This window comes from Coptis chinensis, chromosome 8, assembly GCF_015680905.1.
Source record: "Coptis chinensis isolate HL-2020 chromosome 8, ASM1568090v1, whole genome shotgun sequence".
Taxonomy (NCBI): Eukaryota; Viridiplantae; Streptophyta; class Magnoliopsida; order Ranunculales; family Ranunculaceae; genus Coptis; species Coptis chinensis.
This window is the reverse complement of record NC_141463.1, coordinates 67952552-68013499: the sequence shown is the minus strand read 5'-3', so window position 1 is coordinate 68013499 and position 60948 is coordinate 67952552. Positions and strand designations below refer to the sequence as shown.

Genomic DNA, 60948 nt, shown 5'->3' with positions numbered 1-60948 from the left:
AGAAGGGACATACGGGAGAGGAAGCCATACCATGAGTTGGAACAGACGCCTCTTAGTAGACCTTTAGAGGAAATCTTGCCTCTAATTAAGGGGAACCAGTATTATGAGGGGCCGCGAAGTATCCCACGGGAGATAGAAGGGAAACCATTCTGCGAGTATCATCAAGTCAGAAACCATGCTACAAATGAGTGTTACGCCTTGAAATGGCTAGTAGAAAGGATGATTGAAAAAGGAATGCTCAGAGAGTTTGTCGCCGAAGTACACCAAGCTGAGAGAGTGCCAGCCCCGGCTAGAATTTTGGGTACCATCAATGTCATTTTCAGTGGACAGATGCTTTGAGTAGGAATACACACAGGGATAAGATAAGAAGGGCAGCAAGTCTACAACAGGTGAGTGAGGTAGTGAGCATACCGCGGTTAGTGAATGGAGCCGCGATGATAGACGGGAGCATAATGTTCACCCCGAAGGATTTAGAGTTGGTAATTTTGCCGCATGAGGATGCCTTGGTAATTACCATAGCAATGGGGAATTACCTGGTTCGAAGGGTGTTGATAGACTGCGCCAGTTCAGTGGATTTGTTATTCAAATGGGCCATGGAGGAGATGAACATCGACCGAAACCAGTTGAAGGCTCCGCAGACCAATCTGTATGGGTTCAACGGCAGTATGACAGAGCTCGTTGGGGAGTTAACGCTCCCTGTGACAGCAGGTCCGGTGACTGTATTCACTAGGTTCATGGTGGTGGACACTGGTTCACAATATAATGCGATTTTAGGGAGAAAATGGATTCATGAAATGAAGGCCATTCCATCAACGTATTACCAGGTGATCCGCTTTCCCACGAAGGGTGGAACATATGAAATCAAGGGGGATCAAGTAGCCGCGCAGAGTATACAGTAGGTAACTACAAAGAGTTTGGTCCGCGGAACAAAAGGAGCCGTCTGAGAAAGCGGGGAGGAGGAGCCCTTCGCGGACTATATGTCCGAATCAACTTGGGGGCAAGCTGAGTTGCCCCTCCAGGCTTCACAGCCGTCTGAGAAAGCGGGGGGGAGGAGCCCTTCGCGGACTATATGTCCGAATCAACTTGGGGGCAAGCTGAGTTGCCCCTCCAGGCTTCACAGCCGTCTGAGAAAGCGGGGGGGAGGAGCCCTTCGCGGACTATATGTCCGAATCAATTTGGGGGCAAGCTGAGTTGCCCCTCCAGGCTTCACAGCCATCAGAGAAACAAGGGGGAAGAAGCCCTTTGCGGACTATACGTCTAAATCAACAAGATTGCACGAATCAGTGTTCCATTAGGCATAACAGCTGAATACAAACACTCATATCGATGCACCTACTGCATATTTCGAATCCAAGTCAACTGAGAATAAAATTAACAGAGATATATACAATGGAAATTGGACTTGGTAGAAAAGAGGGGAACTCTAGATTGCAAAGTGATCAACATTAAAGACCTGCTGGCCATTCCCAGAAACCAAGTAAAAGAGATGTTACAATCAAGTACTGTCAAAGTGGGAATCACAAAACCTCAAAAGTACAAGGGGGAACATTTTAAGTACAAAACATAAATTCACTAGGACAAAAGATGAATTTCCAAGAAATTACTGAGGCCCTTCGCTCACAGTCTGGTGAGAAGGCACTAATTCCACTTCACCGGCAGGAGGAGGGGGAATATCCACGACGATGGGAGCAGGCATCACTGGATTAACGGCTTCAGTTGGGGATGGGACCGGTAAAGGAGTTGAAACAGATGCAACGGTTGGAGGGCGCTATTTTTGAGGATCCTGAACTTCGCATCAAGAAGGAGGACGACCGCCAGAGATTCTTCTTCGAGTCGTTGTTTAAGTTCAAGGGCTAATCTTCTTCTCGGCTAGGCTACGAAAATGATCTGCGGCCTCTTGCACAGCTTTATCTACTGCGACCTAAGTGGCGACCTTAGCTGCCTCTTTTTGGCTCTCCAGTTTGGATGTAACACCCGAAACATAGTCACGGTGCTGATCTTGGGCCACCTGAAGCGCCTTTTGGGCCTTCACGGCCACAATTCAAAGAGCATCGCGATCCTTCTCCAACGCAGCTAGCATATTTGGCCTTCGAGCCTTCAGGTCCTTCAATCTCCTGCTTCATGGTCTCCATAGAGTCCAGCGTGTTGGTCAAGCCACGGATCACATAACCAATATCCAAACTCAGCTGAAAAGAATCACGGGTTATCAAAGTGTTAAAAAAAAATAGAAGAAGGTGCAAGAGACAGAATAATACCTTTTCCCAACCGTGGTATATGGATGTTCTATGAGACGCGAAACTGCCAAAATCACCATATGCTTGATCTTTGGGCAGATGAGAGCTGAAGAAAAGAGAGGCTGCGACGGAAGGATTGTCCAGGGCCGAGTCGCGTATAGTTATTTCGCGATCTCTAGCCCTGAAATGAGGTCGCCATATTTCAGGTGCACCAGGTGGCACTGACCCAGATGGCTGGGAATCTTTAGAAGGGCGGCGAAAGCGTGGCCAGTGGCGCGGCGGGCAGACGGCGGCCAGCCTTCAGTTGGGTTAGGCCGCAGTCCTAGCCTTTTTAGCAGGAGGGCTCTTAGCGGCAACTTCAACGGGTTCATCCTCGTCAGAGTCACTTTCCCACAATTTGAGTTTGGAAGAGGCCATGGCAGCTTCTTGAACAGGGGAGGAGGGTTGATCAAAATCATCTTCCCAATCTGCTGCAGCAGAGTAGGAAGAGGGGGCGGTATATGGAGCAGGGGGATGGGCCTTGGACGCAGCGGCAAAACGTTGGGCAACGGCTCTGGAGTGCGATATCTTGTTAGTATACTTAAAAGATTTGTAGGCCTTTCTCTTTGGGCGAGGAGAGGGTTTGGGGAGTCTCTCTTTGGGAGGGGCTGGGCGATAAAGTGGACCTTGATACGGACCAATATTTTTCAACGAAGGATCAAGGAGAAGAGGATGCCCCTTTTCTGGATCTATGCCGAGGACTTCACTCTGGGCACTTCCCAAGTCGCGGAGTTTTTGAAAAATAGCTGAGGAGACACCGTTGTAAAGTTTGGATCGCGAATCTGGGCTCCAACCTGTGGTACAAAAGAAAGACAAGTTAAAAGTAAAGTTAGGAACGAGCACTGCGAATCAAAAAGTTTGACGTACCACTAGTAAGGAAACTGAGATGCCTTAGAGAAACGTCAGAGAGAAGATCCACGGATAGAAAACTACCGGACACATATAATGGATAATAATGCCACACTTTATCAGAGGTAGTAAGGTGGAGGACAAAGGACTTCTTTTGCGGGCGGGTACAGAAAGACTGATATCCTACACTACCAAATTTGGTGCTCTTCTTTATATAATAGTGAGCTATCATATCGCAGAGTTGGATTTTGGGAGAATTGGTTTTGTTGTAATGGTCTGCGGCATATAAGATACGCCAAAAGTTACCGATGCCTTGGCAGGGGGGATGTTGAAGTGGTTACATACCTCGACATCAAGGAGAGTTAAGGGAAATCGCAGTTTCCGCCGCTATCCGACCAACAGTTGCAATGAGACAACCACACCGCTTGGAACTAGATCGGAAATGGAGAGGCGCGTGCACGCGTGCTCAAGGATCACGTTGGCGCGGGATGCCATAAGCGGCTTTAATCGTGATCTAAGTTGGGCCTACTGGCGATATGATGGGGAGGCAGAGTGGCTTTCCTTCCCCGAGGTGGAAGGTTCCGCGACAGGGGCTAGCAGAGCCCGCCCGGTCGTGGAGTCGATTGGTCTCATGTGGTGACCGCTAGATCCGAGCAGAGGACTCCGATCCATCGCCTCCGGGTAGCCGAGGAACTTCGCCCGATTCGGACTCGGACATGACAAAATTGAACAATGGAGAAGCCCTAATCGAAGAACAATGGAGAAAATAGGCTACGAAGGAAGAGAAATGGGAACAGATAAAACGAGGAAGAATAATCGGAACAATGACAAGAACTAAGGGGAGGAAGACAAACCTGAGGAGTAAAGTGGCAAAGAGCAATGAAAGAGAAGCTCGAACCTTGAATAATCGAAGACCCACTGAAGATGAAGAACAAGAAGAAAGGTAGAAGAAACTGGAAGAAAAGGAAAATGGGAAGGTTTAGAGACGAGTTTATGGGTTTTGAAGGAAGAGAGATGTTTGGGCGGGACACTAATCGACAGGGGCAAAAGGGTCATTTTATTTAGGAAAAGAACCAGGAAAAAAGGGACACGTGGGGCATTGAAAAGTGGAAAAGCAGGCTCGATATACGTGAGCCGAAATGACAGGTTCGATACGCGTGCGGATCGGACATCGAGATGTAATGATAGCGCACGTGCCACAGATGTAAAAGAAAGGGGGAGATTTATCTCGGTCTCGTAGTTTATCCGCGGACTTAGAACGATATCGCGGAACATCAAACGGGACCGAGAGGGGCATCTGTATAGGACGTATTCATGACACATGGGGTTATAGGTAGCAAGTGGGTCGTATGCCGAATAGCGAAGAAGAGACCTAATGTAGCGGATCATGTCCGCGAATAATAACCGCCGAACCGCCTCAGAATCGCCCGGAAAAAGAGTGGGAGCGTCGGATCAAGCCCGCGGAACAGAGATGTACCGCGGAACCTAGAAAGGCATAAGTTTCAGTGAAATATCGGGGCCTAAAGGAATGTGGATAAAGGAAAGAAGTAGCAGGAGTACAGTAGCCAAGACACAATACCTAAAGAGACGGTTGGACAAGTGGCAGACGTGGGACACAAAAAGAGATCATAGAGAGCAGTTAGAGAGGATGGAGCGGTTGGAGAAAGAGAGCAGTTATGGGATATATAAAGAGGAGGAGAAAGAAAAGAAAGGAAGGAAAGAAAAGAAAGGAAGGAAAAGAGAGAGGGAGAGAGAGAATACCAAAGTGATATAGTAATTTTAGAGGTTGTAAAATCTGATCATACAAATATCTTCCATTTTCAAAGGAATTATACAAAATGCAATAATGTGTTCGCGACAATCTTTAAATATGGGGTGAGAGATAACTTTTGATTTTAAAATGTCAGAACTTTTGATCCACAATCTTTACAGAAATTTTCAAATGCATGCGGGTCGCGAGACATTGTTTTACGAGCAAATTTGAACTAGGGTAGAAGGCGTGGCCCATGGCCTTTGTTAGCGAGGTCGAAGGTCTGCTTATGCATTGTTTGGGCCAGAGGTTCGGGCGGGTGCTAAAAGAAGGAACTGAATCATGCGCCAAAAGCTGGCGTGAACATTTCTTCATACTTCATACACAAACCATACTTCAAAATATTTGGGTATGACGAGGAATCGAGTCTAATCGTATTCCTTCTAGTTGGAACCTGAACAGAGTCTATTGCGCTCGCGTTAAGTATTTGCAGTTGCAGCGGCGTTAATTTCCTTCAAAATACTCCCTATGTCTTCATTTGATTCCAAATTTCAAATCCAACCAAACCAAGATCTCTTTCGTCACTTTGGTAAAATCGGATTCCAAAATGTCCCTGGAAATGTGTATGGACCAAATGGAAAGACTACTTAATAGGAAAAAAGGCAAATGGAAAGAAGCTTCAGTCGGTAACAGAAATGAGGGTGCTCGCAAAAACCTTTATCTAATATATATGCAGTACAGAGAATGCAACGGTCCTTCATCTAATAGACAGTACAGTGATGTGGGATTCAAACTTGACAGACTTACCAGTTGTTTTCTTTAAGTAGATACAGAACACTAGAGCTACGGGTTTCTGAGCAACAACTACCAATGTTGTTGTCACAAATAAATTACACTATAAGAAGAACTTAGATATTAGCACCCTTTCCTTCAAAACAATAAGACTCTTCCAGTGAGCAACTGTCTGTAGAATCAGCTTCCAGAATACCAATCGCAAAGTTCTCCTTTAGCTCGATGCAACTGGTTTTGCAACAGGCAACAGCCTGCTTGACGGCTTCTGCATATGTCCTATGCTGATATGTGAGAGTCGACTCCAAAAGATCCCAAAGTGATGTCTTTGGGTTCCAACCTACACCATAGTCCAGACGGTAATTATTTCTTTCTTATGTCATTTAACAGTAAACAAACGAACAGTTTAAGAATTAAGAACAGTAGGTAATACCAAGTTGTTTATTGATTCTGGTCATATCTGGAATTCGCTTGTCACTGTCATCGTACCCTTCACCATAGAACTCTTTAGAGCTTACATCGATTGTAGGTACTTCCAATGCAGGCCCACCACTTACCTTTGAGTATACCTGAAAGATGCATCAAGTTATATTCAACTTAAGGAGAGTTAAAATGGATAGGCTTATATAGCCGGAGTGCTCAACTAAGAAGATGAATTAAAAGCTGTTTTTCGCATACCTCTGTCATCATTTCTGCAAGTTGTTTTACTGTAACTTCATTGTCGGGATTTCCTACATTGAAAATGTGGCCATTGGCTCTAGCAGGGTTTTCCTGATAATTACCAGTTATCAATAAATGTAAACAGGAACGCAATGGCCAAAAAAAGAAAAATTAAATGAACATATAACAAAATCTGGGTGGAAAAGGAAGGTAGTTAACATACAATCATCAAAAGAACAGCTTCAATAGCATCCTTGATATACACAAATGTTCTCTGAGATTGACCACCATCTACAAGCTTGAGTGGTTCAGCACGTAGAAGATTCTGCAAATGAAAAGTGACTTCAATTCAGAGACTATCAGAACATTGAAAAATCTGTCCTCAGAGATGAAATAAAAGGTCACCTACATTGCTGAAGCAAGCTAGCACCCTCGGAACACCCTCACTAGGACCATCAATGCCAGGGATAAAGTCCATCCTTGGACCAATCCAGTTGAAAGGTCTCACAATGGTGAATTCAAGGCCATTTTCCGCACCCTCAGCTGTAGTCAGTTAAAATCAGCTCACAGCCAACATTTAAGAAACTTAAAATAACTCAATGAACATGACCACTGACCATAGACCAGCCTCTCAATTAGTTGCTTTGCACATGCATAGGACCACCTTTGCTTCTCAATGGAGCCAAAGATGCAAGGGGAGGCATCTTCTTTTAGTACATAGAACTCAGGATCCTATTTCAGTATAACACAACAACAATTAGATCTCATAAATGACAGGTATAACATTTCAGAACATTAGAAATCAAGCAGTTAAGCAAACATTAATATGTACACTCCAAATATGTGTTCCTTTCCAGCTTAAAACAATTAAAAAGAAAAGGTAGAACCTGCAAAACGTCCAAATAGCATAAAGACTCAGCAATTTACTTAAGCACACCCCGATATGATTTGCAAGTAGCTTGTTTCATATAGATGACTTGACCCTTTTTTTACTTCTTAATTTCTTATATGTTACTTTTATTCTTTATGTTGAATGAATTGGAAAACCACACTTGGCACAAACCAACAGATTGCGGGGAAAAATGATGGAACACTATCAATAAACATATTTTAAGGACGTCTGTTAGTTATAAATACCATCAGAAGTTGATAACTGGTGGTAACAAAGTTTTTGTAGAACTTCTAAAAAATACCATCAGAAGCTAACATATCACATATCAAAGGCACATCATTCTTTGATCCTTTACTAAAGACTTTGTCACAGACTCACTGTGAAAGAATTCAAAATAACGGAAAGAAGACTAACAGAAGATATCTAATTAATTATCATATAGAAAACACCATACCAGGCGCATGTTGATCGAAAAAAACACCCCCAAAAAGTTAAAAGAAAAAGGAAAGAAAAGAAAAAAGAATTATCTTCAGTATCAATTGCCTCATCCTATTAGAGGTTCAAAGTGAATCCTTTGTTCACTAAAAGCAATTTGCCACCATAATGTCATACGCAAATGGTACACCCATAACATGAAGACCAAGACACTGAACATTTAAATTTCTAATATACCAATAAATTAAATTAAATAAACAAGTGAAAGCATATGCCAAATATTTACTCATATTTGTTATTCATGTCGTCTCCTTAATTCCTTTGAAATTCTTAAAAAACATTGCACGATATTTCCTTCTAATTTAAAGAGCAGATACAACCACAAGTAAGAAATCCAACATAAAGGAAGTCTAGAAAGCCCTCAAGAACTCGAAACTCAATTGAGTAAGAAATGTTCAACCTAATTTAACATAGAAAAGTGAGTCATGCAATATCCTATTCATATTTGAGGAAGGTCAATTGCAGTTCACACATCAATTCAAGGAAGAAGGGAAACCTCAAAGCAATGTGGTAAAAAACAATCACATTGAATTTCAAGATCACAAAACGCAAAGTAAATAAAAATGTACCTGTCGCAACGGGTGATCTTTGGGTAGAAAACTTCCAATAGTTTTCCCATAAACTTCACAAGTAGAGAAATGAATAAGCCTCTTATTATTCTCCGAACAATATTTCACCTAAAAAAACAAACCACCCCATGACACACATTCACATCAAATATAAAATCCAAACAAGCCCCATCAATCGAAAACTCACCACGGGTAACGCGTCAATGAAATTACTGTAAATAGTATCCAGTGGACGTGTATTGTAATCAGCAGGTGTACATATAGCAGCAAGATTAATCGTCTTAAAAAGAAAAACAAGGCCAATACTAAAAACAAAGGGTAATAATAATACCAGATCTGCCATTTTAATAAGACCTTCAAGTCTAGAATCATGTTTGATATTGACCCTATGGAAGTGAATTCTGTTAATGTAATTAGCATCTTGTTCTTCTAGAAGGTGTTTGATTTTGCCATTGTAAACATAAACAGCTAATATTCTGTGAGGTGTTTCTGATAATAGTTTTTCACACAAATGTCACCTATCATGCATATTGTTAATGGGCTTATTGTGTTTCCATCAAGATTGCTTCTTGAAGAAGAAGAAGACATTGTTCAACAACGAAGCTCGTGCTGACTGATTATTAGCCCACCGCCACTCTCTATCTGTGATTTTTTGCTTAATCATTTAATAATCACATCATAATAAGAATTTCCTTGTACGCTCGTATGTAACAAAATGAAAATCTGCCGTCAATTTTGAACGTGTTACACATTCCAGTGGCAACAGAGGAGAGAAACAATTCACATTTTATTTGTGTGCACCGACCATTGAAAATTCCAAATATAATAGATGACTCTGAAACCGAAAAAATGTTGTTTCCTAACAGTGCTTAGCTCAAATCTCAACTGGAAATCTCAACTATACAGTGTACTTCAAAATACACTGACATTTTGGTAGGAATTTCAGTAGCGTTTTGTGTAAACTTTCGATTTTCAGTTTTCCATAATTTTTTTGCAGATCCAATTCATAATAGATTAGGGATCTTTGCAGTGTATTATACTGTAAACGGAGAGATTTCAATTAACATGATTGTGATGGAGACAAGCAAGATATTTCATTGGATCCTGTAGTAGCCTGAAGTGGAAAGATTAAGTCCGCGATGTATAGGATAGGAGGCAACATAAGCAAGAACAAAGAGGAGGAGCGAATTAAGACCGCGGAACTCTAGTCCACGGGGTGTCAAGTGTATGGTCGGCAGGAGGGTCATAGGATGATAGGACAGATTGACGGACCAGATGAGATGAAGAACGATATAAAAACGAGAAGATGAGGAGAAAAAGAGAAAACCGCAAGAGAGAAAGAGAGAGCGGAAATAGAAGGAGAGATAAACAGATAAAGAGAGAAGACTGTGTGAGAGAGTGAGTTTTAGTGTTCATACATTTGGCGCCGTCTGTGGGGACCGGAGGAAAACAACTCAGAAATGACACCGAAAAGAGCAGTGGGTAGACCAAAGAAGGTTAGGGTTCATGAGCCGACGCCAGAAGCAGTGATTGAGGAGGGAGAAGGATTAGAAGAAGGGCGAGCAACGGAAGAAACACGCCTGATAAGGAAAGAGATTGAGAGGCTGAGAGAGGAGAACGATGAGCTGCGGAAAAAGAGAGAGCAGACGGAGGAGGAGGCCGGGGAAGAACTAAGCGAGGGGTCCGAAAATGAGGGATCTGAAGATGAGGAGGGGACCAGACCGAATATAGTAGAAAACCCGGTAGCGGGGTTGACAATGGAGCAAGTCCAAGAGATGAAAGACAATGATAGGGAGGCAAACCGGCGGCAGAGGAAGGAGCACGGAGAAGCGGCCAGTCAGGTGGTGGCTGGGTTGAATCGCAACCCGTTAGCAGATGACATATGGGCCTCAGAGGTCCCAAAGCGGTTCGCCCAGCCGAGGTTTGAGAGATATGACGGCAAAGGGGATCCAGCGGAGCACATTCATCATTTTCGGCAACAGATGCCACTATGGCAGGAGGCTAGATATGACGGTTTACAGTGTATGATGTTTTCGGCTAGTCTTAAAGGAGGGGCGTCGGATTGGTATTACCAATTGCCGGCAGGGAGCATCAAGAGTTTCAAGGAGTTGGAGCAGGCGTTCATAGATCACTTCATACATCAGAAAAAGCGAGTGGTGGACATCGCGGCTCTATTCAATGTGTGACAAAGGTCCATGGAATCAGTTAGGGAGTTTCTATGTCGGTTCAAGGTAGAGACCCTGAAAGTTGAAAATCTGGATGAGAGGACAGCGGTGATAGCCTTTGAGAGAGGCTTACACCTGGGGACAGGAGTGCACCAATCCGTGGCCAAGAATGAGATTGCGACACTACATGAGCTGTATCCACGAGTGGAAAAGTATATAAGATATGAAGATTCTATGCAGAAGGATTCCAAGAGAACGGGGAAGGCCGTGTTGTCCTTGGAGAAGGATTGGGAACGTCGGAAAGTGGGGACATCGGAGAAAGAAAGTGGGAGATACCGCGGATATGGAGCACGAGCAGAGGGAAGCCGGGAAGGAATCCGAAGAGGGTACAGAGAGAGGAAGCCATACCGCGAGATAGAACAGACTCCATTGAACAAGCCGCTCAGTGAGATCTTGCCCCTAATAAAGGATCGGCCGAGGTATGAAGGACCGCGAACCATGCCAATGGAGATACCGAAGAAGCCCTTCTGTGCATATCATTAGATAAGGAATCATGAGACGAATGACTGTTACGCTCTAAAATAGTTGGTTCAGAGAATGGTGGAAAAAGGGAGATGGGAGAATTTGTGAGAGACGGTCGGAATGAGGAGCGCATGCCGCCACAGGGAAGGATACTGGGAACCATCAACGTGATTTACAGCGGGGAGGTTATGAGTCATAACGCTCATAGAGACAAGATACGACCGACCGCGAGCATCCAGCAGATTAATGAGAGAACGGATAGGCCTCGGCGAAATGAAACCGACAAATGAAAAAGGATAGAATCGTGTTTAGCGACGCGGACCTAAGAGCAGTAGACTCACCACATGAAGACGCATTGGTCATTACAATGGCAATGGGAAATTACATGGTGAAAAGGGTATTGATTGATTGTGGAAGTGCGGTATAACTGCTGTTCAGAGGTGCTTTGGAGGAAATGGGAGTTAATCCTAAGCAGCTGCGTCCTTCGCGAACTAATTTGTATGGATTTAATGGAAGTATGACCGAACCCATGGGGGAACTCTTACTACCAGTGACAATAGGGCCGGTGACAGTCTTCGCCTGTTTCATGGTGGTGGATTCGGCGTCGCAATATAATGCAATTTTGTGAAGGCGCTGGATTCACGGGATGAAGGCGGTCCCATCAACGTATTATCAGGTAATACGATTCCCCACCCCTACTGGCTTGTATGAGGTCTACGGTGATCAGGTTACGGCAAAAAATAGTCATCGGGGAACCATGAAGAGGCTGATAGGCGGGTCAGAAGGAGAGGCTTCCAATCCTAAGAAGAGGCTGACATAGCAATTACAGTGCACTTCAGGGGAAGAGGAGGGTGAGACAGCGCCGGACCCAAAGACGCTCGATGAGATAGAGGTGGTGAATATTGGGATAGGGGGAAGAGGAGAAGTTCACATCGATAGGATCTAGCTTACCTGAGGAGTTGAGGGGTAAATTGATACAATTTTTGTCAGAAAATAGAAATGTCTTCGCTTGGACAATAGAGGATGTTATTAGGTTGGACCCCGAGTTCGCATGTCATCACTTGCATATGAAAGAGAATGCCAAACCCGTGAGGCAAAAGATGCGCAATATTAGGCCAAAATATGCTGAAGGGATCCGGGAAGAGGTCGCCAGATTGAAAAGGGCGGGAATAATCCAAGAGGTAGAGTTCACGGACTGGTTATCTAATATAGTCGCGGTACCAAAAAAGAATGAGAAAGTGCGTATGTGCGTGGACTTTACGAATGTGAATCTAGAGTGTCCAAATGACAGCTACCCCATGCCGCGAGTAGATGAGTTGGTGGACAGGACGGCCGGGTTCAAGATCTTTTTCCATCATGGACGCGTCGATGGGGTACAATTAGGTCACGATGTATGGGCAAGGGCAACCTTCCAACGGTTGGGTCAAAAAATGTTCGAAAGAAAGATTCATAAGGGAATTGAGATTTATATAGACGACATGGTGGAGAAAAGTATGTCAGAAGAGGAACATATAGAGGGGTTACAAGAAACCTTCGGGATACTACGCAAATACAACTTGAAACTGAACCCAGAGAAGTGTACTTTTGGGGTGACTATAGGAAAGTTTTTGGGGTATATCGTTACTCATAGGGGAATCGAAGCTAACCCCGAGCAGATAAGGTCCTTGATAAAGATGACATCTCCGCAGAATGTGAAGGAAGTATAGCGGTTAGCAGGAAGAGTCGCGGCTCTGAATAGATTAATCTCCAAGTCATCTGACAAGTGCAGACCGCTGTACCGACTGTTAAGGAGCACACCGGATTTTATATTGATCGCGGAATGTGAAGAGGCATTCCAAAAATTGAAAAAATATTTGGGCAAAGCGCCTTTGTTGTCGCGTCCCGAGACCGGGGAGAAGTTGTATTTGTACTTGGGGGCCACGGAGTATGTAGTCAGCTCGGTTCTAGTTCGGGTGGTAGACAAGGTGGAGAAGCCGGTATATTTTTAGAGCAAGACTTTTTAAGATGCAGAGACGCGATATAGTAGAATCGAGAGGTATGCCTTGGCATTGGTATTTTCAACCCTGAAGCTAAAGCCCTATTTTGAAGCACATGTGGTGGTGGTGGTAACGAATTTGCCTCTGAGACAAACAATGAGAACAAAAAAATCTGGTAGAATGTTGAAGTGGGCAGTGATGCTGAGTTTCTATGAGATACATTATCAGATAAGAACCGCGGAGAAGGCGCAGGCGGTGGCTGAATTTCTAGCAGAGTTTCCCGCAGAGGATCCCACGTGGGGGGAGTAGATGATTATGGAGCCGGAGCGGGAGAGCAAGCCAGACCTTCTAGACCCGTGGGATAAGAGGAATGGGTGGAGGGTGTTCGCGGATGGATAGGCTACCGATGCATGCAGCAGCATAGGACTCGTTACACCTGATAATAGCATAATAGAGCAAACCATGAAACTAGGGTTCGCGGCATCTAGCAATGAGGCGGAGTACGAAGTGGTGATCGCCGGATTAAGAATGGACGAGGATTTGGGAGTGAAGGAGCTGACAGTCTATTCTGATTCAAACTTAGTGGTCTGTCAAGTGAACGGAGGGTTCGCCGCTCGATGTCCCAGGATGGCAAGATATTTGGATGTGGTGCGTAGACGAGTTGAGAAGTTCACAAAAATCTGTTTCCTTCACTTGGGCCGGGGAGAGAATAGACACGCCGATGCCCTAGCATATGTAGCAGCTACAATTCCCGGATCGGAGGAGAGAATAATACATGTGGGAAGGTTGGAGAAACCGAGTACCGAGGATGAGATGGAAATTTGTCATGTCACGAAAGAGAAGGAGGGTTGGATGGAGCCTATTAAGGACTTTCTGGCGGGAAATGAAGTCACAAATAAAAGGGAAAGAAGGAGATGGGAGCAGACTTCTCAGAGATACGTTCTACTGGAAGGAGAGTTATATCGGAAAAACTTCAGTGGACCACTTCTAAAATGCTTGGGTTCGCGACTATCCCAGGAGGTGTTGGCAGAATTACACGAGGGAGATTGCGGGAGTCATTCGGCGGGAAGGACAACGACACACCGACTATTGACACAGGGGTATTTCTGGCCCCACATGAAAAGGGATGCTGTGGAATTTGCTAAGAGGTGTGGCAAATGTCAGAGATTTGCACAGTTGATATTCTCCCCTGCTGAATCCCTTCACAATGTCTCAAGTTCGTGGCCTTTCGCTATGTGGGCAATGGATATAGTGGGACCGTTGCCCATGGCCAGTGGTAAAAGGAGGTTCATGCTCGCGGCCACAAATTATTTCACAAAATGGATTGAAGTCGTGCCCCTGCAGCAGGTGAAGGAAACGCAAGTCATCAAGTTTTTATGGGAGAATATCATCTGCAAGTTTGGGTTGCCGTACGCCATCATAGCAGACAATGGAACTCAGTTTACAGGAGCGAAGGTGGCCAGATTCTTGCAAGCCTACAACGTAAGACAGGGGTTCTCGGCCCCTTACAACCCCGAAGGCAACGGACAAGCAGAGTCCTCTAACAAGACCATCATGAACAACCTAAAGAGGAAGTTAGAGGATAAGAAGGGGGGCGTAAGCCGGTGAGCTTAATCATGTATTGTGGGCCTACCGCACCACACCTCGGTCGTCCACCCAAGAGACTCCATTTTCGTTGGCTTATGGGGTGGAGGCCGTGATCCCATTGGAGATGGTGGTAGCTACAACGCGGACAAAGGTCGTGGAGGAGGGTTCAAACTGGAGAATCTTAGCAGCAGATATGAATCTAGCAGAGGAAAGAAGAGACATTGCCTGTATAAGACTGGAGGAGTACCACCGGAGGTTGCAAAGACAGTACAACAGGAGGGTCAAGCCAAGGCAGCTCCAAATAGGTGACCTGGTGCTCCGCCGAGTGACACCTAGTACCAGGAAAGAGAAAGATGGAAAACTGGGTCCAAACTGGGAGGGACCTTATACGGTGGTGGATATCGGAGGGGCGGGCACCTACAAATTGTGGACACAGGACGACAAACTGATAGAGAAGTCGTGGAATGTGAGAATGTTAAAAAAAATTCACACTTGAATGTAATGTAAATCTACTGCCTGAATCTGGGGCTATATGTAAATATATAATGTAACATCACTTTTGAGAAGAAATCATTGTTTATAGAGGTAGGAGTCCAAAATAACTACGAGATGTGAAATGCTAACGAGATCGTGGAGGGATGAGCCATTCGCTAACACAAGGTCAAATTTGGACCTGAGGCAAGGCTAAGCCCCAATGGCTTTCGGAAGCTATGAATCCCGCGGAGCGGGGCGAGAGGCGTGAGTAATATAGGGGGCATAGAGCCTGAAGGTGAAGAGACACAGTGGAGGGGATGAGCCCTTCGCTGATACGAGGCTAGAGATGAGCCAGGGGCAAGAGGCCCCAAGGGACGTGTTGAGAATACAGAACCCACGAAGTGGGATGAGCCCTTCGTAGGGAAGCAAATCGCACATGGGGCATGAAACCCCAGTGTAGAGGGAGCTAGCGGAGGGGAAGAGCCCTTCGTTGACAAGAGTCTAGAGGGAGTTGAAGGCAAGAGGGATTGCCCCATTCGACTCACCGAGGTTATAAAGTCCGCGGAGCGGGAGGAGCCTTTCGCGGATTATAGAGACTAACACCATGTGGGGCATGAGGCCAAACATAGAAAGAAATAACGGGAAGTTGGAGTCCTTCGCAGATATACTCTACCATCGCGAAAACAGCAAAAGGGACGAGCCTATCACCGATACAAGGAATTCGTCGTGGAGCACGGAGGCTAGAGCGCAGTTGAGGGAATATCCAGACTTAGAGGAAAAGACAAAGCAAGGGCTACAGAAAGACAAGAAAGAGGTGAAATCGATGGACAAAAGGTGCAGGATGGCTGAGGCAAATAGCAAAATCAAGAGAGGAAGAGATGACAAACATGCTGAACAAAATCAAACTTCACAGAAAAGAGATTAATATTCAAACATAAACCTAAACATACATACGGATGGGAACATCCGTTAACATTCAAACATAAACAGAAGCTAGAAAACAAGTGTAATGTAATAAGTGGCTCAGATGGGACAAAGGGAATTATCACAACCAAATACAAAAGACAAAGAGTACTTCTATTGCTTCTCAGATGGGGAGTCAGTGGCAAGTAGGACATTAGAAACTTCTTCAGGGGGTGCGGTGGTGAGGGCTGCAGTAACATTCTCTGGGGTCTCAGTGTGGGTCTCTTTGGTAGCCGCGGCGGGGAGGGAGTTCTCTTCATGCACCGGGGAGCGGGGAAGTGTCTCGGTGGCGGTCACTTTTCCATGGGTGTCTTCGGAGGGGGCTGCAACTGTGGTGTAAGGCTTTTCAGGTAGAAGTCGTCCTTCTTGGGTGAGTCGGGCAAGCTCCTCTTGGATCTTCTTGGTTACCCGTTTGTCAGCAAGAGTCTTGAAGCGTTCGCGTAGAGTAGCCAGGTCGTCTTGGTGTTCTTGGCGGTAGAAGCGGCGGTAGCTTCTTTGACGACGAGGGAGTCGACGGCAGCTTGGTGTTGTCGGGCTAATTCAGATAGGTTGAGCTGCTGATGTTCAAGGAGCATTTCCTGCTGACTACTAAGGCGGTCATTCACCGAATCCATGTAGGCCTGATAAGATGACTCCGTGGAATGCAGTTCGTCCTGGGCCTTGAGTTTGGCCATGTTAGCAGCGGCTAATTCGGATTGAAGCCCTGCATGGGCGACCTTTAGTCCACAAGGGTCGTTGACCTCTTTCTCCAAGGCAGCCAATTTGTTCTTGGTGTTGAGAAGACCGCGGATCATGAAAGAAATGTCCAAGCTCACCTGGAGACAGAAATAGAGAGAGTAAAAAAAAAATGATGAGAGGATGGAGCGTACCCGTTCCCAGTTAGTATAAAAGGAAGTGCGGTGGGTATATCAAATGAACCCCCATCAGCGTAGGCAATGTCCTTGGGCAGGTGGGAGTTGTAAAACAGGGAAGAGGCTACCGCCGCATTGTCTAGGGCGGAGTCAGCGGTGGATACTCGGCGGTTGCGCACGTTGAAGATGAGGCATAAATCTTCCGCGGGGCCAAAGTCGAAACAGAAACGGTGGAATCGGTTCCTTGCCGGTGGCGGCCAGCAGGGGAAGAGACTGCAGAGGGAAGTGAAGAGTTGAGGGGGGCAGGTGCTTCAGATACAAAGGTCCGCGGAACGACAGGGACGGACTCTTCAGAGGTTGAGGTCCGCTGCCTCTTGGACGGGGGCATTTCAGCAGGAGCCCTCATCTCGGTCGGGGAAACTTCAGTCACTTCATCTTCCTCAAAGTCACTGTCAAAAAGTTTTTGCTTACGAACATCCATGTCGTCGGTAGGGGAGGTGGGGGAGGTATACTGGTCGTCCCAGTTGGAAATGGAGCGATAGGAGCGAGGGGATGTCTTCGGGTGCGGAGGTGGCAGGAGAGTCACGAGATCTAAGGGGTTGAGAGGAGGTGTGAGGATGACGGCGGTGGGAGGACGAGACGCGGGATCTTTTCCGGGTGGGGGGAGATGCTCTGGGTTTCCGCTCTTTGGGAGAAGGAGGACGGTAGAAGGGAGCTGAGAAACCACGGAAAGTGTGCAGACTGGGGACTTGTAATAAGGGGGTAGCGGTTGTAGGATTGATGCCTAAGTAACTGGCTTGATTGTGTCCGAGATCGCGAAGTCTTTGAAAAATGGGACAAGATACGCTGGAATAGAGTTGGGATTTGGAGTCTGGCCGCCAACCTATAGAACAGAGAAGAACAGCGAGTTAGAGCATGACGGTAACACTACAATAAGAAAGAAGGGAAGTACAAAGACACTCACCACGGGTAATGAAGGCGAGGTGGTTAAGAGTTAAGTCTGAAGGAATGTCCGCGGACAGAAATTGTCCTGATACGTATAAAGGGTAATGGTGCCATACTTTGTCTGAGGAGGTAGTACGAAGCAAGAGGGGTAGCTTCTGAGGACGTACACAGAATGACTGGTAACCCACACCGACATCTTTGGTGCTTTTCTTAAGGAAGTAGTGGGAGAAGATGTCACGGCTGGTGATTTTGGGCTCGCCAGTTCTATTGTAATCGTTCGCAGCATACATAGTTCTCCAGAAGCTTTTTATACCTTGGCAGGGGGGATGTTGAAGTGGTTGCACACCTCGACATCCAAGAGAGTGAGGGGCAACCGCAGACCGGCAATAATTTGTCCTACCGTAATCACAAGGTGCCCGGGACGACAGGGAACTAGGTGAGGGTAGTGGGTGATGGATGGCACGTGTTCTAGGGTTATGTTGGCTGGAATGCCATAAGCAACCCTAATTGCGTCTAAATTAGGACGGCGGCATCGTGAGGGTGGAGGTAGCAAAGAGACTGGGCTCCCGGAGGTGGATGGGGCTGCTGTATGGGCAAGAGGAGGCGGGGACGCTATTGGGGGTGAGCGGGAAGTGGAAGAGTCATCAGAGTTAGAGCCCGACATCAGAAAAACGGAGAAACAGGCGCAGAATATGGAAAGAACTCACTATTTAGTTTGATCAAAAGTAAAACAAGCCTAGAAAACGTACCAAAGGGAGCAAGGAGAGTGGATACGCCTGAGGTGAGGTCCGAAAGGATGAAAAAACTGCCAAGAAACCAGCAGAGTGCATGCAAACTGGAGGTTGATCGGAAGGGAGTGAAGGAGAGAGCAGTGGAAAACCAAGGGAGAGTGAAAGTGAAATGAGGAAGAGGGAGAGGGAAGGGTGTTTAAATAGGAAAAGGGCAAAAATGTAACTTCATGGGTTGTGGAGCTCGAGGAGTTAGTTGAGTAGCCCAGCCAGCGATGGACACGTGGAAGCGCAAAGAACGAGGGACGGCTAAAAACGTGCGTGATGATTGCAGTAAGGTTCACACGCAAACCAAGAAAAAAGGGTATGGGCAGCAGAAAGAGTATAACGGTGATGGTTCTCGACCCCGGATCCCTTAACGAGACCGCGGAGTCGAGAAGGGGCATTTGTAGTAGCCTGATGTGTAAAGATGGGACTAAGTCCGCGATGTATAGGATAAGAGGCAACATAAGCAAGAACAAGGAGGAGGAGCGAATCAAGACCGCGGAACCCTAGTCCACGGGGTGTCAGGTGTACGGTCGGCAGGAAGGTCGTAGGATGACATGACAGATGGACGGATCAGATGAGATGAAGAAGGATATAAAAATGAGAAGATGAGGAGAAAAAGAGGAGGTCGCAAGAGAGAAAGAGAGAGCGGAAACAGAATGAGAGAGAAAAAGATAAAGAGAGAAGATTGTGTGAGAGAGTGAGTTTTAGTGTTCATACAGATCCTTCATGGTTAAACTAAACCAAATATACAATATGGTGCACATGAATGTGATTAATAGGTGATAGTTCCAATTTACAATCTCATAACGCGCACACACACACACACATATATATATAGCCCCGCTCTTAAGCGGACTCAACTTAAACACCGAAATATCGAAATACGAAATATACTCACGAAGGGTTTTAGAAAACCTCAAATCTCGCTCATATTCTCACTCTCTTTCCTACTCTCTCTCAGTATTATCGGCGACTCTCTCCCTAAGGATGCCACTAAGATCTTCTCAGGCTGCCCACTTCTTGAGCATTCGCTTCAGACATATCCAGGCGCTTAAGACATATCCTGTTATTTGTTGGGTGTACTGCCTCTTGTTGTTTATGGTTATGCCGAACCTAATAAATACTGCAGTATTGTTACTAATCCGGATTGTTGTGTTACTCAGCCCTATGATTTCCTGTCACTGGTGCTGGTGATAGAAGGTACTGGAGGTTTGATAACTTATTGGAGGGGTAATCAACTACACTGGGAGGCCTCTTCGGATTCAAATCCAGCCAGTATGGTTTCTTTCCATCAAGAGTTCCTTGAACAATTTCCTTACGCTTATTGCTTAAGTTAAAAAATTATTCACCACCTGAGGACCGAGCAGTGTCACTTGAGTACTCTTAAAGAACTCAAACAACTGGTTCTTCTTCTAAGCATTTTTAAGAGTTCCAGGTTCATTTCAACTTCTCATGAGTTAAGACTACCTTTAAAGCTCCAACTTATAAAGTTCCTTTTCTGCGTATCTTATTTTGTCCAAACTCTTCCTGTCTTTTTTTTTCTTAACAAGAAAGTCCTGTAATTTTTCAGATTTCAACGTGTTGGCAGCTGGAGATAAGCAGCTTCACCAACAGGCTTTAGACTCGTTACAGTGGCAGTAAAGACAATGTTTAAGTTATCAGAATGAGAAAATGAAGTCCAAGTTTGTTGTTTTATCCACTCTGGAGGAAATTCTTCCAGAAAAAATTGGTATGAAGAGAAACAGGGAACCATATTGATTTTCTTCCTTTCAAGTTTGATCAAGATTTTATATTGGGGCATCGCGTTGGCAGAATGTATATTCGCTACAGCGCTGTGGTATATATAAATCAGAAAGGATGATTTTGGATGAGTAAATGCTTATCTAAACAAGCCTATAGTGACCCTCAGTCGTCAGGTAGGTGCTAATTTTCAAGTAGGTGTTGAAAACCCATTATGTATTGGCGACTCTCTATCGGATATGATATTTTCTTTTAGTAAAATGTTTAGTTATTAAAACAGTATTACTCTCTAGTGCGTGAAGAACAAGGTTACTAGTCAAAATTCACCATTCATGAGTGTATGAAAGGAAGATGATGCCCAGGGAAATTGTCAATTTGTGCCGACAGTGCCTGGCAATTGTTTTCTTTGAATCTTCGAGAACAAAGGCACTGATAGTTGCACTGACCACATTATTCACTAAACCTAGTAAAAGTGGTGCGTGTGTGGTAATTCCTTGGGTTTCAGCGCCAAAGTTGTGTTGTACCTTATTTTCTGTTGTATTAATCTCAGATTCTACGAAGTCAATTTCGTCAGATTTAAAAGAAAAAGATGTGAAGGTAAATACATGCCTCGACCAGTCCACCATCTAGTTTCTAGAGTGTGTTTTCAAGATCTTCAAAAAGGCTGATGGTAAAATCAAACAAATCCGTCATATTTGGTGGTATTGGCAAAAGCAAGATAAAAGAACGTGCAACATTGAGTTTGCTGGTCTTACCGAAAACCCTTGGGAAAGCAGTTCATTTGTTCAATTATATTTACATGCCGAAGTTAGTGAAATGGGTTCTCCATTGATTTTATAATGCTTTCTAACCCTGATCTGTATGTTGGATGAAAAAGCTGCACCCCTAACTCATTCTTTAATAGAGCATTTGAGACACGTTTCTGTCCCGGCAGTACCTGTGCCTGGCTGCTTGAACCTAACATATCAGAGTAATTTCTTGTTTTGATCTGCCCAGGCCATTTTTTCTCAATTAAGGTATGAGCAAATGCAAATACTTCAGCACGCGAGGCTGGGTCATCATCGACAATGTTGTATATTCTCCTGATACAAACATCATTAGTAACACAAGATACTATATTGTGTGAAGTAGAATATATATGTGGACTGTATATAACACACTAACACAGGGACTAAAATTAGAATAATCCCACTTCCAGTCCTAAAAAGAAAAAAGACGAGACATATATTCTACCCAGAAGATGGCTTGCGAATACTGGCTCTCAGTGCTTCACAAATGTCAGCAACATGAACTCGGGATGTATACTGTCTAGCTCCCCTTAGCCTCTGGCTATCTGTCAAAGATCTCTGCTTAAGTATGGTGTCCAGAGCAATGAAAGACATCATTATTAATAAGATAAAATGGTGAAGTACGACAGAATTAATGAAAATCAAGGCACACATACGACTAGACTAAGAAGTTAAATATTATATGGATGTGGTGGAGATGTGAACAACAAACTAGTTTTACTGCTAGAAGAACATTTTCCAGCAAATAACTCAAACAGGGAGAATATCAATTTTCCAGCAGTATTCTCCCAATAATGATATATGTCTTTTAGACAGACTTGGCCAAAGACCTCGCACACATTTTCAAGCTCACTGCATGAATGACACAACTCTGTCTTTTTAATATCACCGCATACAACTATCCACTTAACAACACAAAACGGCTGTTTACTGTTGAAGTATGTAGTGTCGGTCTCACATATTCTATAAGTGTGAGACCGTACCTTATTTAGCTTGTTGCTATTTAGGTTATTCCATCTCTAGTATAAATATATGCATTGTAGGTTAGGGTAAATATACTCTAAACCCTACCTTCTTCTTGTGCCTCCATCCTTTCTTCATCTTCTTCTTCTACACACTCAATCCCTTTAACCTAACAAGCTAACCACCATATGTATCTCCTAGCATAAATAACATGGTATCGGAGCCGACTCTGTTTAGAGAATGCTAGGAGAGAGATCCTCAGTTCCAAGGTTCCAGTTTTAGTATTAGTTGGTGTCTTAGTATTGTTTCGCTTCCGCAATCTCTCGGTATTGATAAAGAGGAGACGCCTCGTCTCTCAAGTTTTTTGCGCTTTGTATTCGTTTTCATCAAGTGAGTTTTTCTTCTCTTTACAATGACTGATGTTCCAAAATCCGATGAATTCGGTAATACGTCTGTTTTCTCTGTTGGTATGACCTCTGTCAAATTGGAGGGTGTTGCTAATTACCTTCAATGGGCAGAGGCAGTTACTGTTTATCTTACTCGAAAAGGTAAGGAAAATCATTTGATAGATCCCCCAGATGATAAAGGAAAGACAACCTGGACAAAAGATGACGCCTTGGTTAAGAATTTCCTGTGGAATACTATGGAGAAAGATGTTTGTAATACTGTGCGGTTTTTTAAAACCTCGAAGGAGATTTGGGAGTATCTACAAGAATCATACTCTCAATCTCGAATACTTCTCGTATCTTTTCAGTTGTATGAGAACATCTTTGATCTCACTCAAGGAGATATGTCTATCTCTGAATATTACAATTCTCTTCGTAGCAAGTGGAAGAACTGAATATATATCACCCACTTACTACAGACATAAATCAGTTGAAGAAACAAAGGGAGGAATTTCGAGTCTCCAAATTCCTATCTGGGCTACGTCCCGAGTTTGCTAATGTGAAAGCCCAAGTTCAAGCTGAATCTAAGCTCCTTACTCTGTCTGAGGCTTACTCTCGTTTGTCTCAGATATTCGCACCTCCTCCAAGGCACAATGATGACAAGTCGCGGCTTTATTGATCCCTCCAAGCAAGAATAACAACCCCTCTTCCGGTCGTCGTGGTAATGGCGTGAGGAGGTAGAGGGGGGGTCGGGTCGGGGGGTGGTCGTACCCCCAGGGAGTGGCCGTGGTCGTGGTATTGGAAGTTTTGAGCCTTGTGAGCATTGGGGGCACAAATCATAGTGCTGATTTTGTTGGGATATAACAGGGCGCCCACCTTTGCACAAAGCCAACAATGCCACAAAGGTTGATCGAAAGTGACCGATTTTCAACGAGTTCAAGAAGACTTTGCAGCCCCGATGAAGCGGATACAAGCTATTCCAGTTCATCAAGTTTGTCCGACTACCCCATCGCGACCCTAGCCGATTCGTAAAACATGTCTTCATACAAGTGGTAACAACTCTTGGGTTATTGACTCGGGAGCTTCGATCATATGACGTAATCCCCGTTGTTTTCTAGTCTTGCGTATACTCACACACCATCATATGTCACATTAGCAAATGGGGCTAAGGCTAGTATTCTTGGTCGGGGGTACTATTCAGTTAACTTCGTAATATATCACTTGTCTCAGTCTTGCTTATTCGAAATTTCCCCTTAATCTATTGTCGTTCATCGCCTCACCCAATCTCTTCAATTTGTAATGTCATGTTTTCTTCCACTCATGTTGTGTTTCGGGATCTCTACGACAAAGACACTAGTTGGTGGGGGTATGAGCATGGGGGCATCTATTACTTTCAAGATGATTATGGGCACTCTCACCGTATGTGCTCTTACAGATCTCGATCTCTCTGCTCAGCTGGCATAGACGCGTCTTGGTCATCTTCCTCCTCGGCTAGTTTTTGAAGTTTAGTTCCCAAGATTTCTTCTAGTATTCAGTCTTTTAGGTTGTGAGGTTTGTGAGTTAGCTAAACATCGCCGTATACTACTTACAAAAATAGGTTAAATAAGTGTTCTAGTGCTCCTTTTCAGTTAGTCCATTCAGATGTCTGGGGTCCTTGTAGAACCACTGGCCTTTTTGGAGCCAAGTATTTTATTACATTTATAGATGATTTTTCTCGTGTTTGTTGGGTCTATATTATGGAAAATCGTTCTCAAGTATTCTCTGTTTTTCAAAAATTCTATGCTGAGATTACTAATCAGTATTCTGCACACATGCATGTTTTTCGAACTGATAATGCCAAAGACTATACCTCTACAATATTCCAGAGTTTTTTAGATGACCATGGAATTACACATCAAACCTCCTGTGTGGATACACCTCAACAAAATGGGGTTGCTGAGAGAAAGAACAGACCCATTCTTGAAGTCGCCCGCTGCTTAATGTTTCAAACAAATCTCCCAAAGTTTTATTGGGCAGAGGCAGTCCTTACTGCCACATACTTGATTAATCGTATGCCCTCTTCAGTATTAGGAGGCAAAACACCATACTCTGTTCTTTTTCCTGGTCAATCTTCTTTCCATCTTCCCCCTCGGATTTTTGGTGTGGTTGCGCTTTGTTCATAATCTTAAGCCAGGTCGTGATAAGTTAGACTCTCGTGCTATTAAGTGTGTTTTCCTTGGGTATTCACGTACACAGAAAGGGTACAAGTGTTATAGTCCTCATCTGCGCAAATCATTTGTCTGTGCTGATGTTACCTTTTTTGAAGATGTCCCGTTTTACTCTTCAAAAGGGAAGATGTCCTCTGAACCATTTGAGGATTGTGTTATGCCATCTGGTGGTGCTGGATATGATCTTGGTGAAAATGAGGGAGTGAGTGAAGAAGGAGCGCTACCTGCGCCCACTGATAGCCTTCCAGGAGCACAGGCGCGCCCAGTACCTTCAGTTGCCATTCCAGAGTTTGAGGCCGAAAGTTCAACTGCTCCGCTGCCCTCACCTCTTCCCACTGTGTCTGTGGATCCTATTGCCATTCCATCTGACCTTGATGTTCCGATTGCACTCCGAAAACTTGAACGTCCACCTGCCAGTATGCGTCTTCCTAGTAAGTATGCTCAGTATTCTATTTCTAAGTATGTTTCCACTAATCATTTACCACCATCTGTCAAGTCTTTTGCTACGTCCTTGTTGTCTGTCTCTGTCCCGTCTAACTACAGGGATGCTCTATCTCATCCTGGCTGGAAGCAAGCAATGGACGAGGAGTTGAGTGCCTTGTATTCTAATGACACTTGGGTTCTTACAGATCTTCCTTCTGGGAAGAAAGCAGTTGCTTGTAAGTGGGTTTTCACTATTAAGCATAATCCGGATGGTACTATTTCTCGTTTAAAGGCTCGTCTAGTTGCAAAAGGCTTTACCCAGACATATGGTATTGATTACTCCGAGACGTTTTCTCCGGTTGCAAAGCTCGCCTCTGTGCGTGTTGTGATTTCTCTTGCCGTTCATCATCACTGGCTTCTGTTTTAGTTAGATGTTAAGAATGCCTTTTTACATGGCGATCTTCTGGAGGAAATCTATATGGTTCAACCTCCTGGTTTTGTTGCTCAAGGGGGGAAAGTCTGTCGATTAAAGAAGTCTCTTTATGGGCTCAAGCAGTCTCTTAGAGCTTGGTTTTGCGAAGTTTAGTCGGGTTTGATGGCTAATGGAATGACTAGGTGTGAATATGATCATTCCGTTTTACCGAAAAGACCCAAAGAAGGGATTATTGTCTTAGTTGTGTATGTTGATGATATCATTGTCACAGGGTCTGACAAACAGGGTATTGATCGACTTAAAGTCAATCTCTCAAGACAGTTCCAGACCAAAGATCTAGGAGAACTGAAGTATTTCTTAGGCATTGAAGTTACGGGTTCCCCCGGTGAAATTCATCTCTCATAGAAAAGTATGTATTAGACCCGCCGATGAAACGGTAATTTAGAGCTCGCCCGATGAGAGACTCCTATGGATTCGAACGACAAACTCCAGTCGGATGTTGGAGAGATGTATGCCGATATTGAGGGATACCGTAGATTGGTGGGAAAGCTGATCTATGCTACTATTACTCGCCCCGATATCTCCTTTGCAGTCAGTGTAGTATCTCAGTATATGCATGCACCATGGATTCCTCACTACCAGGCAGTTATTCGTATTCTGAGGTATTTGAAAGGTTCTCCTGGTCGTGGATTGGTCTATCGTTCTAATGGAAATTTTGATGTTGTTGGATATTCAGATGCTGATTATGCAGGATCAGTTTCAGATAGACGTTCCACCACTGGGTATTGTACTTTCCTTTGTGGAAATTTGGTGACATGGAAGAGTAAAAAGCAAACAGTTGTGTCAAAGTCTAGTGCAGAGGCTGAGTATAGAGCTATGGCTCAAGGGATCGCGAAGTTAATGTGGATTCAATGACTGCTACATGAGTTAGGTTTCGAGGTACGACCATCGATCCCTCTTCATTGTGACAATCGGTGCAGCCATTCATATCGCTTCTAATCCAAAGATTTCATGAGAGAACTAAGCACATAGAGGTAGATTGTCATTATGTCAGACATAAGGTTGAAACAAAGGAGATAAGTACTCCTTATGTGGCTTCTCGAGATCAGTTAGTTGATATCTTCACCAAACCAGTGATTCGTCCAGTTCTGAGTTATATTGGTAACAAGTTGGGCATGAGCGATATCTATGCTCCAGCTTGAAGGGGGTGTTGAAGTATGTAGTGTCGGTCTCACACATTCTATAAGTGTGAGACCGTACCTTATTTAGCTTGTTGCTATTTAGGTTATTCCATCTCTAGTATAAATATATGCATTGTAGGTTAGGGTAAATATACTCTAAACCCTACCTTCTTCTTGTGCCTCCATCCTTTCTTCTTCTTCTTCTTCTACACACTCAATCCCTTTAACCTAACAAGCTAACCACCATATGTATCTCTTAGCATAAATAACATTTACATATCATACAATCCCTGTCCCAATTCCCTTTTTTATTTCAACCGAGCCTTCATGTCGGGGTGAAGCACGACCGGCAAATATTTGATCTAAAATTGAAATCGAAATTGGCAGGTATTGTGCTCATCTTCCAAATTTAACTTTTTAGTTTGCTCTCATTCTTCCAATTAGATTTTAGCTGTAAGACAGCCAAGAAAAAAATTAGTTAGAGCCATCATCAACGCCATTGCTAAATTATATGAATCTGCAGTAATTGTCGACAGTATATGGTTCAGTTATATATGGTTCAATAATAGGTAGAGCAATTGATCGAAGACTAGCATAAATTAATCAACAAATAAATGAGAAATTCAGATTGACTTAATTAATCAACTCAATTATATAATGTCAAGCAATCAAGATCAGATATATAAATCTTTCATTTCAATATCTCATATAAAAACCATATTCAAAACCAAGCATTTTTCAATACAGGGCAATCAGACTAACTGAATCAAATCATACTCAAACAAACCTCTACCATGCAAGCACAGAAAGATACAACATAACCCCATTCATCCTATTATCAGAAAAGAAAACTTCAATACATTCATCTATCTACAGTACTAATCCATAACAATCCGAATTAGTAATAATACTACAGTATTTATTAGGTTCGGCATAACCATAAACAACAAGAGGTAGTATACCTAACAAAAAACAGGATATGTCTTAAGCGCCTGGATATGTCTGAAGCGAAGAATGGGAAATGAAGTCTAACCTTGAGGCCTGATTCGACAACAAGATTGACAAACCCAGAAGCCAAAAGTGCATATATATGCATAACAGTCACACCCGTATAATGGAACTTTCACCTTCTTAGTATGAAGAGAGGAAAATTAGAATTGGCTGGCTAACTAAATTTGTCACACTGCTTTAAACTCCACTGCCAAAATTTTAGTTTATGGATATAAACTGACCTTACTTCTAACACAATCAAATGCCTTTTTAGCATCACCACTAAACAGATGTGGGCTTGTAGTGTACCTGGAAAGAAAATTATGGGCATAACTGCATAAGTAACAATATCATTCATCTATCAAGATACTCTCTAAGAATCACAACCAAGAGAAAAGAAAAACATACAAATAAGCATGGGAAAGTTCTCAATGTTGAATGAAGATCTCATCCATCTCTTCAGCAAAAGAAAGATAATTTCTTCTGTTACTATCCATAGCTTTTTTTTCAAACTTTATTTGTTCTTTCTCTCTAAGTACTCTGCGACTGTGAAGTTGACTAAGACGAAGAGAAGAAGAAGAAGAAGAAGACATGGTTATTAACGTTTTTGTAGGGGAAAAAAAAGCTAGAGCTGAAACGAATATGAGTATGTGACTAAGAAAATGTAATTATTCTTTTGCTGGGATTTTAGTGTTGAAACTGAAATCTTTACTGAGATTCTTTTCTATTCTCTGTCAACTCTCTGTCTCTGAAAAAAAAAGTTGGGGAGAGAATAGGAGAGAGGGAGTGAGTGAGAGAGTTTTGAGAAAACCCTTCGCGAGATTATTTTAGAAATTTCGGTTTTTTAAGTAAAGTCCGTAAACAGACGTCCGGGACTATATATATATATATATATATATTGCGGACTTCCCGTACAAAAAATAATCTAGACCAAAATAAACCAACTTGAATTCTCGTGAATTTATTCCCTCTCTCTCATCTCTCCACTTTTTTCTCCTATAGAACCCACACTCTCTCTCCACTTTTCCTCTCTCCTCTCTCTACGCCCTCTCTCCTCTCTCCAATTTTTTGCTGCCAACTCTCTCTTCTTGATTCAGAGACAATATAATTTAGAACAATATAACATTGTTTATAACTAATTAATCATATCAGATTCTTAGAAGTGGCTGAGTTTGGATAAGATCATACCACAGACAGAGGGCATGAACACAACGTCACAGTAAAATCTGTACCAGTTGAGCAGCATTGCAATCCTATCCACTTGCGAGCAATATATTCTACCATAGCTGCATGTGAATATTGACTGAGTACATCATAATCACTTTCAAATGCAAGCTGAAAATTAATATCTTCTGCTGAAAAGAAATGAACCCATGGCGAAAATGAGACTATCTATTAGCCAAAGAAATACATAAAATTGAACTTACATTGTCACAATATGCACATCTTCCTCAGCTAGGAGCCTAGGACAGGTTTCTTGTTGGGTTTGGCCATTGCCATATCAAACCGTGGCACGCGAATGGCTCCTCCAGCTGAAAACTTATGACATGAACAAGTATTTGGGTTTAACAAGTGAGAAATAATAAGGGCTAAATGATAATGGTATCTATCTTAAGCTTCAATAATGATGTCTGCTTTTGAACTTTGGAAACAAGATATATATGGAAATGAGAGGCACTCTATAGATTAAGAAGTCAGAACCAGTAAATTAAATTTGCTATGTTGCATGTGCATAAGTTATTGCAAAATCAAAAAACAAAGACTAAATAAACAATTGAATGTTACAGCATGGACAATGATGCCTTCATTTAGTTGACCGCATTATTTATTTTTTAAAGAGTAAAAGCTTAACCTTACCACTTGTTAAAGATACATATGACTCAATCTTACAACAAGAGCATACCCTCAACTCTTCCTAAAAAGTTTGATGAAAACAAACAACAAAATATCTGATTAAACCCATCCCAAACCATCAAACCAACACTTATCCCTCTATCTCTAGATTCTAGACACACACCTTAGGGATTGAGAAAGAGAGCAAGCTCCGCGCACACTCCCAAGCGCACACTCATTTGGGGGAGTACACACACTCTAAGACACTACGACAGATTGGAGGGGAGGAAAGAGCACCACATTTTCCATGTAAATGACAACATATTATTATGTGATCCACAGACTCACTGCCACACATGCATGCATCACAAAAAAAAAAACAAAAAAACTTCTGAGGAACGAAATATATATTGCCTGCACTAATTAACAAATAAGAAAAACTTAATGCAATAAACTATTTATTACTTCGTTTTTTGATATCTTAGATTTATCAATTAAACTATTCATTTGTAATTAGTATCAGGAATCAAAGGCATGATTCAAATAGTTCAATCAATAGAAAATATATATGTTTAAATTTCCTATGAACGTGAAATGGTATATATATTCTCTTTTGCGGTAGAAATTGGTGAAACCAATCTGGGGAGTAAGAAAAAGAGTTTTTTTTTTATGGTCGGGATTGTTCTAAACTATATTAATCTGGGGAGTAAGAAAAATAGTTTTTTTTATGGTCGGGATTGTTCTAAACTATATTGTCTCTGAATCAAGAAGAGAGAGTTGGCAACAACAAATTGGAGAGAAGAGAGAGGGCGTAGAGAGAGGAGAGAGGAAAAGTGGAGAGAGTGTGTGTGGGTTCTAATAGGAGAAAAAAGTGGAGAGATGAGAGAGAGGGAATAAATTCACAAGAATTCAAGTTGGTTTATTTTGGTCCGGATTATATTTTGTACGAGAAGTCCGCATTAGAGCATTTCTGTATATATATATATATATATATATATATATATATATATATATATATATATATATAGTGCATGTTCTCTCTCCTCACTATATCGTTCTATTATCAAATTATAATCACCTCCTTAACATATGAACATTTCGGCCAATTTCAAAAGTATTGGGAGAATTAAAATTTTTGTTTTTTAAAACACCGAAAAAAAATGGAAATAACATAAAAAAAAAAAAAAAAAAAAAAAAAAAAAAAACCCCTACGTAATCTAAATCTCTTCCCTAATAAAAATTTATGCTAGCCGAACTTGCATATTCTCCAGTCTGCTCAAGATCATATTTTTCTCTTTCCATCGAATTATGAGTATGTTCTTTTAGGACCGTGGAAAACTCTAGATGTCATTCCCTACCTTATCAGCGGTTCCAAGAATGCAGTTGTTGACGGATTTATTCATTGGTTTGGAAGTGGTCGGCCTTTTCTCAAGTTTCCGAAATTACTGGTTTCTTTTGATATCAAGGAGGAGGCTTTCCAAGAGATACCACTGCCCAAGGGTTAGTTTTAACTATAATGGTGATGATTCTAGCACACAAGTTGGGGAGTTCAGTGGATTGCTTTGTATTTTTCATAGAGTTTATGGAAAGGAAGTTGAGGAATGGGTCATGAAAGAATATGGTGCTGTAGATTTTTGGACAAAATTATTTAATGTTGGAACACCCATAAGTTGGGACTTTGAAATTCATTCCTCCATACATTCCCTTTGTAAGACTGAATACTTTTAGAAACCATGTAAAGAAAATGACTTTGCTGCTTGAACAATACTTGTAATCTGAAGAGAAGAATATGAAGAAATTAAGAAGAATTCTAAATTAAGCACTAGGTTATTTAGGAATGACGAAAATAACTCACTACCTTGGTGCCTTGAGAATGCTTGTATCTTCTTGTGACGTACTATTGCCTACATATATATTGGGATTAGACTCAATATTCTTATCACTCTTCGCTCTTCTGTATCAGCTGAGTATAGAATCCATCCCTGTATTTATCTTGTTTGTATCAATTGACAGTTTTCATAGAGTATTCATTAATAGAGTTTAATCCATAGGTCAAGATGTGTCGGCTGCGTTTGTTCTTCTTTGTGACGTTAATGTTCAATGTGGCATGGGTATCTTTAGCAAACAATGGAAAACTAAGGAGAAATGGATGGATGTTGGTGTGGTATAACCCAAAAACAAACTCAATCAGGACATTTAAGAAGTTTCACTTTGAATATCATAAAGCATACAGTTATATACAAAGCCTTCTCTCACCAAAAGTTATCAGTGGAATCATCCAGTCTAGCACATCACTGACATAAAAGAATATGGAAGAAAAGAAAGGTAATTTGAGCTTACCAATATTACAATATTGCATTTAATTTATGCAGTTTCGTGATTTTAATGTGTTAGAGCTTATTTTATCTGTGTTAACTCATTTATGTTACACTATCTCTGTACGATCTATCTCTTTGTGTTGAAATTTTCTTTTGGTAAAAATTGTTATTCTTTTATTAGTGTGTGGATATGATCTCCTTTGTACTCTTTTGTTGCTTTTTAAAGAAAAAAAAACATAAGAGCATTGATGCCCAAGCCTCTTGGAGGCTTAAGGGGAGCCTCAAAGGCATTTGAGGTGTAATCCTCAATGTCCAACAAAACGCATTGGAGTCAATAATTGGAAAATACAAGTAATGAATGAAATCAAACTTAGAACTTGAAATATGAGATACTACAAGTGAAACGAATGAAATAATTAAAATACCTTTAAAATAACTTATGCTTCTTGCACTACCCGTGAAGACAATTTTTTTTTTTTTTTTGTTATTCACCCAGTAGCAAAGTAGATGTTTATGTTTCATTAAACGTCACTATGAGATGGCATCAAAATTGGATGCAGATACATTATAGCTATTAAATTTTCATATATCTCTCTGTATTATCTGGAGGTTGTCATGTCCCTGCTAGGTCGATACTAAGTCTTCAGTGTTAGATGGGATTTTGTTGCAACTTGATTGCCAAGCACAAGTATCAGTATCCTAGCATTTGGTCACTATAAATGTCCACATTAGTTCACACAGGGCAATTACCTTTGCCAGCAGTAGTGAATCGACTTCCCAATGGACAAAAGATGAAGAAGCAGGAAACATTCCTTTTTCTTGGAACATTTGGTCTACATTCCTTTTAGAGTCTAACATTATTATTTTATAAAGTCGTAATTTTTTTGATGTTTGTAATATTGAGAGATGCAAATTACTTAAGTTTAGCAATTCTTTGCATATTGACTGGGAAAAAAAAAACCTTCTATAATTAAATTTAAAAACCAAAACGTTGTTTCATATAATTTAAAATGGCTTTAGAAAATTGTTTCATGTTCTTACTCCTGATGATTAGCTGAACATGTATAATTTGTAATTGAATAACAAGTGATCTCTTTTTTCAATTGGACTTTAGATGAGTGCTCAAGTATTGTGTTGAATATTGATAAACATCGCTATTAGTAGAATGAAGGTTAGTTCCCTTAAAGGATCTTGAAGGTGATTTTTTTTCCTGTAATTCTATGTATCATTTGCTCCAAACATTGCATATATCAATCATGATAGGTGCTTTGATGATATTTATATTATTTCAGGTTTCGTAGCTAGCATAGTAAGGTTATACGCCATGGTATAGAAATTTTTTATTTGTATCTAACAATCCAATAATGCTGAATTTGATATGGTCACTTATTATTGCATTTATCATTGAAACATAAAGTTCTAACTAATTTAAAGATGAAATGGGGACTTTGAAGTTGTGCATTTGTAAGGATGTTAAGCAAAAACTAAATATGAGAACTACGAAGCTTCCTACTTCTGTTTAGAAGGGGAAGAAGTCACGAGCCAGTACATGAGTTCCACGAGTATTTATATATCCTCATAACAACAACAAGAATAACTCATGCATTAGGTCTGTTCAATGCTATATATATATAGCCCCGCTCACAGACGGACATCCGTAAAACGGACTTAGCAAAAAAAGTGAAATTTCACGAAATATACTCATGAAAGGTTTCAAAAAACCCCAAACCTTGCTCCTATTCCCTCTCTCCTATTCTCTCTCCCATATCTTTATTCGTGACTTACCGCGACTCTCTCCCTCCTAGTACTCTCTTTCTCTATAAAAGGGTTTCTCTTTTCTCTCTTTCTCATCTTATAAGCCTAAACAAAAAAAAAAAATCAACTGGCTTTACACATACAAGCTTTGCGAATCTCGATTACACGTAAGTTTAGTTTTTTTTTTGCTAACATCAATATCCATTGTTGCATCTTCAAAGAAACCAACTGTTCGTCATTGTTTGTGCTTGCTTTAGTAGTTATTAGTTTCAAGTTCACACATTAGTGGGTCTTTGTGGGTTATGCCAGTAGCTTGGTTACATAGTTCAATATTGACTGATGCTTTGGTATCCATACCTTCAAGCTTCTGTAACTTCCAGTACAGGTGGTTATCATCGGCACAAATCTGAAAACAAAAAGAGTATTTATATCTGGATGTCCTTGATCAAAACAGTACTTTTTCATTCCATTTGAGAAAATAATTTCTAATAGAAGGAAAGTTAGATTGGCTTACCCTACAACTGCAAGAAGTAGCTTTGGCTGCTTTTTTAATTGGTCAAGCGTGCTTCCCTGCAATCAAATTATTTTCCTAGAGTTAGTGGGAAAACTCTTTGGGATGAATAGTTTTATGGATGTCCGTCTATGAGCGGGGTATATATATATATATATATATATATATATATATATATATATATATATATATATAATATGTGCATGATGCTCAGGCATGTATTCTTCCTGTAGTTGTAAATGTAAGTTTATTGTTTTATGCCAAATTATTAAATATATGTCACAATTTATTGGGTTGGAATTGGTTGGGACATTCCAAATAATAATTAATATTGATTCTATCAAATGCTTAACCTTATACAGAGTTAATAAGCCTAATTGTTAGTCATTAATCTTATAGCATGTACCTTTTGGCATATAGGATGACAAATGTTTTAACATGATGGGCTCTTTCCTGGGTTGAGCGTCACATGAAGAATCCTCTTTTGATGACTAAAGCTTCTTTTACTCAAGACATTCCCCGGTGGAGGTGATATTTTCTTGGATAGTTGCGGGGTTAAAGTTTTTCGGTATATGATTATATTACTACTCCCTTAGGGAAAGCTCCATTAGGGAAAGCTCAGCCTTTTCAAGTGAGTTACCATCTCACTTTTTTTCTAATAATAATACGTAATGTGTAAGATTTGTTGTAAAAAACAATATTGCCAGTCAATCGTCCCTTGGAAGCCTAGGATTTGTTTTTGTTATATAATTAGTAAGTATTACATAATTTTGGCTTAGGTCGTTATTTTCTTTACATAAACGATGTTGTTTACACAATTATCTCAAGTGTGTATTGCTCACTACATTTGTGGTGTAAAACCTCTGCCAAAGGATCTACACAATTGACTATTATACCACCATTGAGTAAATCAACGGGAGATCGGAAGATTAATACAAAAGAATTGAATCAATCTCAAAGCACCCAAGAGGTTGAGAATATTAGTTGTAGAATAAGTAGTGGGAAAGTCTTAACAGCAATTGGGGATGGTATTATAGTTATACATTTAAAATGATATGTGTCGCTTTTCATCTGATTGGAACAAAATGTGAACCAAACTATAAACAAACATAGTTTAAGTAATTACATAATTCCATGTAGAACATTTTTCATCAAACTCTAATATTTAACTATACCCGTTCAGTGATACATGTTCAGTGAATGGGCATGGAATCTATGTTCTTAATACCATCAAAATTAATTATGATGAGAAGAGGTATATAAAAGCCGCTACTTTTGAATTACGTAAAATCATGGAAGAAATAATCAAAAAAGGATATCACGTAACGGCACTGGTTGTCCGTTGAAAATTTTCTTCATGTTCTTTGAAAGTAGAGCGTACTGTTGTTAATTCCTCTTTAGCAGGGGGACTGAAAGTACGTAAGCCGCCTATCTGAGGAATGATTCTTTGCCTCACATTTTAAGCTTCCACTTTGGGATTTGAACTGTTTGGAATCTTTATCTTTCCAATGTGGCTTCTATAGCCCATTGTATCATCAGGTTTAAACATTCTATGGTAAAATTGTATACCATTCCATTAAATTTCATAGTTAACAGCAGCATTGCACTTTGGCTAATCAGTTATTGCAATAGATATATGGCATTGATAATATTGTTTTTAATAAGGTTTTTTTTTTAAAAAATATAAAAAGAGTAGGGTGATGACTAAGGCATTATATGTAAAATGTTGTGAACTTTTAAGCTTTTAATGGGTTGTCTTTGATTTAGTATTTCACAGTTAAGGAGCTAGCTAGAGTCTTTGGATATAGGGAATCCATGTTGTCATGTTACTGACGGAAAGGTACGGAGCACAAAGCATGCATGATGCTACCTACAGGCTTTCGGACATGCTGCAAGATTGCATAGCTTCTTATGTTTCTAAGCATAGAACTACAACTTCTGATCCAGCATGGAGGGCCATCATCTTAGGATAATAAATCTACTTCTATGGTACTCAACCAATGGTTTTGTATGTCAGCTAGCTTCTTGGGCTAACGATGTGTGTGTGTGTGTGTTTTGGAGCTGCTCCCTTTCTTTTGGTTGGACGTGCCCCAAAATGCCAAGGTTTGTTGATGCTAAATACAAAACCAGGATCTTGGCAACCAAAAAAGAAAGAGAAGAGCAAAGAAGAATCAACAGGGAAAAACCTATCTCAAAGGTAGCTTCAATTCAACAACTTATCATATTGCAACACCAAAATAAGCATTATATCAAAAGTTGCAGATAGTAAACTATAGCTAATTAGTGAAGATGATACTTTGACTTCATGTTCGATAAATCTTTTCAAATACTCGATTCTCTGACAGTTATCTGCCTATTCTAAAGGTGTCAGCTGCTATCTGTATTCTTCGTAGACCACTTCAGAAACATGGTGGTTGGAGGAAGAAGCTTGGAAAATTATGAAACACAAAGAACACATGATTCTACCTAGAAGCCTTTGGACATGCTAGCTGCAAGATTGCACGACATGCTGGAAGTTATTTATGTTTCTGAGCATAGAAATTATAATGGCATAAAGGTTTGTCATCTTAACACATAATATATATTAGATGTGTCTGGGCTATGTTACTCAAACCATGATTTGCGCTTGAGTTAACTGTGCAGGCTTAAGGCATCTAGATGTGCCCTATAATGCCAGGTTTCTCGAATACTAAGTATAAAACCAAAATGCTCGATGGCTACCAAAAGATTAGTTATATAATTGGTAAAGTCAATTCTGAACAATTGGATGGATCTAGCTTTTCTAGGAGTACACAAAAAGGCACAACTCACTTTATCTAGATTATGTCTGCAACCTAGATTTTCAAACTATGCCACTTTGGTAATACTATGCAAGCTATTTAGAGTATTGCCTGATTTGCTTCTTTCATTTAAAAGATAGGTGAATGGGAGTAGAGAAGATATTGACCAAGCTTTGGCACTAAACTTTAATTGGTCGTTCTTAAATATAATTTTCAAGTATGTCTTTTCCTCAAACCGTGAAAATGGCCAGGTTCTTTATTGTTTGAGATCTTCCTCTTTCTCTCTCTCTCTAGCCTAAGGGTAGGTGATGATATGTTTAAGTTATCTTCTACTTTGGATGTTATATTTTGACATTTTGAGAATGTCATTTTGTGTTTTGTATGATCTTTGTTAAGATCATATCATTTCTCGAATTATGACACTATTTATATATTCATGTTCCAACTTAAGCCATAATAATGCATTTTGTTGTTTGAGGTAGTATCTCCTTCTTTCTTTATATGTGCTTTACATATGTATATTGCTTACGTTCATGTAACACAATATTTTATGTCTTCTGCCTCATGCTATTAATTGATACTAAGCTTTTCAAAAGCCAAACCTCTTTTTAAAAATATTTTATTTTGGTGCGAGTGAGTGCATTGTTGATCATTCTTTCTATGCACCTGTCATTAAACCCTTTAGATGTAGGTGTTTCTGTAGATTGATCGTTTTTATTGGCTTTTACAATTAGCTTAATTGTTGATGATTTGATTGATGATTCTTTATTATATATGTGTCGACATGTTACATTCCATTATTTTCACTGATTTAGAATTGGAAAAATTATACTGCAATTTATTGATCTTATCCTTTTTAGATTATAGATATGAATGGTATTTGGATTTTTTTTTTTTTTTTTTTTGTGCAACCCAATAGGTAGTAGCATCGTTATTTTCCCATACGTCTTCCATTCATTTATGTTCTATCTATCCTTACGATTGGACTCATGGATAAAGGGAAACGACCAATGGGCCCGGACGTGCTACAACTGAAAGACAAAGAAATTAGAGTCAAGCAAGACATCGAGCATATGGATAAGTTCTTCAAATGCCACAGCTTTTACCGTTCATACTCATCCGCCTCCTACTGACGCTAGATCACATCAACTTAACAGAATGACAACAACAACATCCTAATACCTCGCGACTTTGCAAACAATTGAAAGCGCTGTGACACTTTTATATCCTACTAGGCTTTTTACCGTGCATCAATCTGACATCTCCAAATCAATTCTCAATGAAGAAATTCCAGCCCAGGGTACCCATGTAAAGCCAGTGATCCACATCAACACGTAAGTGTTTACACTGAAAGATTTTACTAAACTTTAATTATCGTTTTTTATTAATCTTTTATTTTTTGTAGTTTACACAGCCCTGATACTAATACCACACCTAATTTAGCTGGACCTTCACACTCAATAAAAGCAAGGTATTGTTTTTGCATATATATCAATGATTAAACTGAACGAAATAATTAAATGCCTTTGTAGATTAAATTCCTTAGTGAACAACCTTCGCCTATATAAATAAAACTTAACTTAGAAAATGAATTCAAACCTAATTTTTTGTAGATATCATCTACTCACCATAAACATCATCTTTACAAAATTTCAACTCATTTGGAAATCTCTAACTTAGGCAAAAGATGATTGTAAAAATACTATTTTTTGAACCGTTAGATTTCTTTTTAAAGATGACAACAATTTTAAGCTAGGTTAAAAGTTTCCAAATGAGCTCAAATTTTGTGGAGATGATCTTTATGGTATGTAGGTAATACCCACAAAAAATTAGAGTTGAATTTATTTTCTAGGTGATGTTTTACTTACATACTTATTTTAACTTTAAAATAAGTATGTACTTCTAAGATCGGGCCTATATGTGTGTGTGTGTGTGTGTGTGTGATTGAATATTCTCTTATTATGTTTCCTGAAGATGATATTGGAAGTTTCCTCATGTGATTTAGATTTGTTTGAGCAACCTCACACATATCAATGCAACTCTAGGATCCGAAGGAAGAAATAGGCAATGAGATAGGGGAGTTTAAAATTCTATGATTTTAATTAGCCATTCAATTTAAATAGCATGTTTGGTGTTTTCACAGTTGCAGCGCGTTTGTATAACCATTTTTTTTTTTATATTTGTTGCCATCAAAATAATTCTTCATGTTATGTACGTGGAACTTGAGATTTCTTAAATGTTCGGAAAAGTAAAGCATAAAAAATATGCGAACTCTGTGTTTATATTTTTATGTCATCAACTTTTTACAGGTAGCTTTCCAGCAATAATAGAATCATTTTGTTCAGTTTTGCAAAACTGAACGAGATGCTGCCCAAGTAATCATATTTTTACAAGTAGCTCCGATATCATTGCCATTTACACAGGAACAAAGGTGGTTGTTCCAGAGGTCCATCTTCACTACCATCCATAACAACTTTTGCAAGTGATTACAAATTTAACAACAGCTTCACACCTTCAATTGATCTGTTTTAATTAAGATCTCAGTTATTGAGCACTATATTAGTGTGAATACTTTGGCTAGAATGTTAGGTAGACTCACATTGTTAAAGTTGTCGAAAAATTTGAACCTGAAAGTAAACCTGTCGTGAACTTGGAACAAGTGAAAATGTGTTTTATTAAGTATGTGGTCGTTGTACATTCGTTTTGGAAAAGGAGTTGTTATCCTATTATTGTTGGAAAGTCTTTAGTTCATATTTTCATTGTATGTTTAGAGCTTCACAAGGAGATTTCTGAGGCTGTGGCGAATACTGAAACTCCTTTAATGGTTGTTGTTTGAGTCCCCACTTACGTGACAATACCTAGGACTTTGTTTCTCAACAATGTTTGGACTTCAAATTTGAGTTAGGAGGTCTGAATGATATTCTACAATAATTGTTATCTAAGCATAGTACGATTTTTTCTTTTAATTTCTAGGTTCTTGGTGTTATAGTTACTTTAATCCTAATATGGTTGCACCATTGATATTGAAACTTTACAGCCTTCGTTTGTAGTGTGAGTGTTGCTCATTAAGCATTAGTGATTTCATCATAACCGAGTTTTATGAGTTGGAATTGTGGTATGTAACAGTGCAACTAAAGAGATGCATATGTCGCAATGCCGCAATCATTATTATTTTCAGGCTGGCATTTGGAAAAGTTATAAATGTAAGTTTGTAAAGTATGCAAGTTTCGCCTGGGATTAACTAAAACAAATAAGACGACAAACAGTTGGATTCCAGGTATGATTTATTTATCTAGCCTTGCAAATTGGACAGTTTTGAAATTTTATAGTTACCTAGCTATTTTTTGCTACTTTAATTTCTATAATTCAGGTCATACATCAGAAGCCCCAAAAGACCTTGAATGGAATAATGAAGGAGCTTTGCCCTGTGTGAGTTTTCTCTTTAAGCCTTTTTCTCCTTAAATCATGTGCCTTATTTTACTTTTTCTATATTTAGCATACTCTTATTCTCCCTAATATTTTTAGGGGCATAACATACAACAATTATACAAGATTAGCACTAGGATGTGGCAAATATGGCACTCACAATATCTCCTCAGAGGTACGTGCCATTAAGTCACTTTTTCATTAGTTTCTTTTATGTCTTAACCATTTATTAGGTTTTCCAATATGAATTTTGCTATGCAATCCATCCCTATTTTCGAAATCTCTAATATTGCTAAGAGTTTGATTGGTGATGCAATTTCAGAGATTGCATGTTGAAAAAATGTCATCATAGTTAGTTGAGTTTGCATAGGTTATTAAGAATGCATGTGTTTTGATCTTTTTATCAATTAAGTTTAATTTAATTATCTTTGCATAAATGAGTAATCTTTTTTTTTTTTTTTCAGGTGAAAGTGATATTTAGTCTTTAGAGCAAGTTCGTTAGGTTGGCTAGAGTGGTTCAACATTTTACACCATTTCTATTTGATGAGCTTCATTAAGATAAATAAAAGGTATGCGTACATAAAACATTGCCTTTTGATGCTTGGTATGGAATAGTTCTTAATTCGATGTTTTTAAAATATGGAATTTTAGTATCATTAACATCTTCTTCATCTAAAAAATCGTGGAATATTCATTATTTGGTCACGTTGCACTATATGCTTCCTTTGCATTTCATAAATAGTATCATGGTTGTGAATTGTTTTCTGTTATGGTCTAAGTTGTTTGATAGTTACTTCATTGGTTAAAGCCTTAAAGGTACATCTTAATACAATGACTATTAATATGAATTAAGCATTTGATTAATTTAAATACATTAGTTACTTTGGGTGTCTTGATTTCTTCTATTGTTTTTTTATAAGTCTTATCCTCTTTAGATAAATATTCATCTCGATTAGATTCTAATGATGATCAATTTGATTTTAGTGTGGAGCTGACCATTATCTCTCATATATTTACCAAAACCATTTTAAAAAATTAAACCAACTATTTAGTGATTATTGAAAGATTAGCTGCAATGGTTGAAAAAGCTAATTTGATCACTGTGTCAACCCCATTTTGGGCCATGAAGATGACATGTTTGCTGGCCCGAGGTAACATAAGAACCGGAGGAAGCGAAGCACCGTATCGGGGCCGCGGTTCTACAAAAGTGGAGGAGCCATACGACAGCATGTGACAGAACAATGCGGTCAGAGTCAAAGGGGAGGCAGCTTAACAAGATAGGAACGGGGGGCATGAGAGCAGGGCTGCGGAAAACCTAAAAATACAGGTGTGCCAAGATGGGCCAAAGGATAAAGAGGGATCAACGGCTAGAAAGGAAGTGGGGGAGTATAAAGAGGAACAGTGGAGAAAAAAGAGGAGGTGGAGAAAGAAAAGAAAAAAGAAGAAAAGGGAAGAGGAGAGGAAAGAGGGGGGAGAGTATTACGACATAGAAGATTAGAGGTTGTAAAGGGTGTTCATACATTTGGCGCCGTCTGTGGGGACGAGGTAGGTCCACGATTAGGGAAGTTACAAAGCATGGCTCCAGCTAAGAGAGGTAGAGGACGAGGTAGAGGAAGACTGACGAGGGAGGAGGCCGTACAGAACGAGACAGCCAGTGTGGAAAACATAGAGGTGGGGGAAGAGGAAGTCGAAGATTCAGTGGCTGAGGCAACCAGGTTACTTCAAGAGGAGATAGGCAGGCTTAGGGAAGAAAATGATGAGCTGAGGAGAGAAAGGGAAGACACCCGGGGAGCGAAAAAAACAGCCCGGCCGAGGAGAAGCGAAAAATGGAGGTGCAAAGTGAGGGGGCTCATACCGCGGTTGAGGCTAACCGGGGTGGAGGCATTACCATGGAAATGGTGAAAGAAATGATTGAAAGAGATCGAGAAACCAACCGCGCGGTGGAGCAAGAAAAACACGGCGCGGCCAAAAAAGTGGTGGATAGCCTGCACCAGAATCCTCTGGCGGACTCAGTCTGGAATGCGGAGGTACCCAAGAGATTCACGTAGCCGCGGTTTGAAAGGTACGACGGGAAAGGAGACCCGGCTGACCATTTGCATCATTTTCGGCAGCAGATGCCGTTGTGGCAAGAGGCGAAGTACGATGGCCTCCGGTGCATGATGTTCCCTACCAGCCTGAAGGGAGGAGCATCTGATTGGTATTATCGGCTGGCATCGCGGAGTATTAAGAGGTTCAAGGAGTTGGAACAAGCCTTTGTGAATCACTTCATCCATCATAAGAAGAGAGTGGTCGACGTAGCGGACCTTTTTAACGTCAAACAGAAGTCAGCCGAGACACTCAGGGACTTCCTGTGCAGGTTCAAGGAAGAAACGCTGAGGGTGGAGAATTTGGATGAACGCACCGCGGTCATAGCGTTCCAGCACGGGTTAAAGCAGGGGACACAAGTACATGAATCAGTGTCCAAGATTGAAGTTACCACCCTGCATGCTTTATACTTGAAAGTGGAACATTACATCAGGTATGAGGACATTCTGCGGAGGAACAGTAAGGAACACAAAAAGCCTGACAAGTCAATACATGTCGTGGCCGCGGAGGACAGAAGAGACAAGGATAGAGCTGCGGCCAGGGATAGAGGAAATTACGGGAGGGAGATACCAAGAGCAGAGAGGGGAAGAGACCAAGCTCGACAGGAGTACAGGGAAAGAAAATCGTATCGCGAGATAGATTTGACGCCACTGAACAAGTCGTTGGAGGAGATATTGCCTCTGATCAAGGGACAGCGGCACTACGAAGAGCCATGGAGCTCGCCAAAGGAGATCGAAGGAAAGCCATTTTGTGCATACCATCAGGTCAGGAATCATGCTACCAACGAATGCTTTGCTTTACAGTGGTTGGTAGAAAGAATGATTGGGAAATGACAGTTGAAAGAACATGTCAAAGAAGCTCAGCCGATCGAGAGGGTTGCGGTCGCAGCAAGAATCCTGGGCACAATAAATGTAATATTCAGCGGATAAACGCTGGGGAGGAACGCTCACTGGGATAAGGTGAGAAGGACTGCCAGCCTCCATGAGATAAAACAAAGTTCTGCGAAGGTCCGCGGCCAGTTCAATGCAGCAGGGGAGTGATCCGGGTAGAGTTTACACAGAAGGATCTGGAGTCGGTGAGCTCGCCACACGAAGATGCCCTGGTGGTTACCGTAGCAATGGGAAATTACATGGTGACGAGGGTGTTGATAGACTGCAGAAGTTCAGTGGATTTGCTGTTTCAGGGTGCACTGGAAGAGATGGGAATAGAAAAGGAGCAGATGAAGCCTCTGCGGACTAATTTGTTCGGGTTCAACGACAGCATGACTGTGCCAGTAGGGGAGCTAGTACTGCCGGTGACCGCGGGGACGGTGACCATTTTCACCAAGTTTATGGTGGTGGATACTAACTCACAATACAACGTGATCCTGGGAAGAAAATGGATTCATGAGATGAGGGCAGTTCCCTCTACGTATTACGAGGTGATCCAGTTCCCAAATCGAATGGAGGAATGTATAAGATAAAGAGGCGATCAGTCGTATGCGCGAAACCCAAACCGTGGCGGTGAAGGGTCCGAACGCCGCGACCGGAAAAAGCGCCGGAGGTAGGGACGGTCCGGCATAGCAATTACAGATTGCGGCCGGCGGAAGAGGCAGCCATCGGGGCAAAGGCGATGGGCGAGGTTGAGGTTGTAAACATTGGAATAGCGGAGGAGGAGAAGTTCGTGAACATTGGAGCCAGTTTGGCGGAGGAGTGGAGAGAGAAACTGATTGCCTTGCTGGCTACGAACAGTGATGTGTTTGCATGGTCGATCGAGGAGTTGGTAGGGTTAGATCCAGAGTTTGCATGCCACAGGTTTCACATGCGGGATGGCGCCCGCCCGATCCAGCCAGGCGAAGTGTCGTCGCTGCGGTATGCCGCGAGGAATCGAGAGGAGGTACAGAAGTTGAGAAATGCAGGTATCATCCGCGAATGCAAGTTTACCGAATAATTGTCCAATGTGGTAGCCGTGCCTAAAAAGAACGGGAAAGTAAGGATGTGCGTGGATTTTACAGATGTCAACAAGGAATGCCCAAATGATTGTTACCCTATGCCGCAGATAGACGAACTGGTGGACCGAACCGCGAAGTATAAGTTCTTTCCATTTATGGACGCGTCAATCGGCTACAATCAGGTGGTGATATATGGCCCTGACCAAGAAAGGACAGCGTTCATAGTGGAAGGGGGGACGTACTGCTACACCCGGATGCCTTTTGGTCTGAAGAATGCGGGGGCCATATTTCAGAGAGTGGGAGAGAAGATGTTCGAGGATAAAATTCGGAAGAAGATGGAAATTTATATAGATGACATGGTAGAGAAAAGTATGACCGAAGAGGAACATTTGGAGGGGCTGAAAGAGACGTTCGCCAGATTGCGAAGATACAAGCTGATGTTGAGCATAGAAGCGAACCCGGACCAAATTAGGGCGTTGATAGAGATGACATCACCGCAGAATGTGAAGGAAGTTCAGAGGCTCGCTGGTAAAGTCGCGGCTCTTAATAGGTTCATATCCAACTCTTCGGACAAGTGTCGGCCCTTGTATCTATTGTTAAGGAGGACGAGTGACTTCCAATGGACCGAGGCATGTGAAAGGGCGTTTCAGGAATTGAAAGGATATTTGGGCAAAGCTCCGATCTTGTCGCAGCTAGGACAGGGAGAAAACCTGTACTTGTATTTGGGGGTTTCAGAGTGTGCGATTAGTTCAGTGCTGATAAGGATAGTGCGGAAGGCAGAGAGGCTGGTGTACTTCCAAAGCAAAACCATGTTGAATGCCGAAACTAGGTACAGTAGGATCAAAAAGTATGCCCTGGAATTGGTCTTCTCAACACTAAAGTTGAAACCATACTTCGACGCTCATTCAGTGGTGGTGGTGAGTAATTTGCCGCTCAAGCAGGCGTTGAAGGCCGAGAAATCAGGAAGAATGTTGAAGTGGGCTGTGCTGCTCAGCTCTTATGAGATCGAGTACCAAGCCAGAACCGCAGAAAAGGCTCAGGCAATGGCAGAATTCTTGGCTGAATTCTCGACCGAGGACCCCACCTGGGGGGAAGAGATGGTGATGGAACAAGAGACAGACCAAAATCACGACCCCTTGGATCCGTGGGACATGTGAAATGGTTGGAGGGTATTTGCAGATGGATTGGCCACGAATACTGGGAATGGAATTGGGGTGGTGCTGGTCATGCCCGAGAACACTCGCCTGGAATTGTCAATGAAACTGGGATTCGCGGCGTTGAACAACGAGTCTGAGTACGAGGCAGTAATAGCGGGGATGGATCTGGCAAGGGATTTGGGTGTGCGGGTGCTCACGGTATATTCAGATTCGAATTTGGTAGTATGTCAAGTCAACGGGGGATTTGCAGCACGGTGCCCTCGGATGGCCAAATATCTAGAGGTGGTGCAGAGAAGGGCAGAAAAGTTTGAGAAAATTAGCTTTGCCCATCTAGGTAGGGGAGAGAATAGGCATGCCGACACTTTGGCTTACGTGGCCGCAGTGCTTCCTGGGACAGAGGGGAGGTCTATCCAAATCCGGGTGCTAAGCATACCAAGTACCACGGAGGACGAAGACGTGTGCCTAACCACCGAGCAAGAGTAGGGGTGGATGGAACCTATCAAGAGTTACTTGTCGGGGATAGATACCGGGGACAAGGATGAGAAAAAGAGAATGGAACAGAGGTCAAGAAGGTACATTCTGACAGAAGGGGAGTTGTATCGAAGGAACGTCAGCGGACCACTCCTAAAATGCCTGGGACCGCAGCAGACGCAAGAGGTGTTGGGAGAAGTTCACGAAGGAGACTGTGGAAGCCACTCGGCAGGGAGGACAACGGCTCATCGGTTGCTGTCTCAGGGGTACTTCTGGTCCCACATGAAGAGAGATGCGACTGAGTATCCAAGAGATGCCGAAAGTGCCAAATCTTTGCGCCGCTGATACACTCACCTGCAGAGCCATTGCACAAGGTCTTCAGCCCTTGGCCATTCGCTATGTGGGCGTTGGATATTGTCGGACCCCTGCCCATGGCCAGTGGCAAGCGGAGGTTTGTGCTAGCCGCGACTGACTATTTTACAAAATGGGTTGAGGGCGTGGCTTTGCAGCAGGTCAAGGAGGAACAAGTGAGAAAGTTTTTGTGGGAAAATATAATATGCCGGTTTGGGCTGCCGCACACTATTATCGCGGACAATGGGAGTCAGCTCGCAGGGGGAAAAGTGAAGGCCTTCCTCCAGGCCTATAGAGTGAAACAAGGTTTTTCAGCCCCGTACAATCCTGAAGGGAATGGTCAGGCGGAGTCTTCCAACAAGGTGATCATGGACAATTTAAAGAAAAAGCTTGAAGAGTGCAAGGGGTGTTGGGTAGAGGAGTTGAATCATGTACTGTGGGCGTATCGCACAACCCCGCGTACTTCTACAGGGGAATCTCCCTTCTCAATGGCCTACAGGGTGGAGGCGGTGATCCCAATAGAGATGGTGGCCCCGACGACCATAACCAAGGCGGTAGAGGCAGGAGTTAACAAAAGACTTCTGGCTGAGGAACTGAATCTCACCGAGTGGAGAGACACTATGCGCATCCATTTGGAAGAGTATCACCACAGGTTGTAGAGACAGTATAACAAGCGGGTGAAGCCGCGGAAATTCCGTGTGGGGGATCAGGTGCTTCGAAGAGTGACCCTGGCCACCAAGAAGGAGACAGACGGAAAGTTGGGACCCAACTGGGAGGGACCCTACACCGTGGTGGAGGCAGGGACGTTCGGAACCTACAGGCTACAGACACCCCAAGGGGAGAGTATCAAGCGGCCGTGGAACATCCGGATGCTGAAAAAATTCCATGAGTGACTTGTACTATGAGTACTTTCAATTAAAGAAAATTGTATTTGCTTCATTCAAGCTTTGTAATGCTGTTTTGAATTTGCTATTATGGTAATGAAAGCGATAACCAATTTTTCCCATCTAATGAATGTGCATTCGTTCACGTGTGTTAGGCCAGGAGCAGCAGATAAGGGGTTTACATCAATGATGGAATGTGTAGTGGACTTGGGGGCACGCTGAGTGGCTCGGGCTTACTCGACGGCTCTCAAATATCTCCTTAATCAACTTGGGGGCAAGTTGAGTGGCCCGGGCATGCTTAGCTACCCCCAACATCTCCACGGCCAATTTGAGGGCCCGCTGAGTGCCCCGAGCTTACTCGGCGGCACTCAACCTCTCCTTAATCAACTTGGGGGCAAGCTGAGTGGCACGGGCATGCTCAGCTACCCCCAACATCTCCACTGCCAACTTGAGGGCCCGCTGAGTGGCCCAGGCTTACTCAGCGGCCCTCAACCTCTCCTTAATCAACTTGGGGGCAAGCTGAGTGGCCCGGGCGTGCTCAGCTACCCCCAACATCTCCACGGTCAACTTGAGGGCCCGCTGAGTGGCCAGGGCTTACTAGGCGGCCCTCAACATCTCCTGAGTCAACTTGGGGGCAGGTTGAGTGGCCCGGGCGTGCTCAGCTACCCCCAACATCTCCACAGCTAACTTGAAGGCCCGCTGAGTGGCCCAGGCTTACTCAGCGGCCCTCAACCTCTCCTTAATCAACTTGGGGGCAAGCTGAGTGGCCCGGGCATGCTCAGCTACCCCCAACATCTCTACGGCTTGCATACTCAATGGCCTCCCATGGCACCCAAGCAAAGGGGGCGGAGATAAACGCCGCGGTGAAACAAGGCAGTAATGAAAAGAAAAGAAACAAAAAAGTTGAACACTTAAATTACTGAGAGTTTGCATAAGGCATAAGCAACACCGGTGGGGACCCATCATGGTCTGGCGGGAGTACCGAAATCCAAACCCAGGGGGTGAAACCAAAAAGTTGAAGTATCAAAATATCAAATACATATAATGCAAATGGCTTGGCCAACCAACAAAAAGAAACTTAGGCGCACTTTATTGCGGCTCGCCCGAGGCATCAGATGGCAGACCTCCCTTCTCCGTCTCGTCAGCGGATCCATCCACATCGATAGGGGAAGAAGACACCCCAATAGTGGAGGCGGCCTCCATCTCAGGAGCAGGGGATACGGGAGTGGGATCAGTTGAAATCAAAGCAGGAGGTGGGTCAGGGAGAAGACACCCGGCGGCAGCAAGAACGTCCAGCTGCTAGTTCAGTTCCCGGGCAATCTTTTTGGCAGCAAGGACCTTGAAGTGTTTAGCGGCTCCTTTCAGCGACTGCTCCAAGTCAGCCTGGGCAGCGGCCCTGTCAGCCTTCCTCTGATTTTCTAGCTGAGACGTGATGCCCGCCTCGTAATCCTTGTAGACCTCCTCGGAGCGCTGGAACTCCCTGTGGTGTCTGAGGGCAGCGAGACGAGCCTCATCCCGCTCCTTCTCAAGTTGAGCACATTTTGCTTTCCACCCATTAGGCCCGTGAATCTCGGCTTTCGCCGAGTCAAATGCCTCCAGGGTATTGGTTAGGCCACGAATCACATAGCCCACGTCCAGGCTCAGCTGAAGACACAAGTCAGGTTAGAGAACAAGGAATAGGAAAGAAATGAAAGCGATAGATGAGATGCGTACCCGTTCCCAGCCTGTATAGATCGATGCTCGGTGAGAAGAAAAGGAGCCAGAATCCCCATACGCCTGGTCCCTAGGGAGATGGGAGTCGAAAAAGAGGGACGCAGCCACTGCTGGGTTATCCAGAGCGGAGTCACATATAGTGACATCGCAGTCCCTGGCTTTGAATTGAGGATGCCAGAGCTCCGCAGGCCCATCGGGCAGAGGACCAATCTGGATCGCTTCTTTACCAGAGCGGCGGGAGGATAGCCACGGCGATGAAGGCCTAGAAGACGGTGCGGGGGCAGCAGGAGCTGTGGTCTTGGCCTTCTTAGCAGGAGGGCCCTCGAAGGCTGCATTGGCGGGCGCATCGCCATCGGAATCGCTGTCCCACAGCTTGAGTTTGGTGACGTCCATGTTGTCAGAAGTGCTCGCAGGGGGAGCAAAATCGTCGTCCCAGTCAGCTATGGAAGAGTAGGATCGGGGGGCAGTAGTAGAGGGAACCGTGGAAGAACCACTGGGGGGCTTACGGGTCTGAGAGGCTGCGGCATTGCGGGCTAGTGCTTGACTGTGAGAGATCTTGGTGGTGTACCCAAAAGACCGATGAGCGGTGGGTTTCGCCTTCCGTTTCTTAGGGGGAGACGGTTTGGGTTTCCTCTCTTTTGGCGGGGGCAAAAGGTACAGAGGGCCGCGGTATTTACCAATATCTCTTAGGGATGGATCTCGAAGGAGTGGACTCCCTTTGTCGGGGTCGATGCCGAGGACGTCGCACTGGCCGTCCCCTAGGCTGCGGAGTCTGGTGAAAATCTCCGAGGTGACACCAGTGTAGATCTGGGAGTGGGAATCCGGGTTCCAACCTGAAAAGAGAAGATAGAGATATGTCAAGGGGATGATAGTAAAGGAAACCAACAAAGCATTCGACTCGACTCACCGCGGCGGATAAAATGGGAGTGCCTCAAAGACAGTTCAGGGGGAAGAGCGGCGGAGAGGTAGTTCCCAGATACGTAGAGGGGATAATGATGCCAGACTTTGTCGGAGGAGGTGACGCGGATAATGAAAGACTTCTTCTGCGGACGCACGCAGAAGGATTGGTACCCCACACTCCCGAGCTTGGTGCTCTTCTTGATAAAATAGTGGGAAATGATGTCTTGAAGGGAAATGCGAGGGGTGTTCGTGGTATTGTAGTAGTTGGCAGCGTACATGATTCGCCAGAAGTTATCGATGCCTTGACATGGCGGAATGTTGAAATGGTTACAGACTGCAACATCTAGCAAGGATAAGGGGAAGCGGAGACCAGCCGCTATTTGCCCCACAATTGCTACCAAGAACCCTGGCCGCTGCGGCACTAGATGAGGGAAATGGGTGACCCCAGGCACGTGCTCCAGAACTACATCCTCGGGGATGTCGTAGGCCACCCTTACCGCGGCCAGATTAGGTCTGCGGTAGTGGGATAAAGGAAGAGGCAGTGCAGAAGGTCTACCTGAGGTGGATGGAACAGCAGCCCCAAGGGTTGAATCTGAGGAAATAGATTCGGGGTGGTCCACGGAGGGACCGAAAGATCCCAATTCCGACACAGAGTCGGATGATCGGGAAGTCTAGGACACAGATCTAGTAGATCCGGCGGCGGAGGATCCGCCAGGGTCGGAGCCAGACATGACACCAGCGTAGGGTGAACCAGATAGACTGTGCGGCGGGCAAGAGAGATGGTGGAGCAGCGGAAAGAAAGGGATGGTTGCGAAGTGGGCACGAACCAGAACAAAGAAAAATAAAGAGAGAAAGAAGATGACTACCCACCTACTTACACTACCAAGAAAAAGAAACGGAGAAGGAGGAGCGCAAACCTGAATCAAGGAGACGTTCCGCGCACATAGCAAATGAGATATGCGAAGGAAGCCTCACAGGAGATGAAATGGCAGGTGTGAGGAAAAGTGTGGAGACGCAAGAAAACACGAGAGAGCTGGAGAAGACAAGAGTTGAAGGGACGGTTTGAAGAGTGAGAAGTGAGGAGTCAAAGGAGTGCAAAATAAAGGCGCTGGGCGGGATTCGAGTAGTCAGGGGCAAAATGGTAAAAATAAGGGGGCGCATGTGAAAAGGAGGGCCATTGAGGAACAGACGCGTGGCATCACGAGAAACGAGGGGGCATGGCTAGATAGGCATGCACCGCAAGACACGTGCCTAGGGACACGTGGCCAGGATCTGGTGGTCAGGGCAGCAGGCAGCGTGGAGGTCAGAAATATTCGAGTGGTTGATGGGTGACAAGACAGTGTGATGATCTGACAGCGAGGCAGTCTCGACCCACGAATCCTACTGGATCTGCGGACCGAGAGGGGGCATTTGTGTCTACCCCATTTTGGGCCATGAAGATGACATGTTTGCCGGCCCGAGGTAACATAAGAACCGGAGGAAGCGAAGCACCGTATCGGGGCCGCGGTTTTGCAAAAGTGGAGGAGCCGTACGACAGCATGTGACAAAACAATGCGGTCAGAGTCAAAGGGGAGGCAGCTTAACAAGATAGGAACGGGGGGCATGAGAGCGGGGCCGCGGAAAACCTAAAAATACAGGTGTGCCAAGATGGGCCAAAGGATAAAGAGGGATCAACGGCTAGAAAGGAAGTGGGGGAGTATAAAGAGGAATAGTGGAGAAAAAATAGGAGGTGGAGAAAGAAAAAAAAAAAAAAAAAAAAAAAGAAGAAGAAACGGGAAGAGGAGAGAAAAGAGGGGGGAGAGTATTAGGACATAGAAGATTAGAGGTTGTAAAGGGTGTTCATACAATCACCCCATTTACTTGACGAGATAGGATCGATCACCAATGGAACAACTCACTTGTCTAGGTACCCTTCCATTTAACATGTTTATCTGCCCAGATACTATTAGTATATGACGGACGTTGGTAACAAGCTATAATGGACATACCCTATTTATAGTGGACATAATAATATCACTTAAAAAATGGCATCATTATAAATGAATATCAAACTGTTTTGAGATGAAGTTGGCAAAAAGGGCAGTGAGTTTGGCATTCACAGATCCACTATTGCTATCATTAATGTACTTCTGCTGAGTTGCTTCTCCCGGATTGTAAATTGTAAGTGAATTCAAGCTTATGCACTATGTGAATTTTATCTTATTAGTAGGACTAATGCGTATTTTTTGACATTTAATTGCACAACAACATCCATGTCTAAAAGATTAAGGTGAAAAAATAGTTTAATAAATCTCACTTTTATATTGTTTTGGTTTAGTGTGGTGTTTTGTTTGTATTTAGTTTGATTTTGTATATGATTGTTATCGTGGATGAATCGTGTATCACATTTTTTTTTTTTGTTCTTTTTTAACTTTGTTGCCTAGCTTGCACATTATATTTCTAAGTACCTTAAAATGGATCTTTAGCTCAATGGAAGAGCACTTGAGTGTGAAAATACATCTCAAGAGATGGTGGTTCAAATCCACCAAGGTCATGTTTATATCTAGAGCAATATATTAAGTGACTTTGATGGTAGCTCAAGAGATGGTGGTTCAAACCCACCAAAGTCATTATTATTATTATTATTATTATTATTATTATTATTATTATTATTATTTGTTAATAGGTAGCTTTTTTTTTATCGATTAATAGAATCTCAGTTCAATGATACATGTGGATTAGAACTATTTGAATTATTACTAAATAGGCACACAAATAAAACAGTGTGCCATGATGGACATCCTTATGTGGAACATTGAATATTATGAAATTTGCGCCGTTCATTGTTGTATTGTCGCAAGCTTTATATTTTTATATTGTTTGCAGTAGTAGGCATAATCAATTATAATTAAGTTTTTTATGCTCTTACATGAAAATCGGGAGATGCCAATAGATTTAAATGCGTAAACGTTGAGTCTTCAAATGCTACTTTAATTTTACAGTTGAGTGCATATATGTAACTTTTGGTGAAAATATATATATAACTTTTGCAATATATAAATAGAGCAATATTGCACCGATTGCGGTTCTTATTTGTGAAAATATCATTTTAATGTCGGGTCCGAATATAAGTGGAAACAAAAAAAATGTATAATTAATTGCTTTCTTTATCGAGTTTTCTTTCCATATCTTTGTTTAATCAATTTTGATGCATAAGCTCTACTAGCTACATGTAAGATTTCAACAAAATTTTGTTTTGTGCATAATTTTATTTGACGATATGAGTATTCTGAGGTTAAATACTAAAAAATGAGTATTCTAAGGTTTGTTCTTTTTTGTAGTTTTTTGGAATAAGGGAAAAACAGACTTCGATTGAACCTTAGATTAAAACCAATTGTGGCTTCTCATATATGAAAATCTCATTTTAATATGTCGTTTACAAGTATAAGTGGAAACAAAGAGATATAATTAATTGCTTTCTTTAGTGGGTCCAAATGTTGCAGTTATTGGGGTTAGAAGCAACAAGTGCTATAAGGAAATGTCAGTGGAGCTCCTTCATGCCAGTCTACCCCACACAGATGACCAACAACACAAGTTTTTACTTTTTAATGGATTTTGCTCAGCGCTCTATGTTTGTAACTTTGTTTAATATCCATAACAAATTATTGGCACTGGGAACTTTGATCAATTAATTTACTGTATGAGTTTCAATATAGTTTGGAAGTAAAAAATTTTATACATAATAATAAAATGAAAAAAATATATATATAAAAATTGTTCCTGTTCGTTGAACGGGTCCAAAAATCTAGTTGAAATCTAATAATTTGGACTATTCGATCACTAAACACAATTGAGCTAATACTAAATTCATGTGATCATATACCATTAGATTGAGACATGGACGGTAGGGACATTTTTTGATAAATTGTCCTTGCACAGTCAGGGGTGGACCCATCATTTCAACTCTCTTCGGGATAAACAATGATAACCAAAGTTTTAAACAAAAAAATAATAATAGACACATGCATTCCATAAGTAGCCAAATATATATACTAATTCATCAAAATATCTAATCAAGTTCGACTACAAATCTATTTAAAAAGCAAAACTACTTAAACAACATTTTACAAGTCTTGCGGGCATCAAAATCATTTATTACCAAATCCAAATCAATATCATTAGCAAAATCTCTTTCAATTTAGATGACTATTGAATATGCAAGAAACTCATCCTCCATCTTTTTTCGAAGTTGTGTTTTGATAAGTTTCATGGCTGAGAATGCCCTTTATGTAGTTGCTGTAGATATGGGAAGAGTAAGTACAAGACGAACCAATCTATCAATCAAGTGGTAGGACTTTGACTTTTCAGTTTCAACGAACTAATCTTCTACACAGCTCATACATTGTGGACATATTATAGAAAACCGAATTACGACAAACATTAATCTCATAATGTTGCAGCTGAGTTCTTAATATAAGTAACTCTTGATCATTGAAATCTCGATTGTCAATTTTAATTCCCATCATGGTCAGGACCAAAAGAAATGCCCACAAGTTTCTCAAATGTTTGCTCAAACATGAAACCTTACAAATTACTCCTTAAGAAAGCATGGTTTCAATACACTTGCACAAAAAGATCCTACGTATGGGAGAGGCAGAAATGGTTTTGCAATTCATGAAATATCTTATTCACCCAATTCTAATTCAAACAACCATAACAAGATTATATTGTAATCAAACCAACTCATGCAACTGAAATCTATCAAAAACAACAACTAAACCAATATAACAAATGAACAACAAATCTAATTACCTGCCAATCTCGACAACAAAATCACCACGAATAGTTCCAGGAGCAGACTCAGATTGCTCCAATAATCTTTCCCCCAATAACAATAACATTCAAAATTCCAACGATATATATTGTAATAATAATAATAATAAGCGGAACATACCTTTGAACGAGTCAATGTGTAAAAGCTTGAGCCTTATAATCAATATCTGAGAATCATAGATCTGAATAGTAGAATAGAATAATCAAGAGAGAGAGAGAGAGAGAGAGAGAGAGAGAGAGAGAGATGCATACTATTATTTTTTTTTAATGAAATGGACCCCAGGCTGAAGCCTAGTGAAGCCCTTTCCTGGGTCCGCCCCTGTGCACAGTACACTTGCTTGCAACTTATTTTTATTTTTGATACCACAGATTTCCAGTTTGGTTGTCGATTTCGCATCCTATTGTAAGCGAGCAACTGTTTTTGTGGTGTTAGTTGCTAACAATTAACATCTTTCTATTAGTAATGATTCCAAAATGTTTTACTACTTGTTGGAAGTTTGAAACTAATTTATCACCTAACACAACTAGAAATAGGGTAAAATATGTTAATTGATAAGCACCTAAAATTGTAGTTTTGAACCCTTAATAGTATTACATTTAGGTCAATTATGTTTATAATAAATAAGAGTTTGTATTGTTTACATGTTTTTGTGTATTTCAGGTCTTGAAGTTGATTATGTGCTTAAAGATGCCATTTTTGCGTGGAAAATGAGTCAAGATGATTGCTGAGAGAGTTCTATGTTTAAAGCCCAAGAATCAAGAAGAAAAAGCCTTTTCAAACCCAATCAAAGATGGAAAGTCAAAGTCAATTTGGGTAGAAAAAGAACAAAAAACCATCAGAACTTCAAAAGGGCGTATCTTTGGACTCGGGCCTCAGAATTGGGCTTACTTTATGTCAAAACGACCGGCTCGGAATAAGCTTTATAATAGACCTAGCCTTGCTCCAATCAGAATTGTAAAAGTAGATGAAAAATGCACTGAAGTAAATTTTAATAGGAATGGCCTCTTTAGACTTAACCTAATGGACTTTGGTCCCACATTAGGGGCCCAAAGTCCCCCTTTTTAGCCCATACATGAAAATGTAATCCTAACCCTCTCTTATATAAAGAGGGTTAAGGCTAAACTTAACACTCCTCTTCTAGCTCCCCTTTCTTTAGTGTAGAGTAGATTAGTGTAGTTTAGGGTTAAGTTTTGTAATGTAGCCTCCATTAAACCTTCTTCAATAAAGCTTTAGTTTAATTTTAATTCTTGTCTTTACTTTATTATGTCTTTCTCTTCTCTCATTAGTTTAATTAATCCGATAACACAAGGCTAAAACCTCCATTAGAATGGGTTTATGAAGCCACGTGAGGATGATTAGTAGCTAGTTTTGTTATTGTTTTGCATAAGAACTTCAAGTTCTTCATTGTGAGTGTCTAGAGATAGTGTTCATAATGGAGAACTAGATATTAGAAACCCCATCAAAGAGATTTATAGGGGTGCTAATCTCTCATGCTAGTTTAACAATGACTATAAAGATGTAAGTTGTTAACTAGGGATCAAGAAAAGTGATTCGATGACTAAACTAATAGCCAATCGAATCGCGTAGTGGATTAACCTTCTCTATATCTTTTTCTTATTTTTAAATCACTGTTTTAATATATTAAATTTAGCATAAAAATTATTCTCTCATTAGTGAAGTAATTTAGTTAGTCTAGATAGGCATTCAAGTACGTGCAAGCAAGAGTGGATCGAAAACGATTACTCCCATATAACAACATGTTTAGATAGTATAATATATTGATTGATAGAATGATTTTAGCATGTTTAATTTAAACTACGGTTTTCACATCTTACTTTTCTTCTGTTATCATTAATCAAAATATTATCAAATAGATAAATGGATGATGAAACTTTTAAATATTGGAAAATTGAAACTCGGTATCAATTTGATAGAAATTTATTCAAAACATGGTACTCAGTTGTTATATTTTGTTAGGTGAACAAGTTGTTTTGTGTTAAGCGGAGACTATTCATCTTTCTCTTTATATTAGTATTTGAAAAAGAAGAGAGGATGCGGTAGGTTCACTAGGTTGGGAGGAGGAAAGTGTGAAGGTTTGTTTACCTTTGTAACCTATGAAAATAGTACAAATAACCAATATAACAAGCTAAGTCACCCGGTTACAAGAGCATGCCCTATGATGTTTTTATGAACCGGTTGTTTTTTATTAACCAAAACCGGTTTTTGGGTCAGGAGAGTGCCCTCTTAGGAATCGGAGCATTTATTTAACAGGACCCTTTTTGAAAGCAGAATCGAATGGACATAAGAGAGTGAGTGCTTTAGTAGGGGTAGACTTCGAGATTAGGGTTTGCGAAATAATTTCCAACTTAGAAGCCATTGCAAGATAACCGTGGGTTTTGAGGGTTTCAACAGCCTTAGTGATTGTGTGTGATGGAAGAACTTGGGGTGAATAAATAGTGGGGAAGAAGCAAAGTAGAACTAGTAAAAGAAAAAGTAGTTTAGACATATTTTTTTCGATGACGCGGTTCTTAGAATGTGAAGACTGAAAAATGAGAGAGAATGGGAGTCTATATATAGAGCTGGTTATGGGTAGGAGTGTGGGAAAATGAAAGAGTTGCAACACACCATGACTTCTAGACTCTTCTTCCAGGGGCGGCCATGAGTTTTGGGGGTCCTAAGCGAGTTCTTTTCGCGGGGGCCTTATCGGGAACAAAAAGCAAAAACAAAAAACACATATGAGCATATTCTTTTTCTTATCCAAAATGAAGTCATAACCACTTATATGCAAGTAATTATGTAATTGCATTAATCAAGTAGAATTCAATTATAAAAATTAAGCACTATTGAAACCATAATCTTCTTGAATTTCTAGCTGCAAAATCACTAATTAAGTCTTCATAATCCAGTTTTTCAGCCATAGAATTTTCAATGGATAACATTGCTAAACAATTTAATCTTTCTTGTGACATGATCGACCGAAGGTAAGACTTGATCAACTTCAAACTTTGAAAAACTTCTTTTTGCTTATGCGACTGTAACTAGTATAGTACGTCAACAAGATCATATAAGCAATCCATGTGTTTGGAAAACAACTATATCTCGTGATTTCAAATGATTCAACACATCGATTACTTTCTTTGTGTCATTCGCACTACTAAAAAAATGACATATTATGACGCTTGTTTTTTATCTATCTTGACGGCTTTGTTAAAAACCGTCAAGATAGGAGTTTTAGTAATATTTTTATGACGGCTATTGCAATATTATGTCGTGTATGACACAAGCATCATGAAATTATAATAAATTTATGACGGCTGTTGCAACATTATGTCGTGTATGACACAAACGTCAAGAAATTATAATAAATTTATGACTGCTGTTGCAACATTATATCGTGTATGACACAAGCGTCAAGAAAATATAATAAATTTATGACGGTTGTTGCAACATTATGTCGTGTATGACACAAGCGTCAAAAAAATATAATAATTTTATATCGTATATGACACAAGTGTCAAGAAAATATGATAATATTTCTTAAAACAGTCAAATTAGCAATAGAATAAACCGTAAACATTCTCACAATTTTTTGGGCACTAGCTTTGGTCCATTTTGGATTTCAATTAAACGTCAACAACTAAACCGAAAAAAGGAATACCAAAATCAATAGACTCCTCACTAAGAATTGAACCGTCAATAGACTCCCCACTTAAAAAAAAAAACTTATCCTGCCGCACTCCATCTTTACTCTCTCAGTCCCCTCCTGCCGCACCAATCTCCCTCTCTCTCCTCAGTCCTCACCACCACACCATCAGTAAGTCTATCTCTCTCTCTCTTTTTAAACTGATTTTCTATTAAGGTTTTTAATTAAATTTGCCTCTATTGTTAGTGTGATTTGGTGAGAAAAATGTTGCTTGCAGTGGATGTGTTACCGAAGCTCAGTGTGAAAAATGTGAACTTTTGTAAACTCAGGGAGGCTTGTATGAAAAATTTGAACTTTTGCTGTAAAAGGGGCAAAAGTTGTTATTGATGCAAACACTGGTCGTTCAAAAGGTTATGGGTTTGTCAGGTTTAGTGATGATAATGAAAAGTCGCGAGCTATTGATGAAATGAATGGGCAGTTCTGTTCTAGTAGGCCACTGCGCATTGGTGTTGCAACTCCGAGGAAGGCTACTGGACATCAGCAGCAGTATTCTTCACAAGGTACGTGAATATAGTTTGTTGCCTTTAGAATTGTTCATACCAAATCATTCTCGATAATAGTCTTATTAGAAAGAAATCTATATGGATGAAAGAAACGCAAAGTCTTGTGCAGAAACAGGAGGAGGCTCCTGGGCTTCAAAACAAGGGTCGGAAAGATCGTCGGTGGTGCTGCTTTTAAGTCGGGAATATTTAAATGAATTGTTGAAAGTAGTTTTGAAGAAGATGGGAAAAATAGAGTGGGAAAGAAGCATGTTAAACCCTCGTCTGCCCCTCGCAAATAACTTCATAGATGGCACTGGTCTTCAGAATGCCTTTAACACTTCTCAAGACGTCTTCACTAGGTTGCACCATGACAAGATATCTTGGGGATTACTAGAGTCTCGGCGTCCTGAGTTGCATGGTTTACTTTGGCAATGGCAGCTGCAATCGGCTTAGGAGCTCTCCGTTCTTCTTTGTAGAGCTTGATCCGCAATGGGCGGAATTTGCAATGGAATGGCTGTTGGGGTAATCTTGGCTGCTAGCTTTGACCTTGTGCAGGAGGGTCAGGATCATGGTAGTGGCAACTGGGTTGTCATTGGGATTCTAGCTGGTGGTGCTTTCATTTGGCTTTGTAAGAAGGTAATCATCTCTTATTATTCTTTCTTTTACCTAGCAATATATATATATATATATCTTTCTTATTTCTGAATCATTAAATATTAAACCTTGAGTTGTGATATTAGTTACGTTTCCACACCCAATATATTGGTCGCCACAGTTTCTAACCATTTGTGTGTCATTATAGACATTAGACAATCTTCTCCGAGGTAAAAATCCAGTAGAAGGATTTCTTTCCTCAGGTGGCGCTCAATCACGCATAATCTTGATGGTGTGTTCTTCAAACATACAATTTACGATTGAGGAATTTATTTAAGCCATTCATAATTTTGTCTTCATATGTGTTTTTCCACCAATAAGAAACCATCATTCATCGGCTTTTACAGTTCCTTGAACAATATGGGGAAGTGAGCATGTTGGACATAAAGGGTGCTGATGCAAATAAAGTCATTATACCTGTGACATTTAATATCATCCTCCTGCTACCTCTGGATGGATTTGGCCTCCCCAAGAAGATGAAAAAGTTAAAAATATTGTTTAAAGCTTGAAGTTGTTGCAAAGATCTCAAACATCTCATCTAGAGTCCCCACACCACCTGGGAGAGCGATAACAGCTATACGATCAGAAGCAGCACATCTCATTGCAGCATCCACCAATCCATGTTTCCTGGCAGAGAAAAACCTACACTTTTAGAGCAATATGAGGTTCTCATCCTTAACCCTTGATCATGATCTTCTAGTAATGTGGAGCTATTTACCTATCTTAAACCCGCCGACTGGTTTCTTTGCTTGCAGTGCACCTTTAGTTGCAGCATCCATGAGACCTGGACCAACTCCTGTCCATGTTGTGCAGTCTAAAAGATTTCCAATCTCTCTCACCAACTCTACTGTTTGCATGTAATGTGGATGGCCTGGCTTGAAGAACCCAGGTAAACGACTCCCCTTCCAAGCTTGTGTATGAGTGCATAGCAGTTCTGTATCTCTTTCTTCACCTCATCTGGGCTTGTTCTTTCTTCAAATTCACTCTTGCACATAAACACTCTTCCTGAATGACCCCTTGGCTTTAAAAACTTGAATTTTGATGTCTGCTTATCCATTTTCTGCTAGCCCCTTTAGGAAATCCTGCACTATGTCTTGCACAAGCATCTGCTGCGAGGTTAGTCACTCTTCATGCACTGGTGGTGCTGCCTATCACTTTGTGGGGTTGGAAGTAAAGTTTTTCCAGACCATGCCCTCCAACAGCCCCACTTGACCATCTGCAGACCATAATAGTCCACAACTACCACTCCAGGGTCCCTCAAAGGGCCAATGCAGGCCACACATCCACTCACCTTAGGCCATTGCAGGCCACAACAACTCACCTTAGGCCACTATCAGGTCTAGAAAACCTTATAATGGGTCTAGAAGAGTGACCACCTGCTAATGCACGATAGTACCTATCCCTACAGTATACTGGTCTTCCATCAGCAGCCTCAGTAGCAGCTACTGCTAGATTATCATCTCCCATCACATCCTTTGGCAATCTTAGGCTAATAGCATGCAATAGTGCACTGAGTGATAGAAATCTTTTGGACA

At 41.6% G+C, this 60948-nt stretch overlaps 6 protein-coding genes, 1 long non-coding RNA gene and 2 pseudogenes across 10 annotated transcripts; 6 read left to right on the top strand and 3 right to left on the bottom strand.

Annotated features, from left to right (window-relative positions):
- Window positions 1–434: 434 nt before the first annotated feature.
- Window positions 435–899, top strand: LOC147482606 (uncharacterized). The gene has a single exon (XM_086579359.1). The coding sequence runs from the start codon at window positions 435–437 to the stop codon at window positions 897–899; it is 465 nt and encodes a 154-aa protein (XP_086435485.1).
- Window positions 900–5574: 4675 nt separating this feature from the next.
- On the bottom strand, window positions 5575–9285 carry LOC147482605 (UDP-D-apiose/UDP-D-xylose synthase 2-like). 4 transcript variants are annotated; one of them, XM_086576700.1, is made up of 9 exons: window positions 8609–9114; window positions 8465–8489; window positions 8278–8385; window positions 6939–7053; window positions 6731–6864; window positions 6545–6646; window positions 6340–6432; window positions 6095–6230; window positions 5575–6001 (listed from the first exon to the last, which is right to left on the bottom strand). In XM_086576700.1, exons 1-9 carry the CDS (start codon window positions 8695–8697, stop codon window positions 5781–5783), a joined length of 1023 nt encoding a protein of 340 aa, XP_086432826.1. In that variant the 5' UTR covers window positions 8698–9114; the 3' UTR covers window positions 5575–5780. The 4 variants fall into 4 exon arrangements, with proteins under 4 accessions (XP_086432826.1, XP_086432823.1, XP_086432825.1 ...); XM_086576697.1 differs by having other exon boundaries at window positions 8465–8557; window positions 8609–8995; XM_086576699.1 differs by having other exon boundaries at window positions 8465–9285.
- Window positions 9286–19757: 10472 nt separating this feature from the next.
- Window positions 19758–20553, top strand: LOC147482604 (uncharacterized). Its single transcript, XR_015206428.1, has 2 exons — window positions 19758–19811; window positions 20107–20553. It is a non-coding gene; the product is annotated as an uncharacterized LOC147482604 (long non-coding RNA).
- A 222-nt stretch (window positions 20554–20775) lies between these two features.
- On the bottom strand, window positions 20776–21660 carry LOC147482603 (uncharacterized). The gene is made up of 2 exons (XM_086580059.1): window positions 21510–21660; window positions 20776–21358 (listed from the first exon to the last, which is right to left on the bottom strand). The coding sequence occupies exons 1-2, from the start codon at window positions 21656–21658 to the stop codon at window positions 21085–21087; spliced, it is 423 nt and encodes a 140-aa protein (XP_086436185.1). The 5' UTR covers window positions 21659–21660; the 3' UTR covers window positions 20776–21084.
- A 779-nt stretch (window positions 21661–22439) lies between these two features.
- On the top strand, window positions 22440–23092 carry LOC147482602 (uncharacterized). Its single transcript, XM_086579355.1, has 2 exons — window positions 22440–22769; window positions 22853–23092. The coding sequence occupies exons 1-2, from the start codon at window positions 22440–22442 to the stop codon at window positions 23090–23092; spliced, it is 570 nt and encodes a 189-aa protein (XP_086435481.1).
- Window positions 23093–25944: 2852 nt separating this feature from the next.
- LOC147482601 (secreted RxLR effector protein 161 pseudogene) lies at window positions 25945–26840 on the top strand (annotated as a pseudogene).
- Window positions 26841–42384: 15544 nt separating this feature from the next.
- LOC147482600 (uncharacterized) lies at window positions 42385–43188 on the top strand. Its single transcript, XM_086579354.1, has one exon. The coding sequence runs from the start codon at window positions 42385–42387 to the stop codon at window positions 43186–43188; it is 804 nt and encodes a 267-aa protein (XP_086435480.1).
- Window positions 43189–58481: 15293 nt separating this feature from the next.
- LOC147482599 (polyadenylate-binding protein RBP47B-like) lies at window positions 58482–59212 on the top strand. The gene is made up of 3 exons (XM_086579353.1): window positions 58482–58536; window positions 58586–58777; window positions 58890–59212. Exons 1-3 carry the CDS (start codon window positions 58482–58484, stop codon window positions 59210–59212), a joined length of 570 nt encoding a protein of 189 aa, XP_086435479.1.
- A 598-nt stretch (window positions 59213–59810) lies between these two features.
- The window catches only part of LOC147482598 (uncharacterized), a 2349-nt pseudogene continuing 1211 nt past the window's right edge, over window positions 59811–60948 (bottom strand).

What these genes read in the sequence shown, in the direction of transcription:
- LOC147482600 (XM_086579354.1), top strand. Translation starts at nt 42,385, where the DNA reads ATGCCGTTGTGGCAAGAGGCGAAGTACGATGGCCTCCGGTGCATGATG.
- LOC147482606 (XM_086579359.1), top strand. Translation starts at nt 435, where the DNA reads ATGATAGACGGGAGCATAATGTTCACCCCGAAGGATTTAGAGTTGGTA.
- LOC147482603 (XM_086580059.1), bottom strand. Translation starts at nt 21,658, where the DNA reads ATGTCTTTCATTGCTCTGGACACCATACTTAAGCAGAGATCTTTGACA. An exon ending in ATTCGCAAGCCATCTTCTGG is followed by an intron (nt 21,359 to 21,509) that starts GTAGAATATATG and finishes TGTTTGTATCAG; the next exon opens with GAGAATATACAACATTGTCG.
- LOC147482602 (XM_086579355.1), top strand. Translation starts at nt 22,440, where the DNA reads ATGACTGATGTTCCAAAATCCGATGAATTCGGTAATACGTCTGTTTTC. An exon ending in CTCAATCTCGAATACTTCTC is followed by an intron (nt 22,770 to 22,852) that starts GTATCTTTTCAG and finishes TTCTCTTCGTAG; the next exon opens with CAAGTGGAAGAACTGAATAT.
- LOC147482605 (XM_086576699.1), bottom strand. Translation starts at nt 8,620, where the DNA reads ATGGCAGATCTGGTATTATTATTACCCTTTGTTTTTAGTATTGGCCTT. An exon ending in TGCTAGCTTGCTTCAGCAAT is followed by an intron (nt 6,647 to 6,730) that starts GTAGGTGACCTT and finishes TTTCATTTGCAG; the next exon opens with AATCTTCTACGTGCTGAACC. An exon ending in TTGCAGAAATGATGACAGAG is followed by an intron (nt 6,231 to 6,339) that starts GTATGCGAAAAA and finishes TGCATCTTTCAG; the next exon opens with GTATACTCAAAGGTAAGTGG.
- LOC147482599 (XM_086579353.1), top strand. Translation starts at nt 58,482, where the DNA reads ATGTTGCTTGCAGTGGATGTGTTACCGAAGCTCAGTGTGAAAAATGTG. An exon ending in TGTGAAAAATGTGAACTTTT is followed by an intron (nt 58,537 to 58,585) that starts GTAAACTCAGGG and finishes TTGCTGTAAAAG; the next exon opens with GGGCAAAAGTTGTTATTGAT. An exon ending in GCAGCAGTATTCTTCACAAG is followed by an intron (nt 58,778 to 58,889) that starts GTACGTGAATAT and finishes AGTCTTGTGCAG; the next exon opens with AAACAGGAGGAGGCTCCTGG.